Source organism: Nymphalis io, chromosome 1 (assembly GCF_905147045.1).
Source record: "Nymphalis io chromosome 1, ilAglIoxx1.1, whole genome shotgun sequence".
In the NCBI taxonomy this organism is placed as follows: domain Eukaryota; kingdom Metazoa; phylum Arthropoda; class Insecta; order Lepidoptera; family Nymphalidae; genus Nymphalis; species Nymphalis io.
The window spans coordinates 8,799,592-8,871,680 of NC_065888.1; the positions used below are offsets into that span (position 1 = coordinate 8,799,592).

General features: G+C 33.4%; 2 protein-coding genes across 2 annotated transcripts; both read left to right on the forward strand.

Annotated features, from left to right (window-relative positions):
* Nucleotides 1-214: 214 nt before the first annotated feature.
* Nucleotides 215-14,140, forward strand: LOC126768370 (chromodomain-helicase-DNA-binding protein 1). Its single transcript, XM_050486396.1, has 24 exons — nucleotides 215-621; nucleotides 1,543-1,631; nucleotides 1,705-2,064; nucleotides 2,228-2,407; nucleotides 6,381-6,556; nucleotides 6,707-7,036; nucleotides 7,118-7,368; nucleotides 7,471-7,584; nucleotides 7,676-7,840; nucleotides 8,040-8,320; nucleotides 8,425-8,782; nucleotides 9,010-9,384; nucleotides 9,468-9,719; nucleotides 9,794-9,961; nucleotides 10,061-10,181; nucleotides 10,279-10,469; nucleotides 10,586-10,757; nucleotides 10,842-11,004; nucleotides 11,091-11,463; nucleotides 11,597-11,815; nucleotides 11,898-12,200; nucleotides 12,304-12,524; nucleotides 12,722-13,117; nucleotides 13,195-14,140. The coding sequence occupies exons 1-24, from the start codon at nucleotides 613-615 to the stop codon at nucleotides 13,400-13,402; spliced, it is 5,475 nt and encodes a 1,824-aa protein (XP_050342353.1). The 5' UTR covers nucleotides 215-612; the 3' UTR covers nucleotides 13,403-14,140.
* A 1,307-nt stretch (nucleotides 14,141-15,447) lies between these two features.
* On the forward strand, nucleotides 15,448-24,010 carry LOC126771561 (agrin-like). Its single transcript, XM_050491478.1, has 16 exons — nucleotides 15,448-15,702; nucleotides 16,040-16,162; nucleotides 16,466-16,702; nucleotides 16,776-16,991; nucleotides 17,080-17,292; nucleotides 17,802-18,014; nucleotides 18,789-18,889; nucleotides 19,657-19,771; nucleotides 19,930-20,169; nucleotides 20,373-20,695; nucleotides 20,894-21,035; nucleotides 21,156-21,416; nucleotides 21,713-21,859; nucleotides 21,928-22,191; nucleotides 22,534-23,101; nucleotides 23,213-24,010. Exons 2-16 carry the CDS (start codon nucleotides 16,093-16,095, stop codon nucleotides 23,370-23,372), a joined length of 3,270 nt encoding a protein of 1,089 aa, XP_050347435.1. The 5' UTR covers nucleotides 15,448-15,702; nucleotides 16,040-16,092; the 3' UTR covers nucleotides 23,373-24,010.
* Nucleotides 24,011-72,089: the final 48,079 nt, after the last annotated feature.

The window sequence follows — 72,089 nt, forward strand, 5'->3', positions numbered from 1 at the left end:
CTTTTTAAATTTGATAGCTACAAAGAGTATTTTCTTCTACATTGAGATTTTTTTTTCTCTATAGAGTTTTTTTATGTATTTGTATATTTCAAATTATGAATTTAATTAATATTTGAAATTAAATTTATTAGCGGAAATTGCGTCGATATTATTTATTGTAGGCTGGTCACACAGTCATTAATTTTTTCTAAAATTTCGTGTCAGGGCACTAGCTGTGGCAATATGGCTGTAGCTTTCGAGTTTTACTGGTAGTGCGCGGTGCTCTAATCATTTTCAATATAGAACGAAGTATTTCCGACGGATCAAAAGTTTCATTTTTAATTTTTTTGTGATTACTGTATCTGCTTACTCTGTTTTTGCCAAAGTTGTGTAGGGATTTTCTAAAATTTTCAATCCGTCGTCACCAGAATTCACGCGACGACAAAATGGCGTCGCTTGACAAGATTTTGCAGCGAATTATAATTTTCAATTTTATTGGCTTATCATAAAATTATATTTAAAAATGTCACAACAAGTGTTCCAATGTTTTTATATTAAATGAATTGAATACTTTTTATTTATTTCTATCTGCAATTAATTGAGATATAGTGCAATCAGTAGAATTTCAACAAAATGCTCTTGGTAAGTATTTTAAAAGCTTTTTCGCCTTTAATTCAGTATATATTAATATATTATTGGTATTTTCGGGTTTTTAATAGTACGAGAATGTTCTAGAAGCTGTGGGTGTGGCCGTAAAAAACGAAGAATATTTAAGACGTAATAGTGAATAAATCGTTTTCTATGATTGTTTACAATAGTTTTTTGTGTTTTTATGTATTAAAATTTGTTTGTTCCACAAAATAATCCGTTTTCACTGCTTCTTTGTTACGTAATCTTACCCAAGAGGCCAAGAAAAATGATTTTGGAAAGGGACCCATTTTTGCAATTTGGCTTTGAAAATTGGTCTTACCAAGTACTACTTATGTAGGCAGATGCATTTGAGGTTATGTTTTAATATATTTTTCTTTATTTCAGTGATTAGGCTAATTTGTGGTGAATTATATAATTGGTTGTTTATGTGTTTTAAATTTGTGAATTTTGGAGTAATTTCTTGAAAAATAGGCGAAAAATGTTGTGTAGGTGTTTATTTTTTTAAGTGTTTTCTCGAATTATCAGTAGAAAAACCTACTGGTATAGATTCCTTGTTAAATCTCTTATTTTAAAAGGTAGATGATCCTTACACTTAACTTTTATTAATGCTAATTATTAGTAAACTGCCCCCCCCACACTCTAAACATTCTGACCATAAAGTGCTACTCACTACTGTTATTTGTTATCATGTTTGCTTCTTCCATATTTTCAATAATGAATGTACTTTTGTTTTCATTTGTTTTTAAATAATTAATATTTTTATTAATTATTCTTTCATAATTAATTATAGTACTGCTGCCAGTATAAATTCTTATAATTGTGTTGTTTATCACCCTGCTTTATACATACAGATTTAAATTTTAGAATTTCTTTTTCTTTAAAATATTTTAAACATGTGTTATATTGTTCCAGAAGGGCTCAATGAATGAATCTGGAAGTGATTCTATGAGCGAGAAAGGAGAGAAGAGTGATTCTAGTGGTTCAGGCTCAGGCAGTGAGAGGTGCTTAATATTTTTTTTAATTATTGCAGACTAATGTGAATGTTTATTTATTAATAATATATTTTTTCTTCAGTGACAGTGGTTCTAGTTCTTCTGGATCAGGGTCAGCTGGCAGATCAGGATCTGAAAAATCTTCCAATGCAGACAGGTCACATCTTAGTGATGACACAAAATCTTCACCAAAACACAGTAATGCCAATTCTTCCAAATCTGATCATCATACTGATAAAGATTCTTCAGATGACTCAATATCAAAACGGAAGTCAAGAAATAATCATGGAAAGGTGAAATCAGATCTCTGGGAAGATAATCCTGATATATATGGCATAAGGAGATCAGCTCGGTCAAGAAAAGAACCAGATCGACTGAAACTTGCAGATAGTGACTCAAGTGAGCGAGGACGAAGTCATAATAGAAAAAGTAGAAAAAAAAGGTTAGAATACAATTATAATTACTTTTATTTTTTTGATTTTCCTAAATTTGGATCTCCACTGCCAACTAAGTAATCATTTAGTTTCATTGTTATTTTTTCGAATTACAAAGCTTAACCAGAACTTAATCACAACCAAACCACTAAGTACTATTTTAATTTATAGCAACTCATGGAATTCAGATACCTCCGATAGTGATAGTGATATGAAGGGTTCACCACCTCCACCTTCTAAACGACCAGGCCAAAGAAACGTACCTCTAAGAAAAAAGAAACCATCAAGAAGAAGAAGATTTACCAGTGATGAAGATGAAAGTACAGAAGCATCTGATGAAGAAACTAGGAGGTAATGTAGAGGTTTGAAATCATGTTGCTATTTTTTAAAGTATTGTCTAGAAAAAAATATAATAAAGTGGTATTTGATAACACTTTATTGTCAAGTTGTGCAAAAGCAGTAGTCAAATTATTTCAAAATTGTTTTCGCCCTATTATTGGGGGATGAGCAGGTGTTAGATACCAAAATTTTATAAAAATCGGGTCAATGGCTTAGCCATGAAAGCATAAGAGACAGACAGACAGTCTTTTTCGCATTTATAATATTATATATATAGTACTCCTCATCGATTTCGATGACGGCGACCCTAGAAATTTATTTGAATATAATATTACTATAGGTAGAAGCATACTAGCCAGCAATAAACAACTATTTATGATTTTTTATGTTTTGTGCAAAATTAAGGAAATTATGTCAAGTAGTGGTGTGGTATTAACTTTTTGCAATTAAATACAATATTTAAAGTTGAAATGGCCTAGTGGTTAGAACGCGTGAATCTTAACCGATGATCGTGGGTTCAAACCCGGGCAAGTACCACTGAATTTTCATATTTGTGTTTATAATTCATCTCGTGCTTGACGGTGAAGGAAAACATTGTGAGGAAACTTGCATGTGTCTAATTTCAACCATGCCACGCGTGCGTGGTGGAATAAGCTCCAAACCTCCTCAAGAAAGAAATCTTAGACCAGCAGTGGGACATTAACAGGCTGTTACTGTTACTGTACTGTTACTGTTTATATAAGTCAAGTACACAAAGACTAATAATAATAAATAAATACTTTATGAAATAAATTATTTTTTTCTCAAGCTATTTTAATTTATTTAAACATAATTTTAAAAGTTCTGTACAGTTTGAATATTTTTGTTATAACTTAATTTTTAACAAATAAAATATATAAAGATCCGGAAAGTTGAGAAAAATGTTCAATGGGAATCAATTCACAAATTAGGTTAAATTTAGAAATTATTTCAAGATTAGATGATATTGATTACAGAAAACTTTTTCTCAATAGAGGAAGGAAGAAATAAGTTAACATGTTATATTGAATGACATAAATTATATTTAATCTATACTTCTATACAAATAATAATATAATAAAGAGGTAAGATTTGATTTTTTGTATGATTGTTTGTAATGGATAAATTCAAAAACTACTAATCCATTTTAAACATTCCTTCGCCTACAGAAAGCTACATTATCAGCGACTAAAATAAGAATATTTTATTTTAGAAAATAGAGATCCTTACCAAACTTGCAATAATGTAACCCAGGTTATCGAAAATGTTCCATTAAAAGTCATTATTTAGCGAGCGATTCGACTCGAAACTATTAATGATAACTAAATAATGTATTACATGTTTGTAGTACTCATCACACGCAAAAAAGTCCGCGGGGCTATGTTTGTAACTATTATAGTAAAGTCATAATATATGCTCTTTGTTCAAATTAGTTAATTAAAACACGATAGAATCGAAAGATGATGACGATCGTATCATGATATTAATGCTTATGCAACACAATAGTTCCATAATAAAGATTGATTATGTACATGAAAATTCCTCTTTAAATTATTCGAATTGGACCTGTTGTTTAGAAGTTAGGACTGGTAAAGTCATGCAAAAAAAATGCTGCGGGGTGAGTGAATCGCGGATGTCGGGAGCCAACAGTTACGCTTAGTCTATTATTTACCTACACATTTTATTTTCGTAAACTGGAAACAGTTGCGTACGGTTGTGCTTTTTTTTAGTATTATTTAATAAGTAACATAGAAAAAATACAACGACCGCGGTGCCTTTCGAACTTGTAACATATTCCACCTTTGTACTGTATAATTAATTTAAATTATTATCCTAGGAGTTTGCAAAATTAAAATAATTATGGTTAGTAAAAGGAACAATGGCGAAGTAGACGGCGCAAAGAATTCATGTGTTCCATTCGTAAGTACCGTGTTTACTTGGTGGTACGGTTTTGTGCAAGCCGGTCTGAGTGCGTAACACCCACTTATCACATATTATACCGCCAAACAGCAATACTTAGTATTGTTGTGTTTCGGTTTAAAGGGTGATTGAGCCAGTAGAACTACAAGCACAAGGGACTTAACATCTTAGTTCCCAAGGCTGGTGGTTCGCGTGGTACTATATATTATGTACTTATCTTATATTGGGTACATCTTGTGCGGCGATCCTTCTCTATTTTACTTTAAAGGGCCAAACTTTTTAATTAAAGAAAAATAATAAATGATATTTTGCCTAAAAGTATGTATACATATGTAATAAAATTCTGAAATCCTTTCATAAAAAGTATACAATTAAGTTTTAGATACATATTTTAGATATAATATCACCAAAACCGGAAATATGGTATTTGAAGCTCTTCCAATTGATCTTGAATTGATTGACTTATAGTAATCGTCAGTATATTTTAACTACTGCTCAACAAATAACACAACTCACTGGCGTAATGAACTTGCCGCTAAACCTGCTGCGAAATAGCCGCAATATATTTCATTGTTAAAAAATTGAGTGAAAATAAAAATATTAATATTGTAGATAAATCAATATAAAGAAGTTTTCTTTTTATTTAAAATAAGTACAACACAAAAAAAAAATTATATTTATAAAATCTTTCAACATTACCGCAACTTATATAAAAAATCTACTTTTGTCATTAAATGCTTGTTTGTGTGTTTGTTTTTCATGATGATTGGTTCAGAAGTTAAGACGTAAAAGCGTAACAAACACCCATTTTAACGTATTAATAACACGTTTTCTGTATTGAGCGAGTGGCCGCAAGAAGTTGTTGAAGATAAAAACAGTCGACTACTTCGAATGGCAAATTTACATGACTCGAATATGTAGCAGAATTGTACCTGAACTTTCTTCTATATCAAGTGCGAAGTATTTTTCAATAAAAATTGGGCATGTTACGAGCAAAATATGTTTTCGCCTGCGCATCTATATACATGCCCCTCTGCGCGCTATCTCTTTTCTTTGCTTTTATGACTATGACTGAATAGTATTGTATTTTTTTTCTCGTACATAGTTAACATATTATTCTGAAGAATAAGGAATGTTTTTTTAATTAATAAATCGTGTCAACAGTTCCGCGGCCACTGATTAAGAAACAAATTTAATTTGAAGTATAGGTGACATCATGGACATGCAACAAATGTGGTTTTTCGCGGAAAGAAAATGTAGTAAACGACATAAGATTTTTTTTGTTATAAAAATAAAACAAGAGTTTTACAAAACGTCCCTAGTAATATCTCTACATTTTTTGTAAATATAATTAATTATGCAGTTTTTGTCTCAAAAACATATAGCGTTATTATGAATCCCGCTTTTTCTGTTTGTTTACTCATTAGGTAGATCAACTTATTATTGTGAAAATAAATATCTTGGGGTCAAAACGAAACTTTCTATCATGATTAAGATAATAGACAAAGAGTAATTTTGTCTCGTGTTTACAAAAAAATCGAATTAACATATAACTACATAGGCGTAATTTATAAATTGAACCGAATTTTAATTATTAAGTGTAACATCGTGCCGCCATTTTAACTTATTGGGATTTATTCAAGATGGCGGCCAAGGACAAACAAGATTTCATAAATTTTTGTTTATACTATTATTGAAACTGTTTTATTTACTCGAAATCTTCTTTAATATATTAAATAAATCTACATCGAATTAAGTATTCTCTTAACCTTTTGGTTAAGTAAATAGTACCGATTACACCATGTATTTTCTTACAGTTTTCATGCAAATGTTATCGAAATATTTGTTACAATTAATTATAACTTTTTTAAAGCGATTTTTATTAATATGTATATTAAAATATTTATTTAATACACGTTAAAAATATATTATTTAATGTGACATGAAATATGTTCCTAATGTCATTTATAATAAAAATGATAACAGTTTACAAATAATCATTTTACAATTGATTATTTTGGAAAAAACTAGTAATTTTTCTTTGTAGTCGCGCAGCAACACGGCGAACTGGAGCTGCTGTCAGTTACAAAGAAGCCAGTGATGAACAAACTGACTCTTCAGACTTATTGGAAGTCGAAGGGGAGGGAGAAGTTGAACCTGAACCTGAAGATCATAGTGAGACTATTGAAAGGGTTCTTGGTCACAGACGAGGAAAGAAAGGAGGTAAATTTTCTGTATAATCGTAGTTTCTAGATAAATTAAATTTAAAACATGCTACCTTTAAATTAAAGATAATAGATCATTAATGCGTTATTTGCTTTGTTGTGGAATGTAGTATCAAATTTTAGCTAATGTCTTCTTATCATTGTTCAGTCACTGGAAATGTGACTACAGTTTACTATATAGAAGAGCATGGTGATCCCAATGAAGGTTGTAATCCTGATGATGAAGAAAACACTGAACCGCAGTACCTGATTAAATGGAAAGGATGGTCTCATATACATAATACATGGGAATCTGAGAAAACAATCAGTGAACAAAAAGTTAAAGGGCTTAAAAAGTTAGAAAACTATATAAAGAAAGAAGCTGAACTTTCGTGGTGGAGGCAACAAGCTGGCCCTGAAGATATTGATTACTTTGAATGTCAATCTGAATTACAGCAAGAATTGGTGAAGACCTACAATTTTGTAGAAAGGATATTTGGTAAATATTCCTTTAATTGCTTATAAATAATATTGAGTTTTTTTTTTTGTTAATTATATGAATGCATACATTTTTTTTTAGCTGAACAAACGAGACAGTTGGAAGGTGGTGGAACAGCTCATGAATACTTTTGCAAATGGGAGTCATTACCATATGCAGACTCAACATGGGAAGATTCTTCTCTAATAGAAAAAAGGTGGCCTGCAGAAGTAGAAACATTTAAAAGTAGGGAAGCTGCTAAAACAACTCCATCCAGACATTGTCCTGTTTTAAAACGACGGCCGAAATTCCACCAAGTAAAAGAACAACCCGAGTATATGGGAAAAGATCAGGTAGTTATTAAAATAAAAAAATTAATCACAAAATATTTTTCAAACATTTTACTTAATAATTTAGTTTTACTTATTAAAAAGTTATAAATTGTTTGTTTACAGTCTTTTATATTGAGAGATTATCAAATGGATGGATTAAATTGGTTGATACATTCCTGGTGTAAAGATAATTCTGTCATTCTAGCTGACGAAATGGGATTAGGCAAAACTATACAGGTAACTTATCTAGATATACATATTTTATAAGTATACCAATATATATAAATTATAATAATAGTGTGAATTACTGATATATGTCTTGTTTCAGACAATATGTTTCTTGTATTATTTATTTAAATCGCAACAACTATATGGGCCATTCCTTTGTGTGGTGCCTTTAAGTACAATGACAGCATGGCAAAGAGAATTTACGCAATGGGCACCTGATATTAACGTTGTGACTTATATTGGTGATGTAACTAGCAGAAATATTGTAAGTAAATATAATTTTTAATTATTAAACAAAGAAAAAATAGAATTATATTGTGCAATAATTATAATTCGGTTCTATATAATACAATTTAAATAATAAAAATGCCTTTGATTTAAAACTATTTTTATGTTATTTGCTTAGAACTAGGTTAGAAATAATATTAATTTATACAAAAAATAATTTCACTTTTAATTTACAGATCAGACAATTTGAATGGAGTTTCGCCAGTTCAAAAAGATTAAAATTCAATGCAATATTAACTACTTATGAGATATTATTAAAAGATAGACAATTTCTGAGGTCTTTTAGCTGGGCTTGTCTGTTAGTTGATGAAGCACACAGGTTAAAAAATGATGATTCACTTTTGTATAAAGCCTTGAAGGAATTTGATACAAATCATAGATTACTGGTTACTGGGACACCATTACAGAATTCCTTAAAGGAGTTATGGGCACTGCTACATTTTATAATGCCATACAAGTAAGTAAACTTAAAAGTTAATGAAATATTCACAAATTGTATTTTCGACTATTTTTATAAAATGTAACTTGTATGTAACTATAGGACTGTTATTTTGTATTTAGATTTGAATCTTGGGAAGAATTTGAGAAAGATCATGAAGATGCCGCAACTAAAGGATATGAAAAACTACATAAACAATTGGAACCTTTTATATTAAGGAGACAAAAAAAAGATGTAGAGAAATCTTTACCTGCAAAAGTAGAACAGATCTTAAGGGTGGAAATGACTTCCATACAAAAACAATATTACAAATGGATTCTTACAAAAAACTACAGTGCATTGCGAAAAGGTGTAAAGGGCTCAATAAATACATTTATTAATATTGTGATAGAACTGAAAAAATGTTGTAATCATGCACTCCTGACAAAACCTGAAGATTTTGAATCAAGAGCATCTCTTGCTACTACAGATGCTGTTGAGGTATAATTTTTTTTTTATTTGCTATTATTAAGTATACTTATATGTACATTGTCGTTATTCTTTTAATGTTTCTTTTGCAATACATATTTTTTGTGTGCAATAAAGGTATAATTTATTATATTAGGTATATGTTAGGAATAATGTCACAATTTTTTTGAGATCTTTGAATTGCTACCTTCAAATGTTTTGACAGAGCCCAATAGTTCTGATAATATATTTTGTTTTAGAAACTTCTAAGAGGCTCTGGGAAACTGCTTTTATTAGATAAATTATTATGCAGGCTAAAAGAAACTGGCCATAGAGTGCTTATATTTTCTCAAATGGTAAGAATGTTGGATATACTTGCTGAATATTTACAAAGGCGTCACTTTCCATTCCAACGTTTGGATGGAAGCATAAAAGGAGAAATAAGAAAGCAGGCTCTTGATCATTTTAATGCTGAAGGTTCGCAAGATTTCTGCTTTTTGTTATCTACACGAGCAGGTGGCCTCGGTATTAACTTGGCAACTGCAGATACTGTGATAATATTTGATTCTGATTGGAATCCACAAAATGACCTACAAGCACAAGCTCGCGCTCATCGTATTGGTCAAAAAAATCAGGTAATTATTATTTGAATTGATATTTATGATATGACAAACACTGGGTATAGTTTAATAATTAATTTGTAACACTAATTTCATAGGTAAATATTTATCGATTGGTAACTGCCAGGTCTGTAGAAGAAGATATAGTAGAAAGAGCTAAAAGAAAAATGGTTCTTGACCATTTGGTCATTCAGAGAATGGACACTACAGGCCGAACTGTCCTTAATAAAAGAGATGCCTCTGCCACAAGTGCAAATAACCCTTTTAACAAGGAAGATTTAAATGCAATTTTAAAATTTGGTGCAGAGGAGTTGTTTAAAGATGATGATGAAAATGATGAGGATCCCGTCGTAAGTATTAAATGTTAGTATTTAAAAAAGTTACTATTTGTGCTATTTCTTAAATATTGTTAATTTATTTTTAGTGCGATATAGATGAAATTTTGCAAAGAGCAGAGACTAGGGATGAAGGACCCACAATGGCAGGGGATGAACTACTTTCTGCTTTTAAAGTTGCTAGTTTTGCGTTTGATGAAGAAAAAGCTGTAATGGAAGTGAAAAAAGAAAGTATTGAAGAGGAAGGTAAAGATTGGGTATGTAAATGATTATTTTTGTTTATTGATTGATTCAATTAATGTTTGTTTAAAATATATTGCTTTATATTTTTATAATATACTGAGAACATTTTTTAGGATGACATTATACCAGAAAATGTTAGGAAAACTATAGCTGAACAAGAAAAGAATAAGGAAATGGAGGATTTGTACTTACCACCTAGAAGAAAGAATATGCAGCAAAACAATGCTGACGATAGTAAGTATTGAAGGGTCAAAATATACTTTTGTTGGTATTAATTTAATGTTTCATTATAATTTTATCTGCGACTATGTAACCTGTGACCTTGCATTAGGAGGTGGCCGCAAACGTCGCGGTCGCAGTGGTGGGGACGGTGGGGACGGCGGTGACGGAGCTGATGGTGAGGGTGACGTTGACAGTGACATATCCGATGCCGATGTTAGCGTTGATGACGACCGACCCAGGAAGCGAGGTCGTCCTCCTGCCTCGCACAGGGAAAAGATTAAGGGATTTACGGATCAGGAGGTGAGATTGCAATTAATTTTAACATTTATCATATAAAGTCATGTGGAATTATTCCTTCTTCTGCTACCTTTTAGTAGTAGTTTTATTAACTAAATGTATTTATGGTTTCATTTTAGATTCGTAGGTTTGTGAAAAGCTTTAAGAAGTTTTCTGCACCTTTAAAGCATCTTGATAGCATAGCTTGTGATGCTGAGCTTCAGGAAAAACCATTAGCTGACCTCAAAAAATTGGGAGAGATTCTTCAAGAGAGATGTAAAGCTGTATTAAATGATACCACTGAATCCACTAGTAAGTTATAATAAAATATTTATTTATTAATATATAATCATAATAAGTTTATGTATATGAATATCTTATGCATGGTAATTTTAGATGAGCATAACGATGGCCGCAAAAACGCAAGAAAGACTTTTAAGCTTGGTGGTGTTCCTGTCAATGCAAAAACGATGGCAGCCTGTCAGGATGAACTTGCACCTTTAGATGATTTCTTACCACAAACTAAAGAAGAAAGACTTAAATGGCTATTAGATTTCAGGTAATGTTTTACTAAACATTCATGAGTTCAAAAGAAGAAATCAATTACTTTTTAATTTTTTGTTAACATGAAATTTATGATTTTAGGACAAGGCCGGCCAATTTCGATATTGAATGGGGCGTTGAGGATGATTCTAAGTTATTAGCAGGTATTTATCAGTATGGGATGGGTTCTTGGGAAGCAATTAAAATGGACTCATCATTTGTTATTGGTGATAAAATTCTTACAAATGAGGACAAGAAACCACAGGCAAAGCATTTACAATCTAGAGCCGAATATTTATTAAAACTAATCAAAAAGTTGCTTGATCAAAAAAACGGAAAACAAAAACAAAGAAAACCAAGAATGAAGAAAGGTGCAAAAGAGCCTGTAACAAAAGACACTGTGGATGAAGATATGAGTTCAGGCAATGAGAGCAAAAAAGGAAATAAAAATGCAAAGAATGATAAAGGAGAAAAGGTTTGTGTGTTTTGTGTATTTTAAACTTTGTATACTTATGCTAAGATTAGTCCATTTAAAAAAAAACAATTGCATATGTTTATATTTAAATAATAACTATTCAATATTATATTCCTCATTAATATTATTTTAGGGCAAATCAAAATTGGAGGATATTTTAACTCATGATGAAACCTCCAATGACAGAAAAGAAAAGGATAAGAAGCGCACACGAAAAGAGGGTAAAGATCGACCCAAAAATGATAAAATTAAGGGTCGTAAAAAGCCTGCTGGCCCTATGCATTTCACTGCTAATAATGAGCCAAGAGCTTTAGAGGTTTTAGGTGATTTAGATCCATCAGTATTTGAGGAAGTATGTATAATCTTTTACTTTAATTTACCCAATATTTAAGTTTATCATTAATTTCCATATACTAATGAAAACATTATTTCAGTGTAAAGAAAAAATGAGACCAGTTAAAAAAGCTCTTCGTGCCCTTGATAATCCAGACCAAACTCTCTCAGAAACAGAACAAGTATCCCGAACAAGAGCTTGTCTGACACAAATAGGAAATCAAATAGACATATGTTTATCTGAATACCCAGATCCTGAAAAAAAAGTTGAATGGAGGAGTAATCTCTGGTATTTTGTGTCAAAATTTACCAATTTTGATGCTAAGCAGTTGTACCGGCTATATAAATATGGTCTGAAGAAAACTGTAGATGGTAAAAAGGATGGAAAACACAAAGAAAACAAGGTATATTTAAATTATTTATTTGTTTAAATTTATTTGTTTTTTGGTAAATTTATTTTCTGGTGATTTGTTTTTTAAGTTTTAATATTTCATTGTCCTATTTTAGTTAAGTGCTAAAAACAATATACATAGCTCAAATAATCATGTAAAATCATATAAAAAAGAGGCCAAAAATGACGAAAATAATCGAAAAGAGAAAAGATCAAAGATAGAAAAAGACAAAATAGATAAAAATAATGAAAAGATACCTCACGCATCTGGGGTAAAAAGAAAACTAGAGGAGGGTGAATGTGACCCCGATCCGACAGAAAACAAACGACACGAGAGGTAAGTTAACACGTATATGTTTATATATGAAAAAATATGATGAGACATATTACTCATCATATTTCTTCATATATAAACATATAACTCATTCATGTGCACATTTTCCTCGCTTTGTCATTTCGAAATCTCTTTATTTCATAACTTTTTATCATCGCTAACTTTTCCTTTCATCACCATTGCTTCTTACATACCTGCAGACATAAACACAAACAAAAGGAACGCAGAGATAGGGAAGGGAGCCTGAAGCAGGACAATTTGATGTACAGAGAGCGGAGCCGGACGGAGCGAGAGAGAGAGCGAGACCGAGATCGAGACCGTGAGCGCGATCGCGATCGAGATCGAGATCGTGACAGGGAAAGAGATCGAGATCGAGATCGCGATCGCGATCGTGATCGGGATCGCTCTCGTACGCGAAGAGACAGCGGTGGAGTTGGCCCACCGCGTGTGCGTCCGCCTTATGCGCCCCACGCGCATGGCGACCACGCTGCGCACCCGTCGCATCCGGCGCACCCTGCCTGGACGCCGCCCGCCTATCCGGGTCCTCGTCAGTACCGTGGAGGTGATCGCAACGGTCGGCCACATGATAAGAGAAGGTACAACATTGTGCTTTATTGTTTATACACAGAACGGATTATTATTATGATATTTAACTTTTTTTTTTATTAATTAGGTTTGGAGGATATGCAGCGATGCAAGGTCCCTACAGTGGATATTACGAAGGTACGGCGATGGCTGGAGGGATGGGTTTCCCTCCTGTACGTCCATACCCGGACGAGTGGCGCGGTTACACACCGCAGTCGGACTACGCATATGACGAGCGAGATTATGAGCGCGAAGTCTATAGAAGAGATTATGATCGGCGGGCTCCACCGACTTAGTAAGCTCATCGATTGAGCTGTGAATGTTCTCTGTAAATATAGTGATAATGATAAAAATAAATATGTAAATAGTCAATAGATATAGATCTCTTTCCGTGGACGCTGATTTAGACGTAAAGTGTAAGTGACAAATAGTGCTGTGGTTTTTATCTATGTGATAAGCGAAGAGCGTCATCGATTTTGACTTTGAGACATTTAACAATATTGTAACCGTGTTTTATAAGTGAGACTGTATAGTAAATTTATTTATTTCCAAGTCTGTCGATTATTTGTTAGTGTACAGTTTTAGACAATATTATTTTTACATTATTTCAATTTGTTGCCAATTTTACCGGTTTTAAATAGTAATATCTTAATCAGATATTTCTTGATTTTCTATTAATTTAATGCCAATTTTAGGTATTTATTTGTCAACGACAGGTGGTGATATGCGTATATGATAGTCAATGTACAAAATTCAGCGATTTGCGTATAAATAAAATCATGTGCAGTTCAGAACATTGTGTATAGCTTAGAATGGCACATCAATATTGTCATTGCATTTTGGCAGTGTATAGGAAAGAGTTCATTGTATTTCCTTTCTCATTAAACATGCATTTCTGAGTCCAAGCGGGATTCGTACAGTCCTATTTTTATACATATGTAAAATCTTATTCTCTGTTACATGCAATTGAGTGTAATAAGAGTGGAAGCGTCTTGGTATAAACCATGATAAATAAACATATTATTAAAAGTTGATTTATGTCTATTACTTTTCTACCCCTACCTTACCTAGTGATCATTTTATCGTTATAGGTCACGAGATGCTGTCTTATGGTACAATCTGAATAAAATACGAAATTGGTGTAACCGTTAAGGTCGTACAGGATAAAAATTTAGTTGGCATCCCATTTGGTAATGGTTGGCATTTTTTTTTTCTTTGTAAATGATATAGCAAATAATGAGTATGTAAACATGAATCTGATTGTTACGTTGCGGGTAATGTAAGAATCGGGTTTTTAGATATAGTACTCGCACTATTCATTTGTTCATGGATTAAAATGTTTGCCCAAAACTATGATGTTTATTTACTACACTATAGATACCTGAAATTACACTTTCCACTGTTGCGCGTGTTTATTTAAATTAACCCTATTTGGTTCCTGGATGCATGATATATAATGCATTTTTAGTATTATCAAAATAATCATTGCACAAAAAACCTCTGCATTCTACATTGTTCGTAATTTTGGATTAGGTTATCCACGCATGATTGAAACATCCCGTTTATATAAAAATGAAAAATTATCACTGCTGGTGTACAGTTGTAGATTAAGTACTCGATATGAGTTAGATTATTGCATCGGTATAGTAAAAAGTGTTTGATTTTTCATTTAGTTAATTAGCCTCTGGAATCATTTAGGTGTAGCGTATAGGTAGGGAGTGAAGGAACAGACTGCATCTGTGTTCGCGAAAAACCTTTGGCACTGTATCTCTTGTGCAGCTGATTAGTCCTTGAGATTAGCTACAGAGGCCGAAATCTGGTCAATATTCGCAACTATTCATTTTATATTTATTTTTGCTTCATTACTTTATGCGTAACTCGTAAGATTGATTGTCTACATATTGACTTAATATATACATACTTTGTTAATAATGTGTTCGGTTGGATCAATGCCATGAATCAATTACAAAAATAAAATAAAAAGAATTCTAAGAGATGTAACACACATCTCTCAGAGATATGTGTTATAATTTAGAGGTAACTAGATTAGGAATTTTTTTAACAATGTTCGATCCAGGTGAGCAAATCATTTTCTATAATGGAACTAACTACCAAAGAGAGATTAAGAACTTAGTAAAAGTCACCACTTAGGAAAATAATTAAATACACAAAAAATAAAGCAAATTCAAAATCGTTTGTCTTAGCAGGGTTAGCAGAGTCCAGGTTAGCTGGGTAATTGATTTGATAATTAAAAAAAGCTTCAAAAAGTTTACGATATGAAAGAAGGGGTTGGTTATGATCAGGTCATTTATATGTAATATATTCATATGTAAAACATTTCAATTTGAAAACGTTCATTCACAGTGCTTGAGGCTATTTATAGATTAAATTATTCTCAATGAACAACGCAGGTACCATTGCGCATGTCCTTAATTCAGCTACCCAAAGGTTTCGTACTTCAGTAGAGTGTTTTCAAGCTAGACGAATTATTATGATAATCAAGTTTAAAATGTAGACAGTAAAAAATAACTGATATAAGGTGATAGGGCAAATATTTTTAATTTTGTGTGACTAATAATAAGCCTGTGACAAGGAAGTAAGTAAATCATTCAGTTTCAATTTAGTGTTCCATAATTAGATTAATCACGAGTCGTTATGACACTTATAGTTAATAATATTGATTCTCAGTTTAGCATTGTAAGCAATTTTATAGACGGTATTTTATAGACATAGTATCAAGGACTTTTTAACTATACTGACTCGTAGGATAGTTAAAAATCAGCTAATTTCACATCGTTTTTATTTTTTAAAATAGAGCAAACAACTACATTGAAAGCAAAGATTATGATTTAATCATTTTTAATAAATAAAATAACTTGAAGTTACGAAATTATTCGGAATTAATCATTTAATTATACTCGCATCCTTTTTAGATTTGTTAGGATGGCGTTATTCATTGGGTGACGTGTAAAAGGTCGAAGGAGTTATGCTGGCGACTTCGTTCATTCTATCGCTTGTGGTGGCAACAGCGTATGCTTGCTATCTATTTCCTAGTGGTAGGTCTTGAAGACTATATTATATTTAATGTGTAGCATTAAAACATTTTCTTAATATTTTACACCAGGTCTAGTAAGTATACTTAAAAATAAGAACATAACCATAAACATTTAGAACCTTTGACAGTTTCATTTAAATAATGGTACAAAATTTATTAAAATACATACGGAAAAAGTTAACACTGTTAAAGTGTATACTACACATACTTAACAACATACCGCACCGCACAATTAATAAAATATTATTTTATAGTAGATTAAAGTTTCCATTGTTGCAGCTAATTGATGTGCATATTGTGTCAGACGTGCCGGATCCGTGCCGAGGAGTGACGTGCGGTCCTGGGGAGCAGTGTAGACCGTCGTCAGATGGAAAATCTTACAAGTGTGAGTGCCCAACTTCATGCCCGAGCTATGGAGATCACGAAGGTTCTCGACCTCTTTGCGCCAGCGACGCTCGGGACTATCCAGGAATTTGTGAAATGCGCCGAGCTGCCTGCGAAGCAAATACGAATATAACTTTCAAGTATTATGGAAAATGTGGTAAGAATTGTATTACCTAAAAATATTATTTTGTTCTAAATGATACACATTGATGTTAATTATTTGTCGTCAGACCCTTGTGCGGGTGTAACCTGTCCGGATCCAGAAGTTTGTCAATTGGATGATAGACGCCAACCTTTATGTCGTTGTGCGGAGCCATGCTCACTCGAGTTCTCTCCTGTTTGCGCTTCTGATGGGAAGACTTATTCTAACGAATGTCAAATGCACAGAGAGTCGTGTCGTGCAAGAAAACAGTTAAAAATTATATTTAAGGGACAGTGTAGTTCTGGTAAGCTTTTATATTTTTAATAAATAAATTATTCTTTGTTAGGAAGGGTGGTGGTGGTGTGTAACTAAATTTTTATTGACTTTTACAGGCGTCAATCCTTGTGCAGAAGTGGAGTGTCGTCACGGAGCGGAGTGTCGCGTGGAAGGAAGCGGCGCGGTGTGTGCCTGTCCGCCGCTGTGCGAGCCGGTCTTGCGACCAGTTTGCGGGTCGGATGCGCGCACCCATGACAGCGAATGCGAGTTGAGACGTGTGGCGTGTCTCTTGGGGAGAGAACTGAAGGTTATACACGCTGGTGCTTGTGGTAAGTTGGTATATTTATTTTTTCGATCAATTTTTGATAACTATAATTCAAAGTAGCCTAGTAGTCTTGTCCAATGTTTTAGAAGATGTAAAGCCGTTGGCCCTGCGCCATAATTATATCCAGTCGTGCTGGATTTGTCGTCCCCTCGGATTAAGATTTAGGAGAATAGAAAGTGCATTTGTGCTTCTAAGATGATTGGTCTCTGGGAATAGCCACCGCATCCGAAATTCAACTAGGATTAGAATATTATATTCTAATAAGAAATGTGTTTTTCAAAATAAGCTTATATAATCATACTTTTATACAATTTATTACAATTGTATAAAAATTTTAACACCGAAAATGTATTTTCCGCCGACTTCAAAAGAAAGAACTTATGGTTTGGTAGATGATACCTGGCTATTTAGCCTACCTAATTGTTAACTTCCTTTTGTTTTGCTCAATCAAAGCAAAACAAAAACAAAACATTAGAAATAATCTGAATTCAATCTGGTTAACTCTGGAATCAGGATCAAACGGTGTGTGCGCGGGGCGCGTGTGCCCGCACGGCGGCGAGTGCGTGTCTACGGGCGGTCGCGGCGTTTGTCGCTGTCCGCGGTGCTCGAATGAATTCGCCCCAGTGTGCGGGTCAGACGGCATATCTTATGGCAATCGTTGTAAGCTGCAACTCGAGGCCTGCCGACACCGTCGGCACGTGCAAGTACTGTACGACGGACCCTGCAGTTAGTATTCCGAATACTACCTACTAAAGTATCATTGCAAGTATTATAAATGTATATTTTATGTATATCAATCATTACCTTGTTGGTCTAGTGGCTATAGTAAAAAGTTATTGAGTTTTTCTGTCGAAAGTTCTCAGTAGCAGCCCGGAGTCTGAAAATTGGAAGCGTGTACACTCGAAAAGCACGTAAAGCCATTGGTTCTGCATCTAAACTCTTCCGGTCGGAAGTGTCGGATTGCCATCCCATGGGATTATGAGAGTTAGGGAATAGAGATGCACCTGTGTTTGCGCACACTCCTGTGCACTATAATATATACTGCGCAGCTAATCTCTCTTGAGATTTGCCGCCGTGGCCGAAATCGGTCTAAGGGTCCGTTCACACAGACCGGCTCGGAGAGCATCGGCCTGCTTTTTTCTTTTCACACAGACCGGGTCGTATACGCTTGGAATTGGCCGGAGCGGAGCCGCCAACTATTTCACATCGACCGGCTGGAAGAGATCTGAAAGCGGGTGCGAGCGAGAAAGAGCACGCAAGCGGAGCCGGTCGGCTCCTTTTATTACTTCACACGAAGCGCGTTCAGGCATTTTTAATGACAAAAAAGGTGCAAATGCAAAAATAAACTTTACTACAATCACTCAAAACACTGTTTCCAACGTGATAAAAATCTGCTCTCCTCTCCGAGCCGGTCTGTGTGAACGGACCCTAAAGGTCATTATTATTATTATATGAATTATTATCACAAAACTTTATTAACATTATGTAATTTTATTTTAGACGGGTGTGAAAATAAAAAATGCGAGTATTATGCAGTTTGTGAGAGTGACGGGGTTTCTGAAGCAAGTTGTGTTTGCCCTAAGCATTGTGAAGATGGAACTGTGAGTAAAGAAAATATTGCTTGAAAACACACTTTTTGTGGTTAGTCGTAAGAATATAAATAGTTTCATAAGTGTTTGAAAGGGTCTAATAGGTCTTTACCAAAATTAATAGATCATTAAATTTATATATTAATTATTAAAATATAAACCTACTCGTTGGTAGGTCTGTAAGCAGGCTCGTCTAGGTGGGTACTAGCAACACACGAGTTATTCTACCGTCAAAAAAATTACTTTATAGTTACTGCGCACTGAATCTGTAAAAGAATGAGTGAGTGAGTCTGTCTGTCTGTGTTTATATATGTCTCTTACATGGGCATTTTTGGCGCATTCATAATGTAATGAGTGATATATACTTCTTATATGGCTGGCGGTCACATAAAGCGCCACATTTGCGCACTTGTCTTGCTAAAATAAATAAAATAATAAAGATTCAATATTCGAATATAGGTAAAATATTTAATGTTTTTTTGTAAAAAGAGACGATTGGCACACAACAAAAATAACGACCACAGAAGGCAATTCAAAGTGTAATTTTCATTGTGATGTTGACTAGAAATCAAAACAAACAGGCGTATAAAAAAACCAATCAAAATAATAGAATGATACACTATATAAACGCATTAACACGTCTGTGGAGATCCTTAATTTAAAAAAAACTAAGCATTACTTTTTTTTAATTATTATTTATTTTGTCAAACGTAGGTAAGTAAATAAAGATAACGAAAGATACCATTTGTTTTTTTACATTTACACTTTGACAAATTCAGGAAACTGAAGAAATCTGCGGAAACGATAATCAAACTTACAGTAGTGTTTGTGCACTCCGAGACATAGCTTGTCGGGAGAAGAAACGACTTCACCTTAAGCACATGGGTTCTTGTGGTGAGTTGTTGGGGATTTGAATTTGTTCATTAAATGTATATACCTAATCATTATACATTCAGCTATAATTACATAAAATAATTTATTTTATGAAATTTAGAGCGACAGTAAAAAATTGTAGTGAACGGCAAATATATATCACCAAAATATTCGAATAGAATCCTGTGGAGGCATCCAATGCCCGAATGGCATGTGGTGCTCGCGCGGCAAGTGCACGTGTGCGACGACGTGTGCCGATGTGCCGCGAGAGCCCGTCTGCGCCGACTCACACCGCACCTTTCCCAACGAGTGCTCGCTGCACAGGATCGCATGCGAAGCGCGCATGCGCGGCGACGTAGCCCCGCAAGTGGCTTACTACGGCGAGTGTACGGACTCTCACGATGGCAATCTCACTGCAGGCGAGTGTGCTCAGAGAAAATAATTTAGATATGTTCTTAAAAGTTTCAATCCGGAGAGAAGAAAATAAATATGTTGTTTGTCGCACAAAGTTGTTGTTGTAGTTGTTGTGTGTAGCAGTTTCTTAGTCTCGTAACATAAAGGAATTACTATACACGACTGCTGATTTAATGACTGTTTGCTACTAATTTATTTTTTAATATAGGTACAAATCGATCAGGCAAACTGTTAGAGAGCGGTAACGAGATCCGGGTGCTGGACGAGACGGAGAGCTCCAGCGCCGCCACCGGGACGGCCGTGTGCGCGCGCGTGCAGTGCGCGTACGACGCCACGTGCGCAGTGGACGCGAGCGGACAGCCGCGCTGCGCGTGTCTGTTCGACTGCGCGGCGGCCGCGGCGGCTGCGTCGGCGCCGGTGTGCGCGTCCGACATGCGCATGTATCCCACTCTCTGTCACATGAAGTTGGAGGCGTGTCGCCGGCAAGAAGACTTGAGACTACGACCCCTAGCTCTGTGTAGAGGATTGGAGGTAGGTATTTTATTATGTCGTTATTTATACCTTTTTAAACTGTGTTATGTATGTCTGAGTTTGTTACATTTAACATTACATGCTTAATTAATCTGTATTCAATTTACAAAACAAATTGAGAATTTGAGATCGTTTTGTCGATCTATGTTTCAATTTTTATTTCTAATGTTAATGATCAATAAGTAAACATTGTTGCAGTTTCGACCCTGTGGTGACGACGAGCCTCTCACTGACGTCGAGGGTCGTCCAATGGACTGTGGTGGCGGTCCGCATCGAAAAGACTGTCCAATTGGCAGCTATTGTCATCACACCGCTAAAGCTGCACGTTGCTGTAGAAAAGGTAAGTTATATTTGAGTTAGAACTCCTATACAGAAATGTGGTTTAGGTACAAAGTTATGGAGACACTAAAATTAAAGAAATTTTAAATGGATTATTAACATAAAATAAAAATATTTGCAGATAAATCGATTGTAGAAAAAAAAGATTGTCAAGAGTCTTGGTATGGATGTTGTGGGGATGGCGTTACGCCGGCGAGAGGTCCAGGTGGAGCCGGATGTCCTTCACAGTGTGGCTGTCACAGGCTTGGGTCAGTGTCGGAGCAGTGCGACGAAAGTGGACAATGTCAGTGCAGGCCTGGCGTGGGCGGCGAGAAGTGTGATCGGTGTGAACCGGGCTACTGGGGCCTGCCACGAATTGGAATTGGACACGCTGGATGTATACGTAAGTAACAAGGACCGTTGCGTTAATCTCGGGAACTATCAGTCTAATTTGAATAATTCTTTTGATTGTAAATTTATTAAATTAAACAGTGCGAGGCAGCTAATACTATTATAAATTAATAATAATCTTCATAGTATCCATTAAAACTATTAATTTGGCTTGTTTAAATAACTAAAATTAATGTCAGAACGATATATATATATATATATATATATATATATATATATATATATATATATAGATATACTTTTATCGGAGATATTTAACAAAGTTTAAAATCTTGTTTTATTATGAAGCATGCGGTTGCTCGGCCTTTGGGTCGGTGCGCGAGGATTGCGAACAAATGACAGGTCGCTGCGTGTGCAAGTCTGGTATTCAAGGACAAAAGTGTACCGTTTGCTCTAATCATGAACACACCCTCGGTCCCAACGGCTGTTTTGATCGTAAGTAACATTTATTTAAGATTTCGAATAAAAAATTAATAAAGTTTAACAATATTTTTATATAACAGCGGAATCGACGCAGCTGCCTGCCACCGATTGTGAACACATGACATGCTATTTCGGAGCATATTGCGTTATACGCAGTGGGCTCGCAACATGCGAGTGTGGAGCTCCGGAGTGCGCGGCTGCCGAAGCTCCTTCTGTCTGTGGTAGCGATGGTCGTACCTACCTCTCAACTTGTCACCTGCGAGCACACGCATGTCGGACACAGTCTGATGTCGTAGCCCAAGCGTTTGGACCTTGTGGAGAGGAAGCCCCGACCGTCAGGCGAGGTAGTCGCTCGGCTGACACTCGCTCAAACCCTTCACGTAATTCAAGAGAAAACGAACACGCTGTAGGTGACTCGGACCGCACGTATCGAACTAATTCCATACATTTCACGGACGCTTCGGTAGACACGAGTGATAGTGGCAAACCAGACAGCCCTGAACCTGAAATGACGTGCATTGACATTTTACCACCTCTAGATTATCGCTAGTACAGAGACAGCTAGAATAATGTAGTTGCACAAATCAGTAGTTGACACAAATATTTTCACCTTAAAATTATTGTACTCTGTAATTTAATCAAACCAATCCATCTACTCCATCTTTTAAAAACTAAATTATTCGCAGAGAAAGTACGTATTGCATACATCAACTCGATGGAGAACGAAGCGGAAAGCGGTTGTAATAAAAACATATCAAAAAAGGTTATTTTTGAGAATGAATCTGAAGAGGAGCAATATATAACAAATGAGGTAGAGGAAAATTATCCAATTTATGAAGAATACATCGAAGGCCCTGAAAGCGAAACATATACAGCGCCATTATTCGACGGACTCGCTCGTATGACGGCAAGGACACGATTGCCCGCTAAACGATTCGATATTTGGGCAGAAGTGTCGGCTGTGTGTGGAAGGGGCGCTTTAATAAGTGCCTCAGGTGTTAGAGATTACATATGGCTCGGGCTCGTAGATAACAGAGCTGTTCTGCGGTGGGATGCGGGGAATGGACCTTTAGAATTACATTCCGGGAAAGTTAAGGTCGACGTCAAATCTAAAATATCAGCAAGAAGGTACAAAAAGGACGCAATGTTAAAATTGGGATCAACGACTGCTAGAGGTTCCACGCATGGACGGATGAGCTCGCTCGATGTGGATCCTTATATTTACGTCGGCCACCCGCCCGGCAACATTACGAAGTAAGTAATTATAAAGTTAATAATGATTATGATTTTTAAAAATTTAATAATATTTCGTACAGATAAGATTATCAAAAGATTTTGCGATATCTAAAGCGTACTTGTCGTAAGGTTATCGGGTACTCACGCACTGCACGGGTTCGTGGGCTGTGTACATCGCTTACGTGTTAGTGGTCGCGACGTAATACCTCCCTCCAGGGGCCTGTCTGTCACCGCCCAAGGCCTCCGACCTTGCACTCCGTACAATCTCGCCCAGATCGAATGTCCTTGAAATTACTGTACACTACAAAAACCGGTTTGATGAAAATGTAATAAAAAATGTAATGAATTTTTTTCTAAAACTTATATAATATTTTAATATATATTATGTTAATATTGTATCATTTATGTAACGATTGTAGAGATAGTATTTTGAAAAAAAAAGTTGTAAAATAATACACCGGCTTTTAAAATTAATGGTCCCTCGAGACGGTAATTTGCAATTGTTAATATTTACGTGATTGATACCCAACCAAACTGAGATGTGCGGGAATGTTGCACTTTTAATTGAAGCTTCATTCGTCCGTCATTTGAAAACTGCATCACGTAAGTAATGAAAATTGCAAATAATCGTCTCCGGGATGGATTCACGTTTTAAAAAAGCGATGTTTTGAAATCTGACTTAAATTAAAATATTTTTATAAAAAAAAAACTTCCGCCAAAGTTAAAACACAGTTTTTTAAAACCACTTAGTTGCATTCTCGAAAATTATAGTGATAAAAGGATCTTTGATTGTATTAGACCTTTGTTGAGTTTTATTCGTGTTCATTATAAACGTATAACAAAACGAAAGGGAATGTTTTTTTTAAATTTAAGCTGTGTATTTTATAATATAATAATGTATATATTTGTGCAATTTTGTATGTTGTTTTTATTTATGTACTCAATTTTAAAATACATACAACAAAATTTTGCTATATATGATTGTGGCAATTTCGTATGACTTTAAAATCGTCTCCTTAATTTGGTTGAATTATATATCCATATGCCTAAAAGCTCAACTTATCTACCTAACAGTAACAGCCTGTTAATGTCCCACTGCTGGGCTAAGGCCTCCTCTCCCTTTTGAGGAGAAGGTTTGGAGCTTATTCCACCACGCTGCTCCAATGCGGGTTGGTAGAATACACATGTGGCAGAATTTCAATGAAATTAGACACATGCAGGTTTCCTCACGATGTTTTCCTTCACCGTTAAGCACGAGATGAATTATAAACACAAATTAAGCACATGAAAATTCAGTGGTGCTTGCCCGGGTTTGAACCCACGATCATCGGTTAAGATTCACGCGTTCTTACCACTAGGCCATCTCGGCTTATATTATAATAATTAATAAATTTGATGTGCCAACTGATAAAACAGTTTTTAAATCGTTCTTACGAGTATATCACATTGAGCCTTTTTTCTCTGATTTATTGATTACTGATCAAGTAATAGTAATGATTTTTAATAAAAAGTATTGATTTTTTGATTACTCATCAGATCATAACACATTCAGATTCCGTGTCCGACCTCGTCTGTGATTTTCGAATCGGCCTATTTAGACACGAGAGTACATATCTGTATGGAAACAGGCCCACGATTATTGTAAGTTTTACAAAAATTATAAGAATAATATCGTTGAATTCAGATACAACAAATAATAATTAGGTAATAAATAATAATAAAAACACGTTTAATAAAATATTTTGTTTGATATAAAATTATAAATCTTATACATAACTCAATTGTGATATTGTTTCAATCATAAATAAGCATATCTTTCAAAAATATTCTTTATAAATAAGATATTGTGTGTTATCTACTTGTATATCATATTTCTTCAACTTCGTAGACTGTTTTGACAATTTTGTAAATACATTTTCCAATAATATTAAATAAATATTATTGAACACATTTTTTTTCATTTATTTCCCACTTAAAATACCCGAGCTTGGATTGTTACTAGGACATGGTTTAAAAAAAGGTAATTACGTCTAAATAATATAGCACTAGAATTTCAGGATTTGTGTGATTCCATGAGTTTAGATTTAAAGCAGTAATATACAGACATGTTTAGCATAAATACATTGACCTCTCTGAGTAAATTAAATGTGTTTATAAAAAGTATGAGAACAATTGCAATATTAGTGACATTTTGTGCTCAACAAATAATAACTTAAGAATGTTCTTTAATATTTCCTTCTTCATAGAAATTAAGATTTTAAATTACAGTCTGTAATATTATAAATGTAAATGCCCACGGCTGGATAAGAACCTCCTTTCTATTTAAGATGGATTAAGAACATATTCCTCCACAGAGTTCAGTTGTGAGTGGGCTTGTTGTCTTAGATTTCTTCATCGCTGAGCATGAGGTGAATTGTAAATTTGTCTCACGAACGAACTCAAAGTTAAGTAACAGATCCAGATAGGGATCGGGGTTCGAATCCACGACCTTTGGTTATGATCCACGTGTCCTGTCTGCAATCCTGCTCGCATAGTGGCGATGTTAAATGGTATAAAATAATAAAAAAATAATTATTGAATTATTTACTAAATTATTATTACACATACATACAATATTTATCTCAGTTTTTTGAATGTGTCAATGGCATAAAGTTAAGATCGAACCTGCGACTTTAAAATCGCTAGGCCGCTCGTAAACCATTGCGCTATTGACGCTCTGACGCATCTAATTTAATTTAATTTGATTAAATATGTGAACTGCTTTAAGGTAAGATTGAGTGAAACATACAGACAAATCGGATATCTTGGGTTTGATATGAAGAACAAAATTTTAATAAAATACTCTGTTTGAATTTTAAATTTAAACAAAGTCTGGAATAAAATCTAGTATAAAACATAAAGTTCGAAAGTCGTCCCCACTTTTCAACGGCAGCCCATTATTCCTTATCTACATTTCGTCCCCACTTCTCCTTTATAATCCTTCTTATCGCTCTCTACTTCATAAAAGACCAGGCTTCAAATTTCGCCCATTATTCCTCTGAAAACTAAAAGCTAGTCGTAAAAGTTTTTACGAGTATCTTTTCGTATTAATTTTATTTCCGTTTAATGCTTCGCTGATATTATGTTGCCATTTAATATATATTTTTATATTTATTGCGAGTTTATAATAACTACTTTTACTACTAAATACTTCGTTTGTGAACATACTTCGTGACAATTTATCGCGGATGTTCAATTACATTTGAAAGTAAAGATTTTTTTTATTTTCGTTTGTGAAACCTGCCATTCTCCAGATTATGTATTACGTATTTGGCACGAAGCCAAATTCATTATAACATATTTATCTACCTAATTGTTTTTGGGATCTGTATCAATTCGCGTTTATTTTTTAAAAACTTTAATATAAACTATGTATGTATGAAATAAGTTCATACATTATAGATAGTGGAATATGATATAATTTCAATTAAAGAACCAATTAATAAATAAATACTAACTCGAAAAATAATGTTAATACTAATCATAACATTTTTAAATATTAAACCTACACGGCACTCGTAAGCCTTGTTATTATGTTATATAAACAATAAAAATAAGTAATTTTTCATAAAAAGGTTTTGTTTTCTCATACTACGTACATAAATGACTTTTATACGAACATAACTTTTAACCAATTTCTAACATTAATGACTGTTGGTGCAAAGTATTTCTTTCTTACTGTCATCATTGATTTGACACTCGAAAGAAGAAGGCACAGTTAAGATTAAGTAATAAAATTAAACCCTACTTACAATAGTTACCCGGGAAACAGCAGATAAACAAATAAGAATATTCTACTAATATAAAACAAGGAAATAATAAATATGCGCTCGTATAACTTGTACAACGATTTTGATATTACGCTTAATAAGTAATAAGTCACGTTGTAAAATAAAGTTTGAAATTAATTAAATCATAGCTCGTTTGTCGCTTGTTCGTTCTCTTACGATTGTCTAATAAGGTAAAAGCATTCACATTAAAAGTTTGAGTGTTCCCCTTGAAAGCGTTTTGTACGTTATTAATCTCTTTTGTTTATCTTGTAAGTGTAATAACTAAATGCTATTATATTTATGACTCTCAAAGAGTTCTTATAAAATTTTTCTACTTCTTGAATCTTGATTAAAACCTTTAAGTACAAATATTACGATTACTTTATAGTTACTTTCTAAATCCTACTAATCTATTAATTATTCACCCATTTTATAGGTAAATATAGTGGAAAGTGCTAGTTAAATATAAATTAAACGTCCTTCGCCAGTATCCTGTTGCATTAATTTTTCATTTCCCTACGATGTGTAAGAGATAGAAATATTTAATTACCCAGAAATACAAGAAAGAGGTCACAAATTAAAGGAATACTTGACATGAGATGAGTTTAAATATTATATCGAAATAAAAATTAGTATTCCATTTTATATTATTTAGGATTAGCCACCAGCCATTTTTTTGTATATCCCGTCGGATTTATGTGCCGTGGTTTTTTTTAGAGAATATGAAGGCAGACGAGCATATGGGCCACCTGATGGTAAGTAGTCATTAACGACCAAAGACATTGGCATTGTAAGCAATGTCAACCATCGCTTACATTGCCAATGCACCTCCGTTGTGCCTGTAATTATACTGGCTCACCCTTCAAACCGGAACACAACAATACCAATTACTGTTGTTTTGCGATAGAATATCTGATGAGTAGGTGGAGGAATTGTCTGATCCTTAGCCGGCAACTGCATGAGTTTTCTTCAGAATCCTTCCAGAACGTTGTTGACAAAAAAAAATTCATTGTCGCGGTAAACAACTCGATATCGCTTAATTTCAATGTCTTCCCGTACTAAAAGCAGTAGTAATTGTGCTCATTAAGGTTAATACAGAGGTTTGTGTTCTTTAACCTTTTTCGATATTGGTGGTTAGTTTAGCCACTTTGTATACTACAGTGGACCTTATATATTAGAAATTTCCGGCGTTTGAAACGAGATATACAAATTTATCTTTTAGTGTCCGTAAAGGTTTCGCAACCTCCGTCAAACGTGTGAAAGAACTGCACAGTACCTCTATTTTTTTCAAATATGTATTAACAGTTAAAATATTAAAATTTATTTACTAGCTGGGTATACACAAAACTTTAATTTGAATATTAAAACATAAACGTAAGTATTATGAAAATCTTTGTTTTTATTTTCTTTCAAATTGTCATAGGTTTGCTTTTGAAGTCTGGTCTACACACATATTTTTATGATTATTTCGTTATTTTAATAATTTGTATTTAAATCACAAAAAATAAACATCGTGTTCATTAAATAAATCAGTGACGTCACAAGCAACTAAATCTTTAAATAACTTTTTTCATGAATGTGGCATGATTAACATAATTTAAGGTTTGTTTTCTTAATTGCACCTATTCCTTTGGGCACTTCTTGCTTCCTACTTTCATTTAAAATGCTCTTAATATATTGTATAAAGTTGTTAATAGCATTTAATACTTTGTTTTTTATAAAATTGTATTTCTTTCTAATTTGAATCATCATCATAATTAATAAATAGCAAATAGTGACAAGATAAGTACTTTTGAAATTAATATAAAAATGTTAATTCGTGTAAATTGTTTTAAACAAAAAAATGTTTATGTGTAATAAAACCAGCGGCTATTGCTTAGTATTAGTTTTAAATAAAAACGCTTCTCGATGTGACAAAACTCAAGTGTCAATATGTCAATATTACTACTTTTAATAAAATTTTATATTGAAGATTCGATTGTTGGCTAGTTTGACTACGGTTGAATAAAAAATCTTATTTGTATTTTTGCATTGCAGTTGTCTACAAAAAATAAACTTGTTTAAGATCTCTGCAATACCTTAGAATAAAATTATAATAAGCACCATTGCCAGCTTTTCGCCCACTTTTCACTTCATGTCATAGGATACAATTTCAGGCTGAGCAAATTGTTATTGAATATGACAAGTTGTATTGAAAAATAATATAATTTATTTGTAAGTATTGACATACAAATACATTTCTGCATATCGGCAATAAATAAAATCTTATCAGCGGTATTTACACATAAATCGCCAATTTCTTAGAGATGTTGACGGGACTTATTTTTATTTCGCATATCAATTGAAGTCATATAACATACAAATATGTATGTAATATGAATTCAATACTTGTTTTGGCGTATGCTGTCTTCTTCGATTAGGTGCTGCATTAACAGAGGGATTCTTTGGATTCTATTTGCTTCTTTTGTTGCTGCTATAAAAGTTTTTTGGATCTATGAAGCGTGACAAAAAAGCGAGATCGGTTTTGACAAGATTCTGTATTAGATAAATTGTTTCGGTCGGTAAGAAAAAATATGATATATAAGTATATTTTCACCGAATTATTAACATTGCATGTGCATCTATTGTGGTAAAAAGGCCAGAAATAGATAGTCAATTAGTTACTAACTAGTCCATGACTATATTAATTAACGTGAACGATGCATATGTAACACATCGTTTACTATAATCAGGCAGAATTACATTATCAAATATAAATTTATGTGACCTATAGCAAGTATAAGCCATTGCGACAGTTTAAAAAATCGACCAAGTGTTCGGTTATGGATCTGTGCACGATAATTAACAGATTTAATTTCAATTGTATTCATGGATTCTGTAGTAGATAATAGTAGCGATACATTACTTAAAATATATTATATTATTTTATATAGACAGGGTAAAATTATATTATTGAGGTTTATTTTTTTTTTTAATTTTAAAATAATTGTGCATAAAATGGCGCAACAGGCTACATAGCAGCGAGTAATCTTTCATGTCACCGCTACCCGAAAGATCTCATAGATTTCTCTCCTGGCGCAGAATTAGCGCGAAAGCCACGGCAATTATTTACGAGGTTTTCGCAGTAAAATTACAGTTCGCTGCGCTACCGCTCTTTTACATTTATTCGCGGGTTATTATGCCGAGCGAGAAGAGATTATTCGAAAACATAAACGTTGGTACCCTCATGCATCACGAGGCCACATCGTGACAGTTGCAAAAGTAATCATAGAATACATGTTGAAAATTATTTCCTTTTCATGCTTAGAGAGGACATGTCAGCTCATTTGTAATGCACACATAGAATTCATTACAGTTTGGATTTGTTCCAGTTATTCATCGTGAATTATGATTGTATTCGAAAAAAATGTCATCTAAATTTATTGATTGGTTTCGGTGATCATCTTTATGAGTATTTTACTAGGATGTTATGAAAATCAAGAAGCTGTGACGACCGTAAACATATATAAACTGGTAGTAGTTAGTAGCCTGTCAGCAATAATAAACGAGAGCCATTATTTCGTTGGAAATGTGTCGTTTCATGAAAAGCGAATGATCAAGTGTCAAATAGCGACTATTAAATTTGGATAACGCAGCTTACGTTTATATTTCGCACGTAATCCCCTCGTCGTGTAAAATACGGGCCGTCAGTAAATATTAAAGTCCGGTATAATTTCGCCTCTGTCAGTGTCATAAATATTGTCCAGAGATTTTCATATTAATTGCAACTCTTCTAGAGCGCCTTTGTAGGCATGAATTTTAATTTAATGACCCTTACGTGCGTATCGACCTGTATGCTGTAAAGTTTATTTTTAGCACGCTTATTATATTATTATTCGTCTAAGGATCGAACTTATGATGAGGTAATAATATTTTATCACATATACGTAAACTAAGTAGCCGTTGCAAATCATATTATTACATAAAAATTGTCTGTCGGAAAATATGTCGGCAAGTGCTCTGAAAGGCAACCACAAATTGATTTTTGATGTCGCCTCTTAAATTGCCATAATTCTGCCGCCGTCCTTCTCATTCACTGACAATATGTATATATTTTTTGTGTTATTAATTTTTAATTCTCAATTATAGTGTTAAATGATTTACCCATAAGGTATAACGAATAATAGCATAATAATTTGCAATTGCAGTACAAAACCACTGTTAAGTTTAAAAAAATTATATCTGATGTTTCTGTATGTCCGTCTGTCTTATTTATGTCAATGGTTTACTTTTCAAAGCTTATCTTTTTAAAGTGCATATTAAAAAGTCCTTACGTCCTATGGTTTTGTTTAACGAATATAATTCTAGTTGTATGCTCAATCAGTATGTTAATATGTGGGGTAGGTGAACGATCTGCTCTGAGTGGGTGCGAAGCCTGCGCGGCGCGACAGCCTCCGGCGCGGACTGCGCCCGTGCGCACGCTCCCATCTCTATAGTATTCTATTCCAAGTAAAACCTATCAAACAAGTGACGAATGAATGCGAACAGAAATTGCAAGTAATTTTTACTGATATTTTAAATAGTCTCTCTAGTTTTTATTTTAATCATGCGGGTTACGGCAACATTAATAGTGTTGGCACTCTGGATAGACGTCGTCAACACGGACGTGCAATTATCGGAGCTCGTGATGGTACCCTACAGACGTCAGCGACGCACATCTGTTTGTAACACAAATGTCACATATGACAAGGTTTTATTAAAGCGAGTGACCTTTGCTTCGAAATACATATTTACGGGTAAAGTGTACGGTGTGTTCTCTAGTAATAAGACACGAATATACAGAGTGTATATTCGTAGAGTGTTAAAAGGTAATTTTGACGATATAGGTGTTAATGTACAATTTGAAAAAGGGGAATCGATACGATTCAATGATGCTACAGTTTTAGTACAAACGTCAAAAGCTTTTAAGTGCCGGCCGTTACGTGTGCAAACCTATGCTATATTTTTGACTGAAAAAAAGAACAGTGACAGTCCGTTACGTTTAAATTTGATTATGGAACCTGTGCTACTGACTTTACATAATATCGATATAATTGAAGCAGCTATTAAAGGTAAGTCAGTTTTATTAACATGACATTATAAATTTATCATCCAAGTTACAGCAGGTCTACTCGTAAAACCGTCGCACTGTATAATATAAAATGATATATATATTTCGTCTTATTACAAAAATGTTTATTACGACGAAATTATTTGTAGCATAATTCAAAGCACAACATTGTAAATTACCAATTAAATTTATATTTTATATATATCTGAAATATATTTTTGTACCGATTTACTTGATAAAATGATTATGTAAATGTAAAAAGTAATGTTGTGTATTCAAATTTTAATTGGTTTAAATATGATTCAAATTAATATGGAATAGTTTGGTAGCGATCGTTGTTCCTAAAATGTGCCCTCATATATACTCAAACTCATCTGCTCTCTTGTAAAATTTAATTCAACGATAAATAAATTCTGTTGTAAAACGGTTAACGGATTCTATGCAAACGAATACGCGCGTGATAAGTTTGTATTTCATGTAAATAGCATTCCAGAATACCGGAGAGACGAAATAAAATGTTCAGCGTAGGTATTAATTGAAGGACAAGTTGTTGCAAAAGATTTGAGTTTAATAGTTGCTGATATGTAGTAATAACTTGATAATATCTTAAGAAAAAATACTATAAATGTCTTATCTAAAAATCTTACTGAGTAAATTGGTCTGGATGTGCTTTAACTGCCAATTATATTATATTATATAATTTGAAAAAGGAATACTATCACTAGTAAGTTAGTAGTACTTACGATAGGAATATTAATATATAGGGTTTTTAACTTTATTTAAATTTTATTTGTATCTCCACAAACGTGTCATCCGTGCCTTTGGTGTACCTTAACTAAAATTTTTATTGTGTTATTTTAATGTCCAGATGACTGTTTCAATAACTCGGAATGTGTGCTAGTTGACTTCCTGATAGGGGTGTTAGTTGTCTTTGTGGGATTCTGGATTCTTCTGGTCTGTATAGTATTCGGCCAGTCTTACATTATTTAGTCATTTTTATCATGGTTCGTCAATTATAGGTTGTATTCCAGAATTTCCTTGGTAATCACCATTTTTATCTCTTTATCAGTGGATACGCTATTGTGCAGTAGTAGCTTTTTCGTCGTTCGAAACAATCAAAACAGTCGAAAACACCAAATGGCACATGCAGTTGTTATTTAATTTGCCTTGTCAATTTAAAAAAAATCTTAAATTATGAATTTGTCTTTCCTCTGACATCCAACGTCCTGTAAATATGAAATTTCTTTTGACATTAGTTTACTGAATATTTATTAAATATATAATTAAATTAATTGTAAGAAATAAATTAAAATTAAAATTATTTTATTTTATCATAATATTGATCTAGATATCTACTGTAGAATTACATAGTTTTCACTCGGCATCATTAAACGATTCAAAAAATGAAACCGAATAATCTCATATCATATTATGTGTCATCTATTTTATACGTGACATTGGCAAAATATTTTGCGCTCAAATAGCGAAGAGAGAGAGAGAAAAAAAGCTTTGAATTGTCTACGTTTAAAATTTTCAATACGTTAACTTTATAGGCGGCTGGTATGAAACAATATTTGAAATCCTTCAATGGCGTATATTCATCACATGGATCTTTCTTAATCTTTTGTAATCTTTGAATATGTCGAGTTGATACTTGATAAAAAACTAAAAGGTGTTGGATCTTTGTTTACAATATACATATATTAGTGACATTGTCAATTTATTCACGTGACATTGCCAAATTTTTCACGTTTATTAATTATTTCAGTTGGCAAAGGCCATTACCTCATTCAACCGTTAATGTGGCGCCATCACACATTTTTTAGATTTCTCTTTTCCAATTTACGCAATGTTTTTATTTACAAATATTTATTCAAGCTAAGGATAGGAAAATGAAGAATTGGTATTTTTTATTTCAGCACTTTTAAATTGTAAGACATCAATTTTAACATTCTATTTTAAATATAATTAGCATGTTTTTAGTAGTTATTTTTACCATTGAGGACTTAAAACAACATTTAAAATTAGCTGAATAATGAGCGCGTGGAATGGTGGCGAGATTGCTGGCAGCATTTATTTTTGCTATGCAACAACTGTGCAAGCGCGAAGCGCTTCATACGGAGGCTAGAATATTTATTTTTTCTAATTTTTTTTTTAATATTAATAAATAAATTTAATTTATTTATTGGCCTATATAGTATAGTGCTAAAGGCATATAATAACATATATGTATAAAGCATAGTACAACACGCCCTGCGTATTTTTCATGCGTTTATTTATTAACATCCTTAGGTTCTGTCTAAGGTTCTATGTCGTCGTAAACTTTTCTCACATTATGACAGACTTTATAAAAGTTGACCATTTATTATTATTTTTTTATCATAATTGGTAATTGGTGAACGCCAACCACAGACATTGATATTATAAGAAATAGTACCATCCCTTCACCGCCAATGCGCCACCAACCTTGGGAAGTATAATGTTATGTCCCTTGTTCCTGTAGTCACACTGACTCATTCGCCCTTCAAACTGGAACACAACAATACTAAATATTGCTGTTTGGCGGTAGAATATGTGATAAGTGGGACCTTTTCATACGGGCTTGCACCACCATGGTTTGGTACATTCGAATTGAACATACGTAATTTTTGCACCGGCTACTTCGTCATCGCACCGTTGACCACCACCATAAAATATTATATGTTCAAAGTGCGAACCGCAGCCACTCAATTTTTTAGTGTTTTAAATAATAAAACATATCAAAATTACAAACTATTCAACTGTTTCTAGTCTACCATTAAAAAAAGGTTAATAAAATACTAAGCTTAGTACTGTTCGCTACCGATATACGTGATCAGGTAACACCGCGGCATTTTTCTTACTTTTAGTATTTATATATCCTGGGTAACTTCTAAACGTAGATCGGATTTGAATAATTGAAGAAGCGACTTACATGTTAATATACAACGTTTATTATGAAACTATTTAATTACGTAATGATTAACATAAGGGCACGAATGTCATCATCTTTCATCATGATTGACCTATTTGAACAATAAGGAATTATTGTGACTTAACTAATAATAGTTAAGTCACAATAATTCCTAAACAACTACATATAAATGTAGTTGTGGGTATTGGTGGTTTTATGATTGTGAGTACTATAAATATGTTACTATAATTATGTTATACATTTTTTTAGGTATCATAAATAGTTTTCATAACGCACGCGAAATATTAGCTTTTATAGGATTTTTTTTTGTATAATTTATTGTAATTTCGTAGAGATCTCTAATTTGTTTGAACATAAAATACGGCCTATATTACTCGCTGCTAATGTTGCTTTCAGGAGGTCAAAGATTTTTTTAATTAATTCAATTCTGTAAGTTTTGGGTTTATCTATTACAAACAAACAAAAAAAAAATCAAATATAATCTTTTTATAATATTAGTATAGATAACAAAGGTGGAGGAATAAAATTCTCGTCGATCAAGTTTTCTATGGCATGTAATTGTTGGTGTTATATATTTATCCCATAAGACATGACGAGTGTAGCTTAATAGTTCTTAAAAAAATATTTCAAAATTTCCAACTTTAACATTACATAACATTACAAATTTCACATTTATACAAATACATACCGGTACACGTGATACCAGATTTGAGTAAATGCCATAAGCTCCAAATCTTGCCTGGAATGTCTCCTTGTAAGCTTAATCGGTTCTTGTGTATTACGTTATTGAATTACAAACGAGTTAATATACATTTAATTCAATACAAATTCTAATAAAATAGATTGAATATATTACTATTTTAGTTAACTATTATATAACAGTAACAGCTTGTTGATGTTCCACTGCTGGGATAAGGCCTCCTCTTCTTTTTGAGGAGAAGGTTTGGAGCTTATTCCACCACGCTGCTCCAATACGGGTTCGTAGAATACACATGTGGCAGAATTTCAATGAAATTAGACACTTGCTGGTTTTCTCACGATGTTTCCCTTCACCGTCAAGCACGAGATGAATTACAAACACAAATAAAGCACATGAAAATTCACTGATGCTAGCCCGGGTTTGAATCCACGATTATCGGTTAAGTTTCGCGCGTTCTAACCACTTTTCTGACTTTCTCGCTGATAACGTATCTCCATCTAGAAAGTCGAGATTATACAAACATTAGTAAAAAATCAGTAACATTTTAAACATAACTTGTCGACGAGCGGTAAAAGAAAAAAAATACCCTTTTTCTTTCATTACACTTTAATTTTTTATCGTCTAAAACTTTTCTCAATTTTTAACTTTGATTGAAAATATATTCTTTAAATAATGAACTAAGTTGTGTGAAATTTTTGAAATATGGATATATACTACTGAGAGATGAATGTCATATGTTGGGTATGAATGTTGAGATATGAGATAATAAGACAAAAAGAAACGAGATAATGAACAAAATATATAGATTGTATAACGAATGACATGTGTATGAAGGGTGTTATTGAAAATTAGAATAGTCCATGCCCCAAGAGGAACAGAGCAAGCGAATGATAAACATTCACTTAGCTATTAAAATAATATAGCGCTGTGTAGGCGGTTGTCTTATAATAATCAAAGCCCTTACAATAATAAATTTTAGCTAGAAACTGAAGCCAGAGATAATTTGAAAATAGATAGGTGTTTTTAAAGACATATATTTAGACATATTTTTACCGTATAAGATTTCTGTAATGAAATTCACTAAAATTAACGAAGTTAATTTCAAAGGGTCTGTTGTCTTGTGTGCAAGTAGAACCTGACAAAGTTTTACAATACTGTTGTCATTCTTCCTAGCTCTTCATTCTAATATGTATATTTTATTTCGGGTAAACTAGTAAAATATACGGAAAATATTGTTCGTTTGTTAATAATAATTGTCTAAGTTCTAATAATATTAAATAATATAGTATTTCTTAAGTCTACTGCAAATGTAAACTGCTTTTTTAAGTTCGTGAGTTGGAGAAGTAGAGAGTGTATTGAAATTTTTTGTGAGTGCACACGAGTGTAATTGCCAAGCGGCAAGATTCATAAGATGTATTCGCACTGTGTAGGCTGGCTAAATAAAAGTCGAGATATATATATTTAAAAAGAAATGTGGCTGTCATTAGACACTGTAGAGGTAAAACATCAAATTTGGTGGTTATAAAAAGTTTAAATAATTAATTAAAATTCATACAAAATATGTAACATATTTAAATAAAAAAAAAAACATTTATAAAATAAATAATTTGCTTATTATTATAATATACCGATTATACAGTATATGCGTCACAAGGGGACATAAGCGTCAAAACCTATTACAGTAACGATATATGAGTCGTCCTTACCAAGGGTGCCAACAGATGTCCACATCAAAAAGATATTTTGTTGAATAAAATTTAAATCAATTATTGACATATTAAAATTTGTAAACATTACGAACTAAATTGTTTGCTTTGCAAGGCGTACATAAAAACATAACATATTGTTAAATGAAAAAAAATAAAGAAATATTACCGGTTTTGTTTTGTTTTGTTTTCTTTAGGGAAATAGTCAAAAATCTTTAAATATTTGTTTCTTTATCGAAAAAATAGCCTAAAACCAATTTCCATGACTATAATAATAATTAAAAACTAAATGTAATGCAATACAAACACCTAACCTTTTTTTATATCGCTGGAAAAACGCATTATGCTTTTCCCCTAAGGGAACAGTGTGTGGGGGGGGGGTTATGTGGGGCTCGCCGGTGTCCAAGGCGTAGTGCGCCCCGAATATCGGATACCCATTAAAAAACCAGCGGTACCCTTTCCGTCTTAGCGAGGAGCGCCACGGGTTCGCTTACGCATGCTACTGTGAGACAATCATCTAACCTTATTTTAACCCCTTTTAAATTAGTAAAATCCTAAAAGATATGTTTAAATTTTAAAAATTCAAGTGTAAATTTCTTAATTTATAAATAGGATCAAATATAAAATTCCATTACTCTAACATTAAAATTAACGGTACCTATTATAATTTTTATGCCTCTTTGCCCCTTGCTTGTTCCTATTCACCTCTTTAGGGATAAAATTTCAAATAAATTTTACGTTTACTTGTTATTACAGAAACACAATATCGCAATTTCGGCTTGTTAGGTTTAGTGGTTGGGTTTCGGCTTGGTATTTATGTCACATTCCACAGTCGGATCACTAAGAGAATACCAAAAACAAGTAGAATAAAAGGATATACTATAATTTATAATAACAAAATGACGATTTATAAGCATTCATTTATCTGGTTAGTTTTAATCAAGACTTAGGCAACCTTACAGCCAATATTCAGTAGGTATTGTCATATTACGGCTTGAAAGGTGACTGAGCCAGTGTAACTACAGGCACAATAGACATAACATCTTAGTTCCCAAGTTTGTTGGCGCATTGTTGATGTAAGGAATGGTTGATATTTCTTACATCGCTATTGTCTATGGGTGGTTGGTGACCACTTGCTATAAGGTGGCTCATTTTCCAAAGCCTACCTATTTTATAAAAAAAAACCAACTGACTTTTTCAAAACGCATGCAACGAAAAACCAATACTAAATTGTAGGATAAATAATTATATATGTTATATTTAAATCGATTTGGATTTAGAGTTTATTTTAAAAATATGAATATTTTAAAATTTTGAATTAAAAAAATGCTGGCTTGTTTTTATATTAGAGAGAATAGCAATCCATTTATAATTAACTACCTCTTGCCCACGGCTCCGGTCTCCTCTTATTAGTAATCCATTCCGTGGTAATTTATTGTCGTGAATAAAAACATTATGGCCATCATTCTATAAATAAAAAGTTTCTTATTTTACATACAGCGTTATCGTTTAAAGTGTACATGATCTTATTGACTTGCAACGTTTGACGGATAACCACGAAAAATAGTAACACGTGTATTGAATTGAAAGGTTTTTCTACAAGCCAATTTATGTATCTCCACGACGATAGCACTGCAGCAAATTAACGTAGATTCAGTTCATAGAAGTTCAAATTATTACAAATCTCCAAGATATCGATCTTGTGTTTGTAGAAAGATGTTGGTTCTTGATTTAAATGTATGCGTGTATGCTCAAAGCGTGTTAAAAAATTAAAATCCGCAGGTTAAGTATCGTTAGTAGGTACGAGATAGTTTTAAATAGTAAAAAAGTAAAAAAACACAAACTGCAGTGACGATAAAGACGATTTTGTAGATACAAATAATAACAAGACCTTTCTATGGTTAAAAATAGTGCTTCTCGCTTAAAAGCAACATATGTAAAAATATTTAAAAAAAAACATGTTTACATACTTGGCTTTATTTTGCTAGCTATATATAGATATTTGAATTTCTTCGAAGAACATTTACCGTATATGCAAACAGATGCAGTTAATTTAACTAGAGTCTATAGGTATTGCGTAAACAAGTAGGCGGCAATTAGTCGGGGCGGGGAGTCAGTCAGTGGTCTCATGACGGGTACTGATTGCGCTCGAGAAAGCCAACATTGAATATTGCTGCTTTAAATGATTTGCGTAATATCGCTTTCGAATAGACAGAATAGCTAGCGACCTTCTTTTGACGTATTATAGGAAATATGTACGTAACTGATTTTATATATTCTCATTGATTTTTTTTTCGACCTGTTGTCGATTTTTGGTAATCAAAGAGCAAGTGTATTTTGAATTTATAGGAAATAATTAAGTATTCGTAGAAAATATTAGTTTTATATGTTTTGCCATTGCCACTGACTACTAAGACAACGTTTTTATATAAATATCTACTAAAAATATGTAGAAGGTAACTGGTTACGGTAACGTGTATTTAAGTCGTAAAAAGTACCCTACGTCCTTTGTTGGGGTCAAGATTGCATCATTCAAAATTTCGTCGAAATTGGCTAAGTGGTTTAGCTATTGAAGCGTAACAGACAGATAGGCAGACAGAGCTACTTTTGCAAATAAATAGTAAGTAATATTGAAAGTTAAAAGTGATGGTAACGAAAGATACCACTTGTATTTCGCACTTGTTGTACTGGATATCATTATAATTTTAACTAATGAGATAAAGGTAAAGAAATAATTTGAAATCAGTAACCATACTTTAATAAAGCAGGCGTTGCCATCTTTTCTTTGTAATAATATTTTATAATAATAATCACTTTTACCGAGCGCCTAACAATATGACAGACAAATGTAATCGATTCGAATTAAAGGGATTTCTATCGATATTATTCCGTGGCTTCTTGATCACGTGATATATCATTTTTTATGTTGGCAATAGCGTCATTTGACAGCCGGCGGCTGCCACAAGCAAAACCTTTTGCGCTGTCTAGAGCACACCTGGACATAAGTCGACGCACAATATCTGTAATTAGGATAACAAGAAGATATTATATCAATTGTGGCTATAATTCATGCTTTTGGTGAAAAAAATATATTTTTCTCTTAAGATATCACTTTAAAAATTTGTTCTAAACTTTTATATCTTAAGAAACGAATTCACCATCATCATTAATCGATGTGACGACAAGTTGCAGACCTTTACCCTTTTGTAATATCCCTGTTTTAATATACTTTAGTTAGCAGCTTATTCCACTACGCTGCTCAAAGCGGATAGGTAAGTACATATGTGAAAGATTTACATCTGACACACACAAATGTTTGTATAAGAAATGCTTATTCCATATTTTAAGATTACATGGGGTGATAATGATGATGATGATCATTTAAGAATACATTAAGCTGTCGGGTTATTGGGATAAAGTGTATATTATTTTATTTTTGTAGTCATTAATATTATACGATATAATAAGGCAGAACTTTTTGAGTTTATCATATGTTATTCTGCAATATTCAGCCACACATCTGTTTGCCTTCGCGTTATAAGTTAGATACATATAAGCACTTGTACATACACAGCAATATTAAATTTTCTACTCTCATGTCTCCAGAAAGTTCCCTCATGTTTTGAAGTTTCGTGTACCTGTGAGCCGTGTCACGGGATATTAATTTTATGAAAACTCAAAGTGAACATTTAAATTGTGATAACTGGAAGAATTGTTATTCTAAATATTATTAATATTCCAGAATACGGTCATGGTTAAAAATAGAAGTATTGTTAATGTTAATGGGTCGACAGACTGGCAAAAGGGCCACATAGGAAATATTAACCAACTTTTACATCGTCAAAGCGCCACCAACCTTGGGAACAAAGATGTTATGTCCCTTGTGCCTTTAGTTATAATGGGTCACTCACCCTTAAAACTGGAACACAACAATACTGAGTATTCTTGTTTTGAGATAGAATATGTTATTACAATAAATATATATATTCAAAACAGTAATTATTTTATAATATTATAATCAACTTATTCAGAACGGAAGTCTTCAAAAACAGAGATTATTATAAAAAGTGTCTGACTGTTTATATTAGTAACGATCCGTCGTTAATGTTCAACGCAAGACTTAATGGATTGTGAAAGATCAAAGGAACTTTAATATTTCAGAAAAAATTAGACTTGTCCTAAGTTATTAGCGTCGCTGTGTCATACTGTTATTATTTTATTTATCCAATTAAATGTAAATGAATGTTTTTCAACTGTGTTCCTAAATTGTGATGAAACTTAAGTAAATTGTTCTGAATCGCCCGCAAAGGCTACTGGCAAAAAAATAATTCTCTTCTGTATTTTTCCTTAATTGTAAACTATACATGTATACCCTTATTTTACCTGTACGAAGCTGGAATGGATACCAGCTATCCATATTGTATATATATATATATATATATATATATATATATATATAATAGTAGTTACTGATACTGTATAGGTTGCCTTAAGATGCATTTAAATAGAAGAATATTGTACTAATAAAGAACAGTTATATTATATCATTTATTCAAAAGAAAAATATATACATCATAAAACATAATGTATTTATTCTCGAGGTTTTGAATGTTTATTAATCACTTGCTCTGATGATTACGAGATATATTGTTAAAAAAGTTTCATCGTTTAATTTGTAATTTATAAGGTTATGAAGCCGCAGTTGCATCCAGTAACCAATAAAAAAAGTTAAGCTCAATAAAACATTCCCATTTCAATAAATGTTTCTTACAGGTCTGTTTACGTTTATGGCGCGATCATCGTGAAGAATAAACTGGCGTTCTGACAATGACTTATTTGCTGAGTTATAAAAATGTGAGTCAAGAGCACTTTATGTTTATTTCGGTCTTATATTTCACACGTCGTTTCTGAGATTATAAGAAAACGTAAAATTAGACTTGTCCATGTTTTATGTTGACGGAATAATGTCGTCTGACTAGCTGGGCCACCAGCGATATGATAATTTCTTATCTGCACAAAATTCTTCATAGCATATAAACTTTTATATAAAGTGATTGTTGTATATAAAATTATCTTTGACATACTTTAATAGCAAGTTAAATATAAAACATACGCTTTCCCCCTTTTAAAAATAAATAATTATTGAGATAGAAATAAAATTTCTATTTCCTATACTTAATAACAAATATAGTACCAAGTTGCAACAAACTAAGCACTAAAATGAAAAGATAATCAAAATATTAGTAGAAAGTAGAGAGCTCAATGTCTAAACTTCACAGATCGTTAAAGTTGATGATCGAGTTCACTTCAACTTAGTAGAGTAACGATCGAGTTTAGATCCTTTAGGGAAACAACACTAGCTAAAACTTTCTCTTAGTCATCTCTACTGCACGGTACACCGCTTCAGGGACCAATATTTTTATGTGTCTAAAAGTTTTTTAATACAGTCTTAATTGATCAGCTTTATGAATGCCCGAAGCGCTTTTAAATGGAATCCTAAAATATTACTCGATTAAGTGTTAATAATTGACTTGTCTTCGGCTTAAATGTTTGGAAACTATTGATGAACGAAATGGCAATTGAGTGAATTATTCGGTTATAAATCGGTCTTTTATAATTGTTTATATGGGATTAATTGTTCGGCTCGAGTGGAATTGCCTTCGGCTAGCTACGAGCTGCAACTCGGCTCTCGTATATCACGGGTCCGCGGTGCGATTCAATTAAAACAGCAACTGACTGCGGCCAGTCAAATGCATACAATTTTATAAATAGCTGTATAAGCTGTCATTTCGTGTGATTTTAAACGATGTGGCTACTACGCTCTTCATTCGTCTAATTGTAAGACACGCTACTTTTACTCTGGCCATTATTTATTAATTTAGAAGCGCGTTATTTTGCTTAATATAAAATATACGAAGACTTGTAGTCTGCAAGTTAGAAGCAAAACTAATGAATTGTTTTATAATACTTTATGGAGGTTGTAAAGTAGAGCGAGGAAAATCTATCAAGCAGTGTTTCAATTAACTGTCGAACCATATGTTAGTAAGTTGGTGAGTAACGTCACATCCGGGAGACGAGCAGGTTGTTAAATCTCGTGCAGATAATAAAGTGGACCGTATTTACGATACGCCAGCCAAGTTATAGGTCGATTCGATTAGCTTGATACAGAGTTTGCTGAAAGTGTTTGTGTCAGTTGAGCAACTTGTGTGTTTAGTTGAACCTCGATTACACAGGGCGCTATATAAACATTTCATGCGACATCCGTGCCACGGGCAAATGAATTTAATGTGTTTATATCTTATTCACAATTGGATTACTTTTTTTATTTATTTACTATTAACTATAAAGCTATAAGTCATTGCATTTTTATTTAACAAATATAAATAATAATATTTTAAATTTTATTTATTTCTTGTAGTTGAATTTTTCTAATTTTGTTATTTTATACTGTTATCTGGGTAAACGGTCAGGTTACTTGTAATTAATATATAGTCTCATAACGATACTTGTTGCCGTTGTCCTAAAACAACAATCGAATGTTCTCGTTGGAGTAGTGATACGAGTTCCTTAATCTGCATTACCATAGTTTGTGGAAGTATAGCTTGTTTAAGAGCTCAGGTTTAGCGCAGTCGACTTTAAGTGACTAAGGTATCAAAATATCACTAAAGATGTATATACATATAGTTCATAAATAGTTAGAGCATTAGATTTCCACTAGACGCGTTTATTTTTATTTGAGGAAGAAGGCATACTTAAGAGATCACCTGTGCTCTTAAGCATTGGAATTAATAAGTCTAGACAATTCTTTAAAGCGTTAATGAACCGCTAAAAACTTAGTACAATTAGAAGTAAACTCTTTTCTAAATGATATAGATATGTCAATTAACTATATTTAAATTACTATTTATTTAACAACGACTGCCTCGTTGGTCTAATAGTTAAAGTAAGTTACAGCTAAGTTAAAGTAAGCTACAAATTTCTAGGTTCAAAGCCCGTTGGGCCAATGAAAGTTATTGGGTTGTCTGTTAAATTCTAATGATTAAGAAATAGTATTATGTAGCGATTTACTTCTATGTGTAGAAAGCCGTTGGTCTTGAGCCTGGTCTTTATCCGGACATAGCAGTCTATCGTCTGCTTGTAGCACAATATATTTAATTTGTGTTGCCGCATATACTTCTACTTATTTAATGTGGCCGTTGTGGCCGAAATTCGACCTTGCGTATATCATTTTATACCTATGACTTGGGGGCAATAATTTCTATATTACAGTACTTTCAATTTTAATATCGCATTCTTATTTGTAGTACTTATAATCAGATAAATTTGAAATTAAACAATAATATATAATTTTTACAATCATTAATATTATATTTAAGTAAGTATTGCTTTTTTATTTAAAGTAATATAATCAGTGATAACTTAAGATTGAATTAAATATGAGTAATAAATTAACATAATTAACGCGTATTATCCTTCATGTTTGTATTGTAATAAACATTTTTACTATTTTTATTCGTCTGCTGATTGGGTTTAGCTCGCATTTCTTCAACATTTCACAGTCCATTCACAGTGATTTGCGGGATATAGTTACCGAGGCGATTGGCAATGTGCTCATGTTACATAGATATAAATTATACAACTTGTTTTTCTTTTTAAGGTAACAAAGTTTCACTTTTTATTTTATTTTTAGTTATAGAGAAAACATAAATTGGTAAAAGGTTTGAAATCTTCATACGGTGCTCTTTTAAATAAAGTTCTTAAAATGAAATATTACATGTCGCAACTGTTTGTATGTTTATACGCTTGTAAGTCATGGGAGACGATTTTATTCCAAATGAGTGCCTAAATTATCTTGAATAGCGCAATTAAGATTACAGAATCAAAAGTGGTTGTAATGACATGGCCCTCAGCTCATTTAAAAACGAGCCATGAGCCAGTAACCGATTACCTACTATTGCGTTTATTGTTGGTTGCTCTTGACTCATTATTTTTTAATTTACCATTCAATGCTTACGTAAAAAAAACAATAATTAATGCATTTTACTAATTCGTTTCTATAAAAAGTATTACATGCCTACTTGTATAGTACGTAATACTCAAAAATTGAAGTTTCTTTATAATATTTTTTTTAACCTTGCCGTCCCTTAATTTGATATATATCTAATATATAATCTAATATATTTAGTACCATATAATGTACGAGTATATGTATAAACAAAGCCCATTTGCAGTACTTTGTACTACCGTAAAGTTCCCGTGAAAATCTTGCAAATGTGAAAGTGCGCTATTAATATACACGGAATATTATTAACATTGTTTAATATTATATATTAGAAGTTTTATGTGTCAAAAATACTGGCAGATAACACTCACGTACAAAAATATAAACATTTTAAGCACGTTTGTATTTCGAATGGGGATTGGAGAAGACAAAAGGAAACAATTGAGAATGAAAAATGGCGGCGCTGTGTGGTTAATTTGCGGAATTGTAAATAAAGTAATAATGGTTAAATAAAACGATACTTCGTGATGTAGGTAATTGTGTAGACAACCAATGTGAGAGTAGCACATAAATGTTTTAAATATATACAGCCTTACTTATAAACGTTATTTAATGGGTGATTAGTTAAACAATGCCGTGTCTTCTTTCGAATGTCATGTCACATCGATAATAACAGAAAGGGACAAATCTGTGTTTAAGTAAATGAGCGTTATTGTTATCAATAAAAAAAAATTAGAAACTGATTTTATTTATTATTGTTTCTGTAAGCGTTTAGAACAGTTGATTTAAGTTATTATGGTCGAATTTCGATTACTAGGCGAACAATAATAAAAATTTAGGAGTTAATTCTATTTTTTTCCGGATTCAAACAACTATAAAGCCGATTGATATATCACTTTCATGTATATGTATACTTTATAATTTCAGGGTGGTCATAGTAATAACACGGCAATAATGTTTAACGTAGTCAGAGAGCAAATTGTCGGTCTTAAATAAAATAAACTTTGTATGAGATTTGATGACTGGTAGATATATCTACATATAATAATATCTAAAGTCAGAGGAATATACATTTCTTACAGGGACCGCAGTGGCGATTTTTATATTTAAAATGATATCCTTTTTAAAAAGGAAAACCTATTCATTGTAAACATACTCTAAATATAAAATTGTCGTTACTACTGATTACTACTGATAACTTTATCATTTGTATTTTAGAGATAGTATAAGATATTGTAATAATGGCTAGATAAAAAAAGGAGTGTGGTGTGCGGCAAGATAAATTAGCACAGTGCACGTGGGTAGATCGCTTGGCTCGATACTTATTGTATTATTTGTATTGAATTTTGCCCGTGCGAAGTCGGGATAGTTATCTAGTTATTATGTAGTTATATACAAACACGTGTTTGTTATTTCATGTAGATAATACAATTTCCTTATGCCATAATTCATGGTACTGGAATCTTTCGCAAATAAGACGTAACCAGAAACTAAGTAATATTGTGGCATCAGTTAAATCTCGCGTGCAATTTATCTCTGGTTTAGGTAACGCTGCGTAGGTAACGAATACATCGCGTGCAGGATGAAGGTCATTAAATAGGGGTGGATCTCAGGTGTCCATTAAACATTTAATTATAGTCGCCGCTTTAACGAACCACACAATATGTGTTTATTTGTGATTATTGATATTTCCTTAATTAAGTGCGAATTCGTTTTTTAATCTGATTACTTTAATTGAGACTTACTATAGAGTATTTAATGCTTTTTAATGTTTTGGTCTCGTGTAGTACTCATAATAATTTAAAACATAATTTATTTATATTTTGATTTAATTTTATTTTTTCATATAACAAGTTTTAAAGGAAATAAAAGAGTAATTAAAGTGTACGTAATGGTGACATATTCGCTTTTCAGGGTCCAGTGTTTTTACACGAATACTATTTTACAGTGCTAAAGGATTATTGGAAAATTTGTCAGAGCCGCCAGCCGTCCTTTGTTTTCGTTTAATCATTAAAATAGATATTTGCATATAAAAGAGGCGATTGGTTAACCAGCTTATGAATAAGCAAATATGTTTAAAACGTCCACATATTTTATCGATTTAATAGATATTGTAGCATTCATAAGGACGAAGAGAAGTATAGGTAATGTAGTTTCTTTTTTCTGAATAATTTATCGAACATCTGGCTGCATTAATATCGCAAATTAGTGTAATCGGTTGATTTGTGTTGCAAGATCGTGCTGGGCTCTTATAAATTGCAGGAATTACGCCACGGTCTTATTATGTCCCATAACATGAATAGATTAGGGATTATATCTGAGTATGCGCTAGTGGGTTCTCGAGTTTCATTCAAAAAGAGCGCTTGTAGCTATGAGGTCATTGTTACATCTTAGTTTTATGGAGCTAGCAAACGAGCGTCCATTGTGTTGTAGCGATCGATTTAACCGGCGTCGCAATATCGTCGAGCAAAACGACTACGAAAGTTGATTGCGCTTTTGAATTGTAGGAACACCGTACTTAGTCTACAGAACTAGGCGATAGCTCCATTTTCGGCTCCATTTTTAGAATTGTCTGTATCAATATTGTCATAACTCTAGAAAGTTATTAAACGAAATTAAGAACCTGATTTAGGAGGTAGTTTCGGTCTTTTGTAAGTAGAATTATTTCATATATTTATTATAATTAAGAAAGTAAAATTAGCTGCATCTTTAGTTACACACTTACACACACTTACAAACACTTCAAGTAGATTCATTAATGCAGACTTAAAAGCGGAATGTAAATTGGAAAATGTACAAAGTATGTACTATAACGAAGTTTGCGGTCGCAGAGGTGCTAATTTTGGTTTGAGAACTTTTGTTTTCTAGATTCTCCGCATTACTTATTGTAAGTTCTTGTACTGCAGCTTGTTATGAATTTATCATAAAATTGAAGATTCTTTGAAAACTAGGCAACTTTATTGCAAATATTGCATATTTTATTTACGAGGTACACTTTCATAGAATATAGTAATGAACATATGTATACAATTTAAATAAATATTTATTAAGGAAAGGAAATTACTTGCATCTTTAGTTTAAAGTATGCAATTTAAGTAGATTTATTAATGCAGAGATAGAAAAGGTAATTATTATTTTACCTATGTAAAATAGAAACGTAGATTGGCAAATGTGCTACCAGATAGCAAGTGATAGCCAACACAGACATTGTCACTGTGAGAACAACCAATATTATTATTATTATATTAACCAAGATGGCCCTTGTGCCTAAATTATTATTAGTATCATACAGCCTTACTGCTATATATATATGCTTCTCCTGATAACAAGATTAACTAGTATTACATGAATACGAAACCTATTTACGAAGCTATGTAAACAATTTGCTAAGACTCTATTTAAATAAAACGCTACTTGTATTTATTATGATCTAGAAATCCAATTATGTTACTTTTTATTTTAAATGGATATAAGATATTTTTGTAGCGGTTAGTTAGTTTATATTTTTCATAGAAAATAGTCATCCAACTTGATTTTTTCTATAATATTTATTCATAGGATGCTTTCTCAATTTTAAAAAAGAATTATTACTCTACCAAATTAGTACTGTTTACTTAGTTTATGTGAAATTAAGTGGAAGTAAATAGCTACAATTGCTATTTGTCAAAGTCGCGATGAGTTTTTGTGTATTCAGAACGTTAAGAAAAGTTTTTATTAAATTTCTTTTGCGACGTTTCATTTCGACCTTCAGTCGCGAGTCTGACAAATGGTACGTGCTCTTTCAAAAGAAAATATATTCAGAGTTATTTAAAAAAGGAATATTTAATAAAAATTGGTAATATGAGCTCACTGACATCGTCGGCGGCAATCTGAACGGATGAAAATGCAAATGAAGACACGATACCGTGGCGTTAATGTTTACGCTTTCGCGTAACAGGCCCCAGATGTTAGTACTAGTGTCGTTTTCGCTTTGACTTCGTCTTAAACACATTTTACTTAAAAGGCTCACTTGATAACTCTCTGCATGAATTTGTAGTTATTTAAACAATGTACAAGCCTAATTTGCACAAGAGTTGTTAACAGACATTATTTTGTATGTTTTACTATTTTCCTGTCTTTATGACGATAATATTTTTATAGATGGATGGCGATATGGACCACCTGATGGTAAGTGGTCACCAACGCCCATAGACATTGGCATTGTGAGAAATGTTAACCATCGCTTACATAGCCAATGCGTCACCAACCTTGGGAACTAAGATGTTATGTCCTTTGTGCCTATAATTACAGTGGCTCACTCACCCTTCAAACCGGAACACAACAATAACAAGTACTGCTTTTTTGGGGTTGAATATCTGATGAGTGGGTGGTACTTATCCAGGCGGGTTTGCACAAAGCCCTACCACCACTAATTAATTTAATTATTAATTTAATTATTAATTTAATTATTAATCTTAATTGTAGAAATGATTATGATTGTAAAATATTGAAAATTATTTAAAGTAAACGCGTAAACATCAAAACCTTCCAATAGAATATCGTAGATAATTAGACTGTTGGAGCGTGATGCTCATGCGCACCATTAGGCGGGGACGTTCTCATTATTTCTACATCCCTTGCTCTGTTAACGTATACGTTATAACGATTTTATTATTTAATAAAAAGATATATATTGTGATATATATTAAGGGTATTAATGAGGTGGTTCGTTTAACCTTTTAATTTGTTACCAATTTCAGTAAAGCTTTATGACTAGCTGACCCGCGTGACTTTAAGCGTGTTTAATTTAGATGATTGCCTGATTTATACAGTTTGTCACATTGTCCTTTATGCCTCAAAGCTATGGATAATTAAATGATTCTCAACAAATACTCCCTACAGCTAACGTAAAACCGTTTTTTCATTAGAGATATATTTTGCGTGTAGATTAATACGTTGTTACGTTAGTCATTTAGTTTGTTTACTTGTTTAGAAATCTTATAAAATGCTAGAAGTGATATTTAATACTAGTTTAAAATACAACATCGAAAAAAAACTTCTCATTTTTTTTTAAATTTAATTGATATCGAGTAGTACGCACTTAATATCCTCTGTAATGTAGTAAAAGTTTAGGTAACGTAATTTAATTATGTTATAGAACAGGTTCACTAATAGCATTTTGATGTTCATGTCATACATTGTACAAAGCATCAATTGAATAAATTTTACAAGCTCGTAATATTCAAGTAAATTTAGAACAAATTGATTGAGCTAACATCCGTTCCGTTTCTCAGGGAACTATTCTTAATGGGATTGTATGTCATAAACTAAATTAAGTTTCTATGTAAAGCTTGGTGCGGCTTCTTAACTTAAACGATATTAAAAGAACAAAATGCGAACCTGCGCATATTGAGTGACACAGTGTATGTACGTGTAGTTAATTATTTACAGAGCGGCGGAAACTGTTGGTTTAACGCACAGCTGTTTATCGATTCGCTTATGTCCTTTTATTTTAGCTGTTTTAATAACATAGCCATACGGCAATACTTTACGTAGTTCGAGAGGTGAGTTAGCCAGTGTAAATACAGGCACAAGGGAAATTACATCTAGTTTCTAAGATTGGCGGCGTATTGGTGGTTACCATTTACCATCAGGTGACCCATTTACACGATAGTTTACCAATTTTATATAAAAAAAGTTGCTCAAAGTGAAAGTGAGAAGTTTTATTTGTAATTACTAATTATTTAAATGGTGCAAAATCTGCACTATATTAATTTTATTTATTACCTAACATTGCATATAAAATTCACTGTCGTTATCTCGTTATCTTTTTAATGAACATTATAAAACATAACTGAAACACCTTTTTTTATTACGCGATAAAAGTATGTGAAATGTTTATCGTTTCCATTTTATTGGCATCCACGTGTCCAGTTCAGCTCAGACCTTATTTGCTGTGGCTCGAGTGTCTGTCGGTAACGCGTCAATGACAAGAAATGCAGTAGAATGCCTCTCATCAATTAACATAATTGAATATCTGACGCGACTAAGCACACGAGCCAAAATAAAATATGATCTTTAGACTGTGTGCGGAATTAACAAAAGCCATTACGGTGAATGAGTCTCGTTGAATTAGTTAGACGTGACACAAATAGATGCTTTTACAGTTAAATCTACTTGAATCTCAACTATTCAAGATGCTTATATCAATTATATTATCAATATGACTTGCAGAATTAGTTTGCAGATCTTATACTTTCAAGGTAAAATGTTTGAATTGAACTATAATTACAATTTTTTAGTACAATCTCGCTTTTTAATTATTAATTATGTAATTAATTATCAATTATATATTATTCAAAGCTTATGGTTCTAGTGAATTCCAATTCATCGTCTTTAGCCGGCATCTCAATCGTCTCAGACTGCTAATTACATAGGATTCTGTGTGGGAGTTGAAACGTGTTCACGTATGGATTCATCGCTTCCCTAACAATAAGTTTTAGAATACGCTTGGGCACGATTAATTAGTTATATAAATTTAAAAGCCCCTTTAAAACTGATTTTTATTATATTAAAGTTAAAAAAAAAATTCGGAATGAATTTATAATGTCCACTCAATTTATAATGAACATTAAATACATTAATTAATTATTAAGTAGGATGATAAGAATACCAAATATATACCTTAATAATAGCGATTTAAGAAAAGTCACAGAGCCGAGATGGCTTAGTGGTAAGAACGCGTGAATCTTAACCAATGATTGGTTTCAAGAAAATTTTCATGTGCTTTATTTGTGTTTATAATTCATCTCGTGTTTGACGTTGAAGGAAAACATCGTGAGGAAAACAGCAAGTATCTAATTTCACTGAAATTCTGCCACATGTGTATTCCACCAACTCGCATCAGAGCAGCGTGGTGGAATAAGCTTTAAACCTTCTCCTACAAAAAGGGAGAGGAGGCCTTAGCCCAGCAGTGAGACATTCACAGGCTGTTACAAAAGAAAAGTCAGGGAATGATGATAATCCATAAAAACTATTATTTCAACTCGAAGCGATGTATTATCATTAGACTGTCAATTGAAATTGTTCGCTAACTATATTTACACATATCTGGTTAGGACACTATCCATCTATTACCGCCTACATTAGCGTGATACGGCGATAGTGATTATCGCGCGGAATGCAATCTGGCCGTAGGTGCCGTCCGCGTAGAACCGCGTATCTAACATCGGCGCCGTGTTGTGTGGGTATGTTACATGATTGCTTTGAAACTGTTCATCAAATACACGTATATAATTTAACTTTCTAATGGGTATCAACATTGTACAAGTGTAAAGATTTTATGTTTTGCATTTTGCGTTTTCATTCTGCGTTCCAATAGTTCGTATTTTTATAATGTTGAAATGATTTGTATCGTATCTCAATAATTTCTTCAGCACATTAGATGTACGATCGAATGTGTAGTACCTTTTTCCGAATCATTAATTAAATGAAAGGAATGAGTAAGTAAACGTCCATAAAAATGTACACGTAAAAACCTTACCACCAAAGGGTAGGTTTGTACGTATTAACGGTTAATTTACACAAAATCCAAGGTATATCAAAACAACTCTCATTGATCTATAAAACCAAAAAAAGCGGCAAGATCTACAGCTTGCAAATATGTACTGCGACTGGTGGATAAGTAATAATGTTTTGCACTTTTTACGAAAAGACAATCAATCGATATTTATGGTAGCTTTATGTTATGCCTTTGTTCTCACTTATTATGCTTGATGTTGAATAGGGTCGTCAAACTTTATGGAGTTTTTAATTTAGGGATAAGGAGGCAAAAAAGGCCAGCATCTGCTATTGCACCGATCACAACTGGTTTTTCTATGTAGGAGGTAGGTTTTGCTTATAGGAGTCTATATATCGTCTATTATGTCGTATTTTAGGTTGTAATCTAGATTAGTACAATCGGACATTGCAGTCCGACAAGCTTAACACATAAAATATTTCATATCAATATAAAGACTCTTTAATATATGAATAAAGTTTCCTACTTTATGGTAACTGGTAATTTAGAACGGAATCGTTATTATTTCTTACTCGTCTGTTTCTCTTTTGAATTCATGTTTCTAATTTGGAGATACGATATATTCGTATAGCTTTATTATTTCAATTGTATTGATATAGCTCAAATAGTTCGTTGTAATTACGATCATATAATATGTAATAGCAGAATGTGATTTTACTTTGCATTTCATCAATTCCACTATATCGTCGAAATACATATTAGCTTGATGGAAGTAATAAGTGGAAAATAGTTTCATTTATAAGCGCTTCAGAGCTTGTAAATTGCTAAATCCGTATTATGTTGTCACTTTATCACACGCGGGATTGCTATATTCGATACGGATATCGGAATTAAATTTTAACCGAAAATGCTGTAAAGGTTCTTTTCGATAAAAGATTTAAAGTTTCGAATGGATATCAAATTATAGTATTGTATTTGTTGCGATTGGTACGGTAATAGGCATAAATATTGATATCAGGAATCTATTGCCGCGGGGCACATTGTCTGAACACCTGCCCGTCGCGTATCGCTGTTGCGAGCAATATCTACGGGCAACCCCGCATAAATATCCATGATGTTTCAATTTATATTCATGATATTAGTAAGTCAGATGGAATGCACGTCACATTTGATTTCCTTTGTTGGTTAAATAAATGTAGGCAAAACTCCATTCATCCGTTTCTATTTTATTTTATACTCGAAATACGTTGTAGTGCGTTATTATTTTTTCTATAAAAGTTATTCGATATGAATAACACGTCAAGTATAACTGCACATTAATGGTCCTATGCCAGATACCTTTACGCAATTGCCAACAAAACAAAGGGTCAATAGAATCGGATGAAGGATGCGCGAACGCAAATAATATGAAACACTAACATACATTAACATTTATATTGTGTATATGATTCCCAGGTGTCAATCAATAAACGATATTTAATTGTTTCCAGTTCTATGATGTTTGTTGTTTTTACTAACTGACTCTTGTTTGCTTATTAGTCAAGTGTAGTTAAAGCGAGCATCGCTAAGAAGCACCATTACAACGTAATGATATACCATTACTTTAATTAACAAAATTATATAACAGAAGTTTATTTAGTAAAGGTAAGAGAATAATTTAGGATTAGCTACTGTAATGTTATTCAGTTCTTACTAGATACTATTGAAAATAATATAAAACGTGCTTTGTACCTTAATTTAGAATATTTTTCCATCTCACTATAAATGTTACAAGAAAATGCTCCAATTTATTACATACTTATTTTAGGACAATTCCAAACAGTACTTTATATTTTTATTGAGATTAAATTTTAGTAAAAAGATTTTCATATTTTGAGATGAATTGCAGTTTTGAAAACCTATTTTATGACCAAAGTACAATGGCCACGAATGTTGCTGACGTCGACCAGCCAGACGTGCCAATCTTACCTACAATTTGTTCACAAAAGTTAGTGCACAGTCGACACTGGACCACCGAATTGAATTATTGATGCGATGTCCTTGTGAGTATAAAGTTCGACGCCCGCCGCATGCAATGTTCAATTTTGAACTGACTTCCCTAGTTTTGACAGGCCAACTTAGATTCATGCTTACTTTATAGGCGAAATATCAATGCGTTATCTTTATATATCTAATGTATTATATCAGTGTTGCTTAGCTATTTAATATATTATGTAAAAATATTCAAGGATTTATCGTTCGAAAATTCTTTTTACGTTATAAAAGCAAAAGCGTGTAACCCTAGCCGTACAATCCATTTCATTTCGAATCTCGCACCTTCCTTTCACAAAGTATCCGATGGCTACAAAAATAAGGGTCACTCGGATGTAACAAGAACTTTGTTACGCAATCCTCTAGCTAGTTCAAACGACACAGTCAGTTCGGTCCGATCTAAGAAGCACCTTTGTGCTTTGAGAAGTTTCTGGTCTGCTGAACCATGATTTGTACAAGACTAATGATGTAGCCATTTTCAGTTACTAACTGCACTTTGATGTATTATTTTATCCTTGGATTGGACATCTTACTAGATCGAATTGAAGCTATAACTTAAATTACAGGTAAGATCTATACAAAAAATTTATGTTTTTTGCAATGCCCAATTAAAAAACTACTACGCTAACATACGTTAAAGTTATACTAAAAGATGCAGCGCATTTCGTAGAAACTTTTAGTATATAATATGTAAGTTACTGTGCGTTGCAGTTTCACCCGCTTTAAATTTGTACTATTAACGAGACAAAGCATGAATTTCATATATAAAATAATCATAATACATGAGTATAATATATGCTAATTGTACTTAAAAATGTGTAAATGTATGTACTTTAATAGGAGGCAACTTTTCTTATTAAATTTTGCAGTAGCATTATTCGGAGTTGGAGATAGTGGTGTAAGCGCTTTGGCGATGTTCTGCTCTCGTACACTCAATTCAGCACCGGCTTTGCTAGCAGCGCATAAATCGAAAGCGGCTTACATAGGTGACTGCTTCAGCTTTTATTTATAAGCATTTTATACCCGCATACAATTATCTATATTTTTTCATTAATGTTGTATTTAGAATATACATTTTTTTTATTATTATTTATTATCACAACGGGTATATTTATTTTAAAAATGAGCGTTTGTTTATAAAATTACCTCTGTTATTCTAGTCCTCTTAAGCAATTTTGTTAATATTAAATGGAAAAGGAACATAAGATATCATTTTACGATAATTGCTCTTGAGAATTTTCATTAAGTGACGATAATCCCTTGGTTATGACTCGCGTATACGGTACAGAATATTTTAAGTAAGAATGCTTTCTTATTAAGTATAGTGCTACTGACAATTTGAATTTTCTATCTTGGCAGGACGAAGGGGAATCGAATTTTTATCCTGTTATTAGTTGCTTCAAGGAAGAAAATCCTATGTGTTTTTTTATCACAAAATTTAAGCGTTATGTCCGATGGTATAATAATTGAGTTAGTGAACTATAATAGGGGTGTATCGGTGTTTACGAAGTGGGACGAGCTTAATGAGCGGCTTGTTGTAGTTTGACAGAGTGATTTAATAACGCGGCGTGATCGTTTCACTAAATCGGGATTAGTTTCGGGTGAAGCGAGAGTAACGGTTTGAACATGTCGCATGTCGCACAAATAATCTTTGAAATGTTACACGAAAACCAATTCCCGTGCTTATTTATACGCGTGCGCCAATGTTGCTTATTACTTTTACTGCTAGTCTGTCATAAATAGTGGATGTGTAAGTATTCATTACACAAATGGCTCGCATTAATTATATGTTGTGAATACGCATATGCGTGGAACAAAAGCTGCGAATACACATTCGAGAGAAATGTCTGCACCTATCATTATTATATACGAATGATGTGTGGGTTGGAGGTGCATATTATTTTTTTATGCAAAATATTATCCGTCCCGTCATTTTTAATATATTGATTTTCGCAATTAAATTAAACACATGTAATCGTTGAATGTTTAAAAATACTAAATACTTTTTATAAAATATTTCCAGTAAAATCATAACTTTGAGGAACTATTAGCGTTTTCTCCTACATTTTAAATGCCAAAGATGTTAATTGCGTACCGTAATTTCTGCAAATAAGTACGGTTGTTACGATACTTTAGCTTGTTTATTAGAGGAGTAAGTAGAAGGTATAAATTTCAAATTCATTTCGTTTCAAATATTTTAGTTTTGTTTATTTCATAGTTATAATATTAATTACTTGTTAACAAATATATTTGCGTGTCTATCGTGGGCGAAATGTATTAAAGACTTATAAAGAAATCATAGCATCTGTAAAACTATGTTTCATGCAAATAAATGATGATGATGATTATTATTATTATTGTTATTTTTATTTTTATTGAAATCAATGAAAATAATATCAGCAATAGAAGGTATTTATTAAATTTATCAGTAAAATATTAACATTAATATCTGAGCTCGTTTGGATACAACGTTTCGCCATTAGCGTTGTAGTTTGTAACGGAATCGATAACATTTCTGTTTTATGCTGATGTTTCTGGAACAATTTGTTTTGTTGCAATTAAATGATTTTATTGTTTTCTAATAAATATCTATAATACTTTCATTTTATATTTATCTAGCGCTAATATCAAACTCTTAGGAACGTTGAAATATTATTGATATATATATTTTTGGAACCTTTATTTATTTATTAAATTACTAAAGAACTGACCATGCTGGAAGAACTGCTCATGCTTTTGCTCTCACACACGACTTGACCCAACTGGTTGATCAGCCCACCAGGATCCCAGACATTGATGGGCAAGCGCCTTCTCTATTGGATCTTCTGCTGACTTCTCACCCGGTGGAATATCAGGTTGTGGTTCAAGCTCCACTTGGTTCTTCGGATCACGGCCTTATATCTACCAAAGTGCCACAGGCCAAGCTGCCGCCATCAGCGGTATGCAAACGTCGCGTTTGGCACTATAAGTCGGCAGATTGGGACGGTATGCGCGATTACTATGCGTCAGTCCCTTGGAAGGAACGTTGCTTCAGTGGGAATGACCCGACAGCTAGTGCCGCTGCTGTTGCTGATGAGATCATGTTAGGAATGGAATACTACATTCCTAGCTCAGATCTCATCAATAGGGGTACGCGTAACCGTTGGTTCACGCGTGAATGTGCCGACGCTGTATCATCTAAGCAGGCGGCATATCGCGCGTGGATCAACGGCTGCATTAGCGGGGCATCTAACATTGACTCACTGAAAGCAAACTACAATAAAAATTCCAAGTCCTGTAGGAAGGCATATACGAGAGCGGATGCACAGCGCATTGTACAGATTGGTCATGACCTTATTTCGCATCCTAGGGGCTCCCGTAGCTTCTGGCGTCTGACCAAGTCTGTGCAAAACAATTTCTGCCAACCTTCGCTGCCACCGCTCAGAAATCCGGACGGATCGCTAGCTCACAGTCCGCAGGAGAAAGCCGACCTCCTGGCTAAACTCTTTGCCGACAACTCTGTGATCGATGATTGTAGTGCGCAGCCACCAACAATACCTTCATGTGGCCACACGATGCCTGACATCAAAATCAGGCAACGTGATGTGCGTGCGGAGCTGCAATCACTCGATATACGGAAAGCTAGCGGTCCCGATGGAATACCAGCCATTGTGCTGAAGAAGTGCGCGGCGGAGCTGTCTCCTGTGTTAACGCGCCTGTTCCAACTTTCTCTCTCTTCGGGATGTGTGCCGGAGGCTTGGAGAAGAGCTAATGTGCAAGCGGTTCCCAAAAAAGGGGATCGGTCTGACCCGGCAAATTATCGGCCAATAGCTATCACCTCAGTACTTTGTAAGGTGATGGAACGGATTTTAAACAACCAAATGATCCATTACCTAGAAGATCACTGTCTAATTAATGATCGTCAGTACGGGTTTCGACCAAAACGGTCCACAGGTGATCTTCTAGCGTACGTAACGCACCTCTGGGGTGAAGCTATCGACAAGCATGGAGAATCGTTGGCTGTCAGCCTCGATATCTCCAAGGCTTTCGACAGGGTCTGGCACAGAAGTCTTCTCTCCAAGCTACCGGCATATGGTCTGCCTGCTCAGCTATGCACCTGGATTGCCAGCTTCCTACACAAGCGTAGCCTTCGTGTTTTAGTAGATGGTTGCGCTTCACAATTCTATGTAGTGAATGCTGGCGTCCCCCAGGGATCTGTGCTATCTCCCACACTCTTTCTTTTGCATATCAATGATATGCTCTCTCTTGGGAACATACATTGCTATGCAGATGATAGTACAGTGCATGGTGGATACCACGGACGCGCAGTGGCTGGGCGGGCGGAAACTGAGGAGAGGCGGGAGAATCTTGTTATTGAACTCGATAGGACATTAGAGCTGATCGCCAAATGGGGTTCTGATAATCTTGTTGAGTTTAATGCCAAGAAAACACAGGTGTGCGCTCTCACAGCGAAAAAGTCACCATTTCACCCTCACCCCTCCCTCTGTGGCACACCGCTGATGATACAAAGCAAAATCGCCATGCTGGGGATGGACGTTCGCTGCGACCTTAGTCCAAGGGATTACATCGAGGCTATTATAAAAACAGCTTCACGAAAACTCGGAGTTCTGAACAAGGTGCGGCGTTTTTTCACGCCACAACAACTGTGCCTGTTATACAAAACACAGGTACGGTCTTGCGTTGAATATTGCTCGCACCTTTGGGATGGCTCTGCTAAGTACCTAATGGAGGCCTTGGACCGGTTGCAGCGACGTGCAGTACGCATTATTGGCGACGTAAAGGTCACAAACACCCTTGAACCTTTACAATTGCGTCGCGAGATAGCAGCACTGAGCGCTTTCTATCGTCTGTATCACGGCGAGTGCTCTGAGGAATTATTCTCTCTAATTCCTGCTTCCCCCTTCCTTCTTAAGTCCACGCGAGCTGGTTCTCGATGTCACCGCCTAACTGTGACATCAATTCCATCGCGCACAAAGAAATTAGGCAACTCCTTTCTTTGTCGCACTACCAAAGAATGGAATTCCTTACCAGCTCACGTGTTCCCCTCCTCTTACAACCCGGGTTCCTTCAAACGAGGCGTGAAGAGGCATCTTGCGGGCCGGCAAGGCGGGGACGGCTAGTACAGAACATTCTTCCCGACTGTACTGGCCGTCGTCGCGTTTGGACTCTACTACCACTTACCATCAGGTGGAGTAGAGTCATTTGCCATCCCGGTGCATATAAAAAAAAAAAAAAACTTGAATTTGGTAGTGTTTTAATCATATATTTTTAATAATAGCCATGCCCATTTTTAAGGAATTATTAATATTCTTATTTATCCCTCAAATTAAGCGTAAAGCTTGTGTTAAGAGTGGGGAAAGGGTTAGGATCGAAGCTGCGACTTTTAAATCGCTAGGCGAAGCTTTAACAAGCTTTAACATATCAATCAGTATTATTCGTCGTTTTCGTCATTTCAATCGTAGTTTTAAAATTGTGAGACAGTTAAAAACAAACAATATTTTAAAACATATATAGGACATTTTTCACGGTGTAATTTTTTTAAGATTTATGAATATTCAAAAAGTGGACATTATTTAGAAATTATTATAGGAGGAGGTTTTATATATTTTTATACTAAATATATATTATTTACTCATAAGTTCATTACCTAGACCGCAGTAAATCTGAGTGTTGTTTGCGGGCGCCACATCTAGTTCGCCCACGCATCTCACGCATCGCGAGCTTTCACAAGCACTGTACGCTCCCCCGAACATAATCGTACTATTTGTAAAACTACTGCACACAATTTTAACATTTATGTAAACACAACACGGCTTACGTTGGCGACAATTTATTTTAAAACGTAGCAAGTTATGTGTTAAGTCATACTGAGAACGCATTACAGAGCATTATGCATAATTCTTTCGATGAATACGTCTAGCGGACGGATTTATTCGCTAATGTTTTTCAGCTGTTATTAACGCCAGTCCCGTAAGTTTGTTTTCTGTTTAAATTTTTATACGAAATGTATTTTAAAATGTAATATAAATTACATTAAGTATTACAAAGTCTTAGTGAAGTTAGTTTCTTTTACTTAAAGATATTCTTGAACATTTTGTTCAAGAATATCATTTAACACAAGTAAATGTAAGGCACATTTATATATAATTGATTTTTGATTATTGAAGTTAAGTTATAGATTAATTATTATTAAAATTAAACTGTAATTTTAGTTTTTTTTTATTACGATATACTGAAATAAAAATATAATTTAAGTTAATAAATCGATGTTATTTAGTTAATTAAGTTTTCTTTTGTTTTTAATAAAGAAATGTTAATGTAAATATTAAGACAAAAATAGTTCAGATTATTTTTTAATATTATTTCCTTTTAGTAGTTTTGCACCAGAATTTTGCAAAGGATATATTTTGAATATAGTATACATTTTGTGTAAGCAAGTATATGTACGTGCGCAAATATAAATGCACTCGCTATTCCCGAAAAGTCTGATACGACAACTATATCATGTGCTTTACGAGGCACGGGAGTATGCGGCTGTTAATTTTTTAATTCTGGGCTGTTAATTTGAATTTAAAACAAGCAATAACTTTTATTTATTGAGTCCGGGACTCGAAAATGAGACTCGGGTCTTTAATGAGGCAGTAATGTTTGTACACTAACTATACGTATAAAACATACCATTATTTATAAATAATTTATTAAGCAGCTTTATTGGTAACTGTGTTGGTGTGTTGCATTTTTGTAATAGTTTTTGTTGATACTATTGAATAAATAAAAAAATTAAGTAAGTGTTGCCATGTGAAATAACGATACGATATACGAAGGAAAAATATTTTTCTCTCTTAGAACTTTTCACAGTAGTTATCTACATAAGACTGGTTCCTTTTATATAAGGGCTATATTGACTAAAGATATCAGCGGATGCGACCCTAGTTTAAGGTAAAGTTTTAAAAAGCTTGTGGCAAGCAACTGTTGCATCTCAACTAGTCTTGGCAAAGTTTAAGGAGACCTCTTGAATTATGCATAGCTTCTTGGATGTTTTTTGTACATAACATTATATGATATATTATTATAAATTAATGTTTTCGCTTGGAATACAGATAAACAAAATGAACAAAATTTTTATTTAAATTAAGGTACGAAATTAAATAGTCAAATAATTTATATTTTAAAATATTTTTATTTGTTAAATGTAAATAAAAAAATTATAAATTTTTAGGCTTTTATAAGAATATTGCAATGATCACTTTATTAACTAATCTTAAGTTAAACGTAAAGCTACGAAAGCCGATACGATTTATACGTACAGATTCTAACGAGAACTTCTGAACGATAATTCACATTTTAAGCTCTATGAAATCATACCATTTAGTAATATAATAGAATATATATTCAGATTATAATCATTTTAAAATGTAATTATTATTCATATAGTAATTTGATGAGCCCTCTTGTTAACCATAGGCGTATGGATGCGTGACAGCCTTCAGTCAGCTTCGGAGTGTAGCGCGCGCGCACGCGTTTGGTGCCCCTCGAGCGCACGTTGTCTTCACATTTGTTTACTAACACGTCATATATATCTCGTTAGAACATCGAAACGGATCGATATTTGTGTATGATTATTATAAAAATAATTTTCGATGGTTCTAATGCAAATTGATTAGTTAATCGAATGTTTAAATCTTATATTTAATTTTATGACTTTCTGTTAGTGAGATGTCAATGTTTCCAATGTCCCTGTTTATAAGCCGGCACTTTACGAGCTCCTGTGAACATAAATAACTTACATAATGTGACAGATACAGTTGTAGGGACCGCATTTAAAAGTGTTTTACCAGCGATTCGGCAACATGAGACCGTCAATAGTTATTGTTTATATTATCGCGCTGGCGATCTTCGCCGAGGGCGAGATGCGAATCCGTGGCAAAGTAAGAAAAAGAAATAACGCGCATAGACGACACAGAGCTATTCTGCCGCCTTGCAACTTCAACGAAAGTCTTATTGAGGACGAATGGGCTTTGATGGAAGCGATAGGGAAGTCGAAGTTTATTTTTACCGGTAAAGTTTTGACGGTTAAGAAGTTTAGATCGATGCAAGAGAATCGAGGTAAAAGGTCTAATCTATATAGAGTTTATATGCGACGCGTTTTGAAGGGTGAAGAGAGTGAATTGAGGTTGTTTGTAAAACAAGATGGACCGACTATTGAGTCGATAAGTGGATCGACTTTGATGGTCGAAAGACCTCGTGCGCGGGAGTCATGTTCACCTTCTCCACGGCCGCGACTTTCGGCAATCTTCTTGAGTGACGGCCCATTCACTGACAATGAAAGAGGACCAACTCCTCGTCTTCGATTGTTAACTGATCCAGTTCCGTTAACTCTGTATCATTTGGACAGAATAAATGCAGCTGTAAAAGGTAAGTTTTAAGAACTTTTCATCATAAAATTAAAAATACTTGAAAACTGGAGTCAATATTTATTATATTTATTTGGCGCGGATCAGTATGATATATGATGTACAATTTGGTGCAGCAATAATTTACTGTTACTGTAATTTGGTGCAGCAATACTGTTGATTTGAGGGGAAAATAGGAAACAAGTTAGCTAAAATTTATATCACCGAGGAGAATAAATTAAAAATCATTTAATTTTGACTCTTAAAACCAACTAATGTTAAATATCAAATAAATCATTCCTGGTTGCCATAGAGCCGTTATCGCCATTAATGTTATATGGATTTATCGTAATACTGAGATTATTACTCTATTAAAAATATTTAATACTGAATCTAATCAATATCCATCGATTAATATATAAGAGTTTTTACTGGTGGTAGGACTTTTTGCAAGCTCGTCTGGGTAGGTATCACTCACTCATCAGATATTTTACCACAAAACAGCAGTGTAATTACAAGCACAAGGGACTTACACTTAGTTCCCAAGGTTGGTGGCGTATTGGCGATGTAAGCCATGGTTTACTTTTCTTACAATGCCAATGTCTATGGGCATTGGTGATCACTTACTATCAGGTGGTATATGCTCGTCCACCTACCTGTACAAAAAAAAGAATAAAGTCTATAAATTTATTAAATTCTATTTTTATTTTCATCTAAGACAATATCTAACATAACTGTTACAATGTTATAAAGTAACTATTATATTTATATTTATTTCAGTGAAAACTACAATCTATATCAAGGTTATTGCCTCTTGTTGAGTCAAATAAATAATTGAAAGGGTTAGAAAAAAACGCATTATTCACAAGCACGTAACACAAGTAAAAGCACAAGTAAATAATAGTTGATCGACTTCTATATCCATACATAGGTTTGAAAGGTGAATGAGTCAGTGTAAGTATAGGCACGGGGGATATAATTCCCGAGGCTGGTGATGAGCAAATACTGCTAAAATATTGTTTTAGTTCTGTGATCTTCTCATTGTTTCAATCTTTTATACATTTAAATAATAAATAATGATTTTTATTCATGATCCTTTACAGTATATCTGGTTTTAGTCTCGCTATAGTTCAGAAAGTGTATTATTTATTTAATTATAAAATACCCGAGGTCTTAATACTTTAACAAAGGCGACTATAAAAGGTTCGAGCGACATTGAACAAGGGCAAAATTAAATACTCAATAGCTTGTGCTCCGTTGAAATTATAATGAAATATGTGGGTGTTGTATCCATAATGTACGTTGTGAAGGCATTGAGACGTGGTTTGATCGACATCTCGACAACTGTTCGTTAAGTTAATGGAGTGAATGCGTCCGATGCGTTTGTGCCTCAGCCGACAATGCGTAAACACACACGGACTAAATTACTGTTTAAGTATAGGGTTATATACTTTGCTATAAGTATGAAGTTGAAATCAAGGTGATAACTTTGTATTAATAACTGGATTATATAACATCATTTTCACTCTGTATTCAATTCAAAATAATGGAGCTTCTTGTTTTGGCGATATTAAATGAATATTCCAATACATAGCATGTAGCGTGATTAAGTTTAATCGAAAATAATATATTCATATCTTTGTGAAGTTTAGTTCTTATTGTTTTTGTACTAATTGTTTTAAATATAATTTTTAATGAATTATACAAATAGCAAATATGTTAGAAAATCATTAAAATTTTGAATAAATTACAAATAATTTTATTATTATGATAAAATTTTGCTTAATCATTGTTTTGTAATTTGTGTTTTTGGAAAGTAATGAGTGAACACTCTTCCAACTTCCAGGTTTAAATATGATAGACTTGGTCTGTGTAGGATTAAACAATAACTAAGGCTTTGTGCAAACTCATCTGGGTAGGACACCATCTAGTGAACTGTTATTCTCTTGTTAATTAGCAATTTGCTTTGCTGTATTTCGGTATGCGGGATGAGTAAGCCAGAGTAAATTAAATCAGGTAACCCTTTTTTCATCTGCCTTCATATAAAATTTATATAAAAAAAACTTAAACCGTAAAAAAATACAGCCGAAGCGATAACCTCTATTAATTTAAAGCTGGCTAAAACAATACCATAAAACTTCTATATGTGTTAAACAAAAGTTACACTTGATTATTTTCAAATTAAATACCTCGATACATTTTGTTCGTTTCAAATGTAATTAACTTTTTCCTGTTTTGTTCTTTCTTCTGATATAATATGTAGAATAAATATTTCAACCTGTTTTAATTAAAAAAAGGACGAGTTTGAGATAAGTTAAAGTAAGTAAGTAATTTTAAATTCATTCAGATTTTAACTTTTTATATTGTATACTCTTAATAAGAAAAAACTAAAAGTGAAAAAAAAAATAGCAAGTGTTCTACTGCTGGGCTAAGAACTATTTGCATTCCTAGAGAATGTTCTATATATTTCACTGCGCTGCTATCTTGGTTGGTCGATACACATGTGGCAGATATTTAACTAAAACATGCAGGTTTCCTTGCAATTTTTTTATATAGAATAGAAAGGCAGACGAGCATATGGGCCACCTGATGGTACGTGGTCACCAACCCATGTGCCCATAGACATTGGCATTGTGAGAAATGTTAAATATCATCGCTTACATAGCCAATGCACCACCAAACTTGGGAACTAAGATGTTATGTCCCTTATGCCTGTAATTACACTGGCTCCCTCACCCTTCAAACCGGAACACAACAATACCAAGTACGGCTGTTATGCGGTAGAATAAATTAGGTAGAGTAGATATTTTCTTTTTCCGTTACAATAGAATGTCATGTAACATTACAGCCAAGATGGTGGCGATTTTACCTCCGAATAGCTTGGCTCAATCTTTACGATAGGTATACAACAATTGTTGATTTAACAGAAGTGTGGTTAGTAAACATTTTTTAGACAAAAAATGTTATCACTCTCATACTACCAGTACTCTTGTGACCTTCTACTTTTTTTCTAACCGGCGATCTATTGATCTCTAATGATAGTTAATGAAGGGAGATTTTTTGTAATATTGTAAAAAGAATCACTATAAAAAGTAAACTGCAGTTTTGTTACTGAGCATAATCTATTCATTAAATGTCGAGTTAAGAATATTGTAAATATCTAGTATTTCAATAAACAATGATTTTCTTTCAAGTAAGCTAGTAAGCCGATTAATTCAAGTCTTACTATATAAACACAAATTATATTAATTCCTTAATTTTCTGTTTATGGCGCTGGACCTTACCTTAAGCTTTATACTCTTTTAAGTATCCACTTAAAAATGTTATTCTAAGCCAGCTTTAATTGAATCCGGAGCGATTCACGAATAGATTTTGTCCGGGGTCAAATACTTCGCAATAAATTTTATTGCGAGCGCCATTTCAAGTTAAAAATTCCAAGAAGATCCAATTTAAACCTCGCATAATGCGACCAGATGGGTATCGCATCTCCTTTAGGCAGAATAGACTGTTCCTTAAACCTTTTCTGTTTTGTCTGTTCGGTTTATTTAGTTAGAGCAATAGTAAACAATAACACAGTATTATGACGTGAAAACTACGAATATCAAGTACTATTATCGTTCGGTATACTGGTCATATAATTCTAATCTTATAGAATGGAAATTAGAGATAGGAAAATATTAATAAAAACTGTCCAAAAAGGTACCGCAAATGCAAATTGGAATTTATAACGTACACGTGATATGTACGATTCATACTCCACTGAGAGTAAATAATGTAAAACAATGATTAAAAATTTGACGCTCAGCTTGCTACGTTATTTCGTTGTAGATTGGCAGAGTAAATTATATTTGAATTTTTATTTCCATTAATTGTTTATGTTTTTAATAAAGGCAAATTTTAATATAATTAACATGAGGATTACAGTTTAACGTAATAGGTGCGATGTGTGTGTTATGTTGTGGTGTGTTCGATTCCCACTGGGATTAGCCCAGTCTCGAACATTTAGCTATTTATGATATGCGTTAAGCCATCGTACCGTAAAGAGTACTGTAATCACCACGAGCATTGTAATAGTTAATTTTGATATATTTTTTAAGCTACTAACTACCTAGAAATCAATCTTGCTGCGAATGCCTAGAAATTAATTTTAAGGTAAAAAAATAATTTTGAATTAACGTCGGTAAAATAAAAAAAGAAGAAACCTGAGCTATATATACAATGCCGATCGTAATACAATAAGGAAGGGTTAGAATATTTATAATGTGAAGAAAACCTGTTGAAAGTTATTATGGGCTATAGAGCACTAACTGTAATACATAAATAAACAACTGTTTAACTCCACTATAAATACTAGTCTCTGGAGTGCTGCGGTGAATAAACGCTACTTAGTCAGTCCTTAATAAATTATTGCTTCAATGGTGTCAATAAATCTGTCTTTGTGTGCGAACAGTCCCCTATTACGAGCCATCGCTCTTTGTTACTTGTGTTACGTGCAGTTAGTCCTGCAGCGGCGTCGCAAATCCGAAGCGATCCATATCGGCCTCTCCGCAACGTTCGTGAGAATATTCAAAGATAAAACTATAGATGTGCGATTTAATCTGTCCCATTAGCCCCAAGGCGACAATATTACAGTAATGCACGCGAGACAATGCAAGTCATATTCTTATTTTCTCATAGTCTCTATGTCGAAATGTGTAGTGAATCTCAAGAGTCATCAGTCCGTATCGATAGAACGGCGAGCTCATATCTGGTGTTTGGATCGCAAGAGGCGTATAGGCGTATAGGAGAAAGTAATAGTTATCTCCATTCGTCTTGTTGTAACTGCACCCCACACGTAGTTTATCTGTTTTAATGATATGATGTTTATTTTTTTTAAATAAAAATTGTGTTTGATTTTTGATCGAAGACTTATTAATATATATAAAAAAGACTGGTGGTAGAGCTTTGTGCAAGCTCGTCTGGATAGGTACCACCCACTTATCAGATATTCTACCGCAAAACAGCAGTATTTGTTATTGTTGTGTGCCGGTTTGAAGGGTGAGTGAGCCAGTGTAACAGGCACAAGGGACATAAAATCTTAGTTCCCAAGGTTGATGGCGCATTGGCTATATAAGCGATGGTTGAAATTTCTTACAATGCCAATGTCTAAGGGCGTTTGGTGACCACTTACCATCAGGTGGCCCATATGCTCGTCCGCCTTCCTATTCTATAAAATAATTAATAATATTCTCATTTAATTACGTATTTTTTTTTCAATGTAATTGGCATGAAATGTTTTTATAAGGATTAATTATATAATTACGAATAAAATGTTTGAAATAAATTAATTTTACCAGCTTATGTACATTAATTATTCGATTGACAAAGCGTGATTGATCGACGCGAGAGATTTAATTAAATAATCCGATATAATATGTGAAAAATGTTACAAAATAATAAAGTGCGACGTTAAAGATTCGTCAAGAAAGCGACCGCCTCGACTCGCCCGCCCACGCTCGTACCACTTTCCAAATTCCTCGTGTAAGCACTGCAATCATCTACGTGCGCTTAACGCGACGACGACGTTCTTTTTATTATTTTCAGCTTTATATTTTAAACTTACAGAATGTTATGAGAATAAATGCATTTAATAACACGAAAGCCTTTAAAAATGCTTTTGTTAGATTGTTTTTATAAGTTTTATAGTACCTACAATTTATTCATTATTATGTAAAGTTTTTTTTTACGTAAAAACAACTTCCATTGTATTTTAAAACTTTTAGAACCCTCAGCGAGCTTCCGTTTTACGAACAAACCACATGAATAGTATATATTGCGACAAAAGTAGTTATCCCGAGCGATCCACCGCTGCGCCCGGCTCTCGTACATGAATATTCAGGGCGTAGTAAGGCGGCGAGTCGTTCGGCAATAACTGTTAACTTGGGTCATATTGTACTCTATGTATTATCTTCTACCCTGCGGCCATTGTGCCTCTATTGACCCATCGAGCCTTATATGACACACAAGTTGGAGGAGGTATATTTTTAAAATACGTTCTATATTTGGGATGAGTCGCATGCATTTTATTAACCAAATTTGTTAATACAATCTAGGGGCGTTATTCAATTTAAATTCCACCAATAAAGTCACTTCTCTACTCATTGGTCGATTAAAGTAACGTAATCATATGTTTGTTTACGTTGTCGAAGGTTGCATAGAATTGCGAAGCCTCCAGTGTACGGGCAGGTCTGAGCTTGCGCACGCGTCTCGGTGGCGCCAACTCGGACTCTTGCGCAACATCGTGTGTATTTACGAGCCGCTTCAATCAAAAGTTTCTCCACATAAAAATACTTAGAATGCTTTTTTATTTGAACGTATGTTTCACATAAAACAAGACACGTCCGTACTGCGTAAACAAAAATATGAAGCTTCAATTTTTAGTGTTATTGCTCTACTCCTATACAACAATTCACGGCTATTTCCATATAAGAGGGCCTTTTAAAAAACGGGATACGTTACACCAAAAGAAAAACATAAAGGCATCTAAATGTATTTTAAACGACACGGTAACTAACGATTACGAGATTCTGTCGTCAGCGGTGTCGGAATCTAAGTATATTTTCACGGCCCGAGTCCTCAGCGTAAGGAAGATAAAACGAGGCAGTAAACCGAAAGAAAAAATATTCATGTCTTACAAACTATATGTACGGTTGATAATGAAGGGGGATGTGGAAGAGTTGAAGAGCCATGTTTTTTTAGGAGACGAACGGACACTGAATGGCGCGATTGTGTTTGTCGACTGGCTTCGTACGCGTGAGTGTGCTTATAAGCTCTATAGACATTCTTCAGGTATATTTTTGAGCGATGGTTTTTATGAGAAATATAGTTGGAAGACGCCGCGACTGCGATTGTTGTACGAGCCTCTTCCTCTGTCACTCTACGATTTGGATAGAGTGAATGCCGCGCTGAAAGGTAAATGTTTACTATCCTATTATGTTTCGTTTTATACGACCTATGATTGTTTGCGCAGACGCGTCGAAAACTTACGTTAGTTCGCCGTAACGTCGCCACGGTCTCTTCTGAGTAAAACTCATAGTATTTGTCTATATAACATGTTCATAAGTTATTTTTAAGTAACGTATTTGGTATTACATTTTGACCTTATAAATTCCGTGGTATTTGTTATGTATGTAAAGGTTTCACCTTCACATCCATGAGCTATTTCTTTTCATTTATTTGCCGTCTACCTCCTCCACGGAAAACAAACAAATAGAGTTCTCTTAACAGGCGACTAGAAGTTATTGATCGAAAATATTAATGAAATTAACTATGGTTAAATCCAAATTCTAAAATTAAAATTAATTATTCAACATATATAAATATATTGTGCGCGTGCGTGTGTTTATTTGTGTGTTCATGCACTAGCGAAGTAAACATAAATGTATTTAGAAGATAAAATAATAAATACTTAAAAAAAAACTTTAAACTTAACTTTAACTTGTGATTTTATTACCTAATTTGAAACGTTATTGTTTTTTCTTGGTAATACGAGAAGGTTATAAGCTACTCGTACATAGCATTGCGATAACCTTGCGGGTAGACGAGTCATTCGCTAACACCGAACTATGTATTGATCAACAAAAAATACAACCATTTTGATGTAATCAGAAAATGAATAAAAGTGCTTTTTGAAGACACTTTCTAGATTTCTTATTGATGTACAAATATTTGAAATAGTTACAGAGTCAAATAATTATTAATGTGTCGTTAGTGTCGGTGTTTTTACACTTTGATTTAAAGAGTTTTATTATTTAATATAATTATTTTTTACGACATTTAAAAAAACTTTACTAAAATAATGTTGTCTCTTTATGCGATATGCGTTCATAATTCATCTGATTGGATTGAATATTTGTTTAGTTGTTGACACAAGTATAAAGGTTTCTGGCACAGTACCGTCAATGTATCATACGAAGCTCGCGTAATATCAGACATTTTTCGCCAAAATATTTAAAGAAGTATTGTAAAGTGAGTCTGGGATAAGGTATTATACTCATGAAGAGACATATATATGTAACTATTTTAAGATAACAATCGAGGAGCAAAGATGATTGGTTCGGACACGTGACTTAAACGAAGATTGCGGGCTCAAACCCAGGCAAGCACTCAATTTTGATGTGCTTATTTTGAGTTTATCATACATCACATGCTCGGTGGCTTAGGAAAACATCGTGGTAAAACCTGTATGTTTCGGATGAAAATCTGCCACACGTGCATCCACCAAAACCGTAATGAAGCAGCGTGGTGGAATGAGCTCCAAACCGTCTCGTCAAAAAGAGAGGAGGCTGTAGGCCAAATATGCTATGACTCTATATTTTTTTATTATAACAATCATTTTAAATAAAATATAATATTGTATGTTTGATATAAGCTTTTGAAACAACACGATTTGATCCTTGAACGGTGATATAGTGTCATTACATACTCCATACGTGGATTGCAGAGTGGGTGGAGATTGGCTTTTGCTACACCATGCAATTTATTCCAACGACTACTAACAATCCCATCATTACCAACCCATTTAATATAATTACGGTTATTTTCTTAGAAAATATATTATGTATATTTCGTATACTTTAGAGGTATTTTAATATAATTTTGTATCTAAATATATATTGGAAAATTTATTGTAATTTTCTAATTTCAGGAACTATGTGCCTGATTTGAAAAGTTTTTAAGAGCTATTTTTTAAGGAAGGTTATAAAAATATAACAAATATGGCAAAATGTTTGAAATCGGTATTTATAATCCAAATAACGCAGCATACTTAGCATAATATATAAATT

Excerpts from the sequence above, each read along its gene's own strand:
- LOC126768370 (XM_050486396.1), top strand. Across the intron at positions 9,385-9,467 it reads GTATTGGTCAAAAAAATCAG|GTAAATATTTATCGATTGGT; the intron begins GTAATTATTATT and ends CTAATTTCATAG. Across the intron at positions 12,525-12,721 it reads GAAAACAAACGACACGAGAG|ACATAAACACAAACAAAAGG; the intron begins GTAAGTTAACAC and ends ACATACCTGCAG.
- LOC126771561 (XM_050491478.1), top strand. The coding sequence starts at position 16,093 with ATGCTGGCGACTTCGTTCATTCTATCGCTTGTGGTGGCAACAGCGTAT. Across the intron at positions 16,992-17,079 it reads TAAGGGACAGTGTAGTTCTG|GCGTCAATCCTTGTGCAGAA; the intron begins GTAAGCTTTTAT and ends TGACTTTTACAG. Across the intron at positions 22,192-22,533 it reads AGCCCCGACCGTCAGGCGAG|AGAAAGTACGTATTGCATAC; the intron begins GTAGTCGCTCGG and ends AATTATTCGCAG.